The sequence below is a fragment of the Antennarius striatus genome, chromosome 6 (assembly GCF_040054535.1).
Source record: "Antennarius striatus isolate MH-2024 chromosome 6, ASM4005453v1, whole genome shotgun sequence".
Classification (NCBI taxonomy): domain Eukaryota; kingdom Metazoa; phylum Chordata; class Actinopteri; order Lophiiformes; family Antennariidae; genus Antennarius; species Antennarius striatus.
The window spans coordinates 19,819,606-19,891,694 of NC_090781.1; the positions used below are offsets into that span (position 1 = coordinate 19,819,606).

Below are 72,089 nucleotides of genomic sequence, written 5' to 3' on the forward strand. Positions count from 1 at the left end.
CTCTAAAGATACAAATCACTCAGTTTTTGTGGTACCTTGCAACATAGTGTGAAAAAACATCAATAAAAGATGTTAAATGTGATGATATAAAAAAAAAAAAAGCAACAAATTCACCCGTGATTGTTCAGTCACAGAGATAATCATCTAATTTCTCAAATCATTCCTCACATATTGTCATTCTTCACCAGCTGGTCACATGTTATCAGCTTCTCCCGCCACCAACTCCCCAGGATAAAAATCATTTAGCCGAGGTTAAGAGATGTAAAAACCTCCATGTAAATCTTCAGTTTTAGCCTATCATGTTTCTATTGTTGCTTTAACTACGATTCTTTCAGTGCTTCTAGTTCTTCATGCCATTGTCGCATGTGGCCTCCACCTCACGTTCACCGGCCAGTTCCTCAGTCCCCTATCAGTCTCAGCCACATTGTCAACCCCCACCGTCACTGGTCTTCAATAGATTTATCTTACTCCAAAGATGCCACACCAGACTCCAGGTTCATTATGACATTCACTTTGAGTTTAGAGGATCAGTAGCTTTTAGTTGAAACAATTAAACTATGGAACAAACTTCCCGAATCCTGAGGTGTTTTTTAACTTTCAACCCATTTAAAACAGCCAAACCTGTGAATAAAACTGTTTTGTGCAGCATTTCCATAAAATCAAAATGCTTCTCATCTATTTTTATTTCTTCCTCTTAATTTAACCTCTATTTGATTTTATTTGCATTTTGCTTTGATTGTCTTTTATTTGCTGTTTCGTTGGGTCCTAATGCCTTGTTTTAATGGCTTCTTATGTTCTTAATGTATTTCCCTTTAGTGTTCTTTAAACCCTCATTTTGAATTCATTCTATGCCTCTGTAGACCGTCTACATTGTGCTCTGTAATAAACTCGCTCAGCGCAGACGTTCTTCAGTCACGAAGGATGTCTGAGAGACTGTCTGACAAACTTATTATCCTGCTGCAATGAACAACTATTATGTTCCTGAGTGAATTATATAATGCTAAATTCTTCAACAGCAAAAGAGTTACCCTCGGCTGCTTCTGATAGATTCATGGTGGAAGGTGAAGGCTTTTAGACAAGGGCGTGAGAAAAAAAATACTAGACAGTTCTTATTCATATCTTTTATTACATGCAGTCCATTTTGTAAATGACACCGATTCCTAATATGGTCATACCTAAGGAGAGGAAGCAGAGAGATCTGAAACGCTGTTCCAGGCATTTCTAATTATTTATTCCCTGTGAAGCTCAGACTGTGTTAAGCAAGTTAGACACGAAATAATGTTGAATTATCTTCCAGATAAAAGTGTTGAATCACTCTCCTTGAGAGGGAGACTGGTGGCGTTTCTGCTGGCGGCTGATATCTGAAGTGGGCAGGTGTGTTGCTCACAATTTAGACGTGTGAAGGGCTAAGGAGGTTGTTTATTTAAAAGTTTTAGACAAAAAATTTACAAATTGTTCCATTAATGATTCAACTTTGCAGCTGAGTGTGAAAAGAGGCTGCTTCTAAATGGGGTGCATGAAGTAGTGAATAATTGAGTTTGGACAAACAGGCTGGTTTTTTTTGCTGCTCTGATGTCTGATCCGTAATTGAGTGAGAGAGAGGGGATCATGGCGTTTTAACATGTGCTTGTTAAGCCTCAATTATTGAGGCAGGATTCAGAGCGCTGTGGCACGTCTAACCTTTTGAACCCGGCACAGACGCACTTGGCTTGCATGCACACTGGCATACATGCACTTGCATGGACACATGCTCCATATGGCGCAATAAACCTTCTGAACTTCAGACACACAGGCAGACGGATGCACATGAATAGATAAACACGTATAAAAGGTACACCCGTAAACCTTTTAGACATAATCTTAACGGAGGATTCAAATTGAATCCTTGATGAGGGTGTTTCCTGTCTTATTTGACAGTCAATACTGCACATGGTTTGAGGGCTGAAAGCTGAAGTCATCTGATCCTCACGCATTTCAATCAGTAACTTATTTGTGACTAATTTAGCTCAGAGTTCTTGGGAATGACAAATGCAGCCCTATGGGGACACGAGCCAGTGTCAACTGTAGGCTGTAGGATGGAGCTACCAGGCAAGAGGGCAAGAGGAAGACCAAAGAGAAGGTGGATGGATGTAGTGAGGGAACACCTGAGGGCCATTGATGTTAGAGAAGAGGATGCAGAAGATATGCTGACATGGAAAAGGATGACACGTTGTTGAAAACTAACGGGACAAGCCAAAGGGAAAAGAAGAAAAAGTTCACGGGAATAGCAAATAACCGTTTTTCTCTATTTTTACAGGTGTTTTGGGGGATTTTTTGCCTGTAATGGGAAGGAGCAACTAAAGAGGAAACAGTAATTGTGGTGGAGAAAGTGGGGGGAAAACGTAGCAAATGGCCTTGGGTGGAATCGAACCTGCTGTGTTTCCGTAAGTTCCATACCATGGACAAAATCATATAGTGTTGGGATGGTGCCAACAAAAGAGACAGGGAAAACAGTAATAAAACCAAGGTGACTCGGTTTTCAGGGTCTAGGAGTGACATTGTGAGGGCCAAACTATCATTGGACGATCATTTTTAGGTTCAAGGACTGCGAGTTGCCTTCATAAAGGTGTGCACTCTGTCTAGAACTACATTGTCAGTTTGTGTTGCAAGAACTGTATTTCACCAGTAGACAAGTCACAGTGCACTGAGCGAGCACAAGAGAGTTGATTTTGTGTTGCTTCATGCTCCAAATGTTTCCAAGTTATGGTCCAACCATTTCTGTCTACATTTCTGTCAAGTAGGGCTGATCAACATTTAAAAATTGACACTGGTACCTTTGTAAAGACAACCCCTTCCATTTCATGAAATTGCCACCACTGCTTTCCATTTAAATGCATTATTTCCATCATGATTGGGGGGCTGACACAGCCAGAGGGAATGTGGGAATAGCGGGGGAGAAGACCAAACCTGTAGCCTCCATAGGGTTGTCTCCAAATAAGTCATACAGGAATTTATGTGGAAAAATGTTTACATCAGGTCTGTGTGAAACGTGATGGATGACATCACCGCACCATGAGCTCCACGTGTCGTACGTCTGTCTTGTCTCATCACGTCTCACAGAATCGCTTGTGATCAGAACCGCATAAACAGACTCTCTGTAATGTTTTGCAGGTTTCATTTGGTCAGTATCAAGCTCACCTTGATATTTGCCTTACAGCTAACGTTAAAGCTAATAGGCTTCAATGTTCAGACGAGCTGTCTTCTGAGTAAAAGCAGTCAATAATCAATAATTACTATATAGAATATTTAGACAGTACATCTATAATATACAGTGTATTGTAAAAAATATATAGACTGTATACTATTGCAAAAAAGGCCTCTTGCCTGTTCAGGCTTGCAGTGGGCCCTTTTCTGATGTCTTCTGTCCCATGCTGGACCCCAGTCCCCTGAACCAAACCAAAGAACACAACGACAATAGCAGGGAGATAGTGGGCTCATAAACACACGCACAGATCTGATGTCAGAGACAGAATGGGTAGTAATTAGTCATCAGCAATAAGTCCACAGGTAGAAGTTTTATCTGTGTGTGTTTGGTTCTCATGACTTTGCTTGACACAATTTAAGAGACGGAAATGTCAATAAAGCTCAAAGGATTTTGGTATGGTTTGAATTGTAGTGTCTGATGACACATCTCGGCACAAGCGACAGTGTCACTTGTAATTTCAAATAGTCTCAGGGTACAAAAAACAAGGCACAGGCCCGTCTAAGAGCTTTGGAAACACTCCCCTGTAGGAGCCCTTTCTCAACACATCTAATTCATGAAGGAAGACAGATGAATATACTGTACAGCAGTGGTCCCCAACCTTTTTTGCGCCACGGACCGGTTTCATCTAAGACAATATTTTCACGGACCGGTCTTCATTTGCTCGATAATCGTTAATGATGCCAGGACAGCTGTAGTCTAATAATAAATCATCCGCAGTGGTTTTATGTAAAATGTAGACATCAACAGACAATAAACAAACTTTGTTTCATAAATTGATAATCAACATCTCTATTTCGTCTCTGTAAACAAAATAATTATAAGAAATAATTACATTACAAACTCGATTCAAGTGACTGCACTGATGAGGTTTATTTTGAAATTTCGTGACTTACAATCAGTGCATTCAACGCAGGAGAAATACTGATCATTTCCAATAGAAAATAATAGTAATTACAATAATGAGAATTAGTGGCTGGGGACCGCTGATCTAGGGGTAACGGGAGACAATGACACCTGAGGTGTGTACCATATGTCTGGTCTACTCCGCAGTTTGGTTTGGTTTTCGGTCACAGCAGAAAATCGCTTCACAAGGACAGGAGGTTGGAAATGGAAGCAGGGTTTTCGATACTTTTTGGGCAATCTCAGGATAATCTGCCTTGACTTTAATCCAGAACACTGGTTTATGGGCGCTTCATTGTGTGTGTGTTGATAACCTGTCACGTGGCCAAGACCCGTCAAGCGGGACAGACGCATGAATTTGTCAGTGCGTCGTTCCACACAGACGTCACTTTTCAAATTTAACGTCTTTCACACTCCGAAATAAATAAAACGGAAGTAGTGTAAATACTTTTTTTTCCTGAGCGGCCTGGTACCAAATGACCCACGGACCGGTACCGGTCCGCGGCCCGGGGATTGGGGACCACTGCTGTACAGCACACAATAAAAAGAAAAAACTCAGATAGCTGCCAGGTTGCACAACATGTTAAGAAATAACTCTTCTTCGGAGGGAATCACCGCCTCCGTCCTTTACTGCATTCAAGGCAAGACATAAAGTGATTGAGCAAGAAAAACAAGAGCATAAAAAATAAGCACTGGAGATAATTGGGATGTCATAAAGCAGAGATGCAGAGACACTAAAATAAGCCGCTAAACAGTCAGAAATATTTTGTAAGTCACAGGTCGTAAAGTCGTGCCCAGACTTACCCATGACAGACAGTATGTGTGTACATGCACACGCCAGTTCCCTCTGTGGTCACGCCAAACAATGCCTAAAGCTCAGCCTCGGGCGGGGTCTCAAAGGTCATGATCTCTATGCCACTTTAGAAGGTCATTCAAAGTTCATGACACAAGCCTGACCATATTTGGCTGCTGGCTCTCTTAAAGGCTTAAAGCAGAAATTTGAAATGATAGAGCGGACGGAGAGAAAATACAGTAACTGGAATGTTCATTGGTTGCAGCTGGGCATCATTCGTTGGAGCAATATGGACCTGGGCTTAATGCAGGAAGCGTGTGTGTGTGTGTGTGCCTGTTTATAAGTGTGTGTATATTCGTGCATGCGTGCATACACATGTGCATACACATTTTTGTATTTATGTGGTCATGCGTGTGAGAGGAGAGTAACGAGGTACTGGGTTAATGCAGACCAAAGCTAAGACATTTCCAGATACGTGTGTGTGTGTGTGTGTGTGTGTGTGTGTGTGTGTGTGTGTGTGTGTAACAAAAAGTATGCAAGCTCCTGTGTGCCTGTCTGCTTGCATGCTGGCATATGCGAGAGCGGCAGAGATATTCAGGCAATATGAAAAAGCTTACCATAAGCTGGAAGTATGAGGTCGGAGAGTTTTAGCCAGGCAGGAGAGAGAGTCGCAAACTTCAGTAAGAGTCTCACTAGAAAATCAGCTTGGGTTTGTTTATCGATAAAGACAGCTACTCTGATATATTCATTGTACACTTATTGTCTTATGCTAAATTATAAAAAATGATTATTTCTTAATTTTATAAGTCAATAGTAATTATTAATACGTATGTGTATAAAAATATTAAATTTCCATATGTTAGTGCATAGAAAAGTTAAATTTGTATATATGTGTGTGTTTAAACTTCATCCTTTTCAGAATGTAAATTGTTTTGCATACAAAAGTTTGTTGGTTTGACTGTGGAATATGCTTTTTAATGAATTTTGTATTTTTTTTTCTCATTTATTTACATGTTTTCACTCATGTCCTAAAAAAAAACCTATACAGTTTTGTATCTGTAAACAGGGCAAGTTTTCTGTTGAAAAGCTGATTCAAACTGATGTGTGTGTTGGATGTGTAGCAGCACATTTGAACAATGAGGCTGAAATGAATTATAAATGCATCCAGACCTACAAAAGCACTCAGAGAGCGCATACCTCCGCCAATGCCATGGTCACTAATCAGCTGTTACATCACTGCATTCTGGGCGTAACAAACACAATGGCCATATTCACTCTGAACTCAAAAGCGACATACATTTTCCTCGAATGTATTTTCACATTGACTGACTGAGATGTGACCCATATCTGAGACCAGCGTGAACACATCTGGAACATGAACCCACGTGTTGATGAGTAGCACATTCCTCAAATGCAGGTTTTTATTCTCATGTCGTGGAGATACTCCATCAGCTGCTTCAGCTAAAAGGTAGAAACAAGATTTGATTGAAGTAGTCAGTTTACAACCGTGTGTGATTCACCATATTTGACTTTTATTGACAAAAACATTGATTGTCTGAAAAGCGATTTGAATCCTGATCTGCCTGTTGACACTGATGTTACATCAGCATGAATCAGATCTGAATTAGGACCACCTGTCAAAGTAGCTCAAATCAGGATCGAGATCAGATTCCATGTGATCGGCGATGTTAGAAGCACATCTGAGTCACGTATCAGATTTGGAACACGTTGGTCTGAGGTGTGAACTCAGCCAAATCCATGTCTGGTTGATGATGTCACATCTAACTGGTGCCAAATTAAACAATAGCAGATAATTTCTTGATCCAAACCTACTTCTAGTGTCTGGTAATAATAGTAAGTTATCAACAAAATTATTTTCTATTATAAAAAATATAATATCCATCTAGAAATAACTTCTTATCATTTAGATAGATCAATAGATATGTACTTTATTAATCCCGGAGGAAATAGCACATATCCACTGCTCAGGCATTACATAATGAATAAATACTGGATAAAAAAAAAGAAACACTGACACCAAAGGACATTTCACAAGGCATACACTACACTAGTAGACACATGTAGTATTAACAGGACATATGCTAAATTATCACCAAAATATAAACAGCATAAAATTAAAATAACTAGTGCTGTCAGGCGATTAAAAAATTAGTCTAATTAATTCCGGAATTTTAATTAATTAATCTAATTAATCACATTTTAATCTCATACCTGCTAAAGGCCCCCAAATAAAGAATTTGAATTAAATAATTAATAAATTAAAATAAGCCTGAGTCTCAAAAAGGCACATAAGCAGACTCTCAATCAAAATGAATACTAAAGCTGACTCAATACAGCAATTAAAATGAATAGTTTAACATGCCTCTAAATAAGGCAACATCACTAGCAAGATACCAACAGGCTTTTCCTTTAAAAGGGTAAACTAACGTTTAACTCTGTGTGCTTGACATGTTTTGCATTTAAATGATACGTTAGGCTGGAGCTGCTTCGGTGATATGAAAATTCTCTTTTACAAAAGGTACAAATAATAATAATAATAATGGATTCGATTTATATAGCGCTTTTCTGGACACTCAAAGACGCTTTACATCGGATCCATTATTCATTCACTCCTCATTCATACTTGGTGATGGTAAGCTAAGTGTGTAGCCACAGCTGCCCTGGGGCAGACTGATGGAGGCGTCTACAGCGCAGATTGGCAGAGTAGAATCGCTGTGTTGTTGTTGATAGTCCCGTCTTTGTTCTTTTTTATAAATAAACTTTCCACCCAAATGTCCGAGTGGGCTTGCCTCGCTCTCCTGTGTCGCGTCCATCTCTGTTGTCAGTCACCCTGCTTTTGACTAGTGGCGCAGGTAGGAAGTGACGTCACTGCAGCCTACGGGTCACACAATGGGCCAAATTTAAAATGCTTGCGCATTGACTTGCCACTCACGATTAATTGCGTTAATTTTCATAGCGCGTTCATTTGTAGCGTAATTAATTAATCTAACTAACGCGTTAAAGTGACAGCCCTAAAAATAACACACATAAAAATAAAAAGTGCAAGTGAAAACTAGCAGGAGGCCCACATGGTGGGTAAGGTACACCCTTCTTACAATGTAAGGCGTCACTATCTAATATCACATCTAATATCTAATTATTATTATTTTGTTTCAAGTATCATGAAAAATTTTGGGATAAAATAAAATAAATAAATAAAGGCTCTATCTCAGTGAAATATGATCCAGGTTCTGGATCCATAAGCAGATCCACCTCAAACTTTAATTAACTTCATCCTTGGCTTAAGATCCACTCCTGCACAAAATTTAATCAAACTCAGCTTTTTCATAAATCTCTTGGACAAACAGGGATACAAACAAACACAGGCGATCACGTGACTTCCTTCAACTCTGACTGGTGGAGATAATCATTTGTTTTATAAGCCTGCTGATGTGCTATGTAAAAACATGTCCGCTGTACAAACGCATCATACATCATACAAAATAAGCTCCACTGTTGAATAATTCAAAGCGCTGTCATTGCTCTTGAGGAGGCTATACTTCATTCTCTGCATGCCTTTATCTTCCTCACACAGACGTACAGTCTTCTCTCCTGCAACCTCATCCCTCCTCTTCCCCTCGTCTCTCCCATCCATCCTCCAACCTCATTTTTCCCCAGTTCTCCTCCTCTGATTCTCCTTTCCTCAAATCCCAGTCAGAAGATTTGCAAAGCAGCACTTTCTGTGTTCCAGTAGCAATTCCTGGAGGGCAGTCAGGCAAACAAACCCAGTGCCCGCTGCATGACTCACAGAAAGACGGCGACGGGAAAGACGGCGAGAGGGAAGGAGGTAGAAATCATTTAGATGAGCAGGCAAAGGGATTTTTAAGCTGTTAAGAGCTGATGAGAGGGGGCAGGTTGGGGGAAAAAGTGGAAAGACGAGACAAAAGCCTGTAAGAGATTAAGAGGGGGGGAAGCTCGGAGAGACTGGGAGATAGAGATGGGGGCAAGTAGAGGGCAACCTGCACGATCTTGCATGCACATGAGAGGAGCAGACAGGCACGCAGCTCTGCGAGGAGGCACGAAGGGAGCAAAATAACTCCCCCCTCCCTCCCTTCTGTCTATTCTCTCCATCTCTCCCATTCACCTCTCCTCTGCCAAAACGCCGAGCTCAGCACGACGCTCTTACACGACACGAGGTCAAGAGGGTAGATGGGCCGGGGGAGGAAAAATGAGAAGCGGGAGTGATAGAGGGGGGGCAAAAGTGATGATGGATGACTTTGCCCCCCCTACACACAAACACACACACCACCCCGACATATGGATCATTTAGGAGCTTATAGCTAAGCCGATGACTCTGATGCCGTATTGTTTTGTGAAAGCATTAAAAGTCTATTTATCTTTTAGATCAAGCTTCGTTTTTTGATGCTGTATTTATGAGTCCCTGAACAGATCCCATTCCATTATTTATTCTTTGGTTTATAATCCACAGTTTAAGCTTTTAGGTACACAACTGTGAAAACTCTTCACGCTAAGCTAAGCTAGTTTGCACTTTACGTCGACAGCATGAGTAGCGTTGATATTCTTAAAACTGTTGATGTCACCTCCAAATTCACCCTGAAGGAATGAAATATATAAAACCAATGAGACGCAACCTCATTATCAAGAAGAACCCAGGTTGAGGGGAAGATGAGATAAAAGGATTAGCTGTGGATGGATGGATGAGGTGAAAGATAAAACTCAAGGGTGACTTTCGGGAAGCTGCAGAGGACGCGTGGAGGGGGGAGAGGTGGGGTGGCATCTGGGCTGAGACAGACGGCCACCAACGCCCGCCTGCCCTTAGACAGAACAAGACTCAGATAATAAAACTGCAGAGGAAGGTGGGGAGGGCAGAACACCAGAGAATGAGTTTCTGGTTTTAGTATCAGAGGACCCCCACAGAACATACCAGCCTTTCTGTGAGGACTTCCTCCTTCAGTCCAGACGTGCCATAAAGGTGAATTTACTGCAGCTGGCTGTGAATGTTAGCTTGAGTTACTGTTTGTCTTCCTCAGTCAGTGCTGCGATAAACTGGGGGGGAGGCGTAAGGATTAATTAAATGGATCATTTCATCTAGGGGCGCAATTGCGTCTTGTTGAACCATTCAGCAGGCAAGCAAATTAAGGAGATTTACCAAAATGTCAGTTTCTTTTCAGAAATATTTTTTTTAAACTGTGTCCTCTATTCATCCTCTAAATTAGTATTTTCCTTTTTTCAACACCACCAGACTAACCCCACCCCCTCGCCCCCCTAACAGATCTGGGTCTTTGGTGTGTATTGATTGGCTAATGTTTACAGGACAGTCAATAAGTGAGATTAGGAAAACACAATTAATACCATTAGAATGCACAGCTAACTAGAGGACCCTCTGAGAACTTCCTGCCACCCCCTCCCGACACGCCTGATTGGCTCAGCATCTTCAGTCAGAGGCGGGGCATGGTGTTAGGATTTGTAAAAGAAAATTCCTCATTCCATGTTTCGTGTCGTCTTTCCAACCCTTTTGTGTTACCTTACAATAATACACAGATATAAAACAACCCAGCAGACAATTTAACTCACTCCAACTTTTATTGGTGGAGGTATAATCAATCTAAATAACGACAGATTCAAATTCACCATTGACTCATTTTTTTTCCTTTTATATTCTTTATTAATCAATGTTACATTAAACTAACTTAAATAAAATTTTTATGAACAAAAGGCACACAGTTCAAATATAAACAAAGAGAACATCTGTACAGTTTCTCAATAAAACATGTCTACTGTCTCTGAGACAGACAGAGCTGTCCGAGAGATGAGTTCCAGGGGGGGTCTGTCGGCGGGACGTTGTTTAGCGACACACTTTTTCATCCCCGGCGAGGATCTGCCGTGGCGGGTGCGAAGACAAAAAAAAAAAAAAAAAAGCACCACCCATTACTGGCTGTATGTGAAACTTCCGCCTTGAGGTTTACAATACGTGATCGTCCCCTTTCACAAAGCCCCACTGAAACTCATATCGGTCGTCTGATTGAAGAGGCCACAAGATCGATCTCCACTAACTTTAAAGATTCACACACGCAGCATATAGACTCGGAACAAAAGAAAAACAAAAAACAAAAACAGAAAAAGTATGGGTCGGAAGCTGGGTAAACACTCAATATGATTTCTCTGTAAGAGAATGACGGGAATCAGTGTCGCCGTGGTTTTCTCTATGGAAGCATTAAAAATCGTTGGGTTGCCGCTTCCTCATAACGACATGGGCGAGTCGGTCTTTCACAGTACTGGCAGGACACTAACGGTCTACTACAGAGTTTGTTCTGAGGAACTGAGTTCATATACAGCCATATGACTTAAGCATGGTCATTCTGTATGTGCTCCAGTTCAAGAAAAGGTAGATGAATCCTCGTGCTTCCCCAAGGTCACCACGGGGGCAAATCCAGTCAAGTCCTCCGCGGTCGCAGCTGCTGTCAGTCGTCACCCGCTTCTGAACACTGGTGTAAACAAGTGTCGTCTTTTTTCTAGTCCAGTTGTGTCCAGTTTGGGTTTGGAGAAGTATGTTCCTTACAGCAGTCCAGTCCTTTTGGATCCCGGCGACTGCAGACCAAAGTCTCGGTATTTGCAAACGTGTTTTAAACTGTTTTGAGCAGCCGATGGGTGTGATTTAGTCTAACAAAGTGATTCCGATACGGTCTGTATTTTAGCTTTCCATTCATTTTCATCTTTAAGCGGGGAAAAACTCCACCCGTCTCGCACTTCAGCAGACAATAACAAACCATGAGTAAGCATGTGCAAATACAGACGGATCCGAGTCTGATCCAGGGCTCAGACGGCGACAGTGCTGGGTACCTCCTCGTAGTGAATGATAAAGTAAGGATAGCTCTGGTCGTCGTTGAAGATGACGTAGATCTGGGGGTCCACCCAGTTATCCACACAGGAGTCAAAGAGGTCACTGGAGGGGTCGCGAGGGTTGATGGGTGGAGGTCGCCGCATGGAGGGATTTCCAAGGGTAAATCTGTAGAAACAAGGGAAGAGAGACGACAACATTGAGTTACAAATGCAACAGATTTGCATTCAGCTTGGAAAGTTGCCAAGTATGCCGTCTAAAAAGGAGACTCTTCTAAATTTAATGATCAAAAGCGTTCCACTCCGGTATGTGTTTTAGGGCAACCTTAAATAATATAAGCATATGCTGCAAGTGCATTAAATGAGTGTATGTATATGAAATGAGCCGGTGCATTGTAACCGGTGTGTTTACGCTATCTTAAAAATTAATGCGGAGCGCTAAAGAGCTGTAATCCATCAATCTTTGTTCTGCTTTCCCCCGGGAGATGTGAATAAAACATGTTAAAATAAGAACATTTTCAGCTCCAGACAAAAGCAGAGGGTAGGAAGACATCGGAAGAGTCTGTGTGTCAGTAAGGGTCTCAAACAAAAGCGTTAACCACGTGAACGGATAATGCCTTTATTGGTCTATGTCACCGGGAGGAATGTTTCCATCTGTTCGTCAATTAAGAGACGGTTTTGTCCGGGGTTTCGGGGGGCACCACTGGCGTAACGGAGCTGATGGCAAACGATGATCCAAGCTGAATCAGCTGTTTTACACGTGTCGCTCTAGATTTTTTTACGAGAAATCGTGAGGAAAGGGCACAACAAGAGGCACAGCATGACCGGCTGATGGTTTATGGGAATAAACCTCATGACCAAACCACTTTGATCCAAAAGCGATGCGAATTAGGGGTGTACAAATGTAATTTAATTTGAAAGGCCGTGATAGCTATCGGGTTGGAAAGGGATGTTTAAGCAGAGGTATGCGCCCCGGGGGAGCGTATTTTTGAAACACATCAAAAAGCTCATTTATGAACACTTGAAACCGCTAATAAAAAAAACTGTGACATAAAGTCTCAGTTTAACTAAGACACATGACTCACAAAAATGATTGAAGTGTTCATGCCACGAGAAAATACAGAGAAATAGTGCCTGCCTCATTTTCACATTTTATACTTTACTGGAAAATCTGTAAACCAATCAGTGAGACTGAATAGTGATGAAGAATGTTCTCAAAGTGACACACACACACCTGCCGGTGAGGACTTTGGCCAGGAACATGCAGTGGACTCCTTTGGGCGAACGTTTGGAGAAGTTGTGTGAGTAGACGGCCTTGCGGGCAAAATAGGAGCCCTGACCGAACGTGGTGGCGTGTTTGCCGCAGACTCTGGGGTCAAAGTTGTGCTTGCAGATTCCCTCCACCACGTCGGCCGACGTCCCATGGAAGAGGTGGCGCTCGCTCAGCAGGCGGTCCATCTCCGACCAATGTCGCGACATGTACTCCTTCTTCCTGTTGGGAGCAGAAGGGGAGCCAAGACGGTGAGACGGGTGCATTAAAGCACTCCTTTAGAGTATTGCTCCACATTTCCTGTGACAACCTCAGCTGTCTTTTGTAATTTAAGTCCCAAAAATAACATTTGAAAACAGGCACCTTAGCGTGGAAAACAAAAAACACGTCACCTCAAAAATGGCATCATATATCAAGGCTGGTGGAGGTAACATGTAGAGTTAGTCATATATGCTCCAGAGAGATGAGCTGATGCCTAAATGACATCTACAGTCTTGTGAATTCTAAAATAAAGAGTGTATTGATTTAAAAAACAAAAAACAAAACAGATCATCTTTAAGCTGATGAAATCCTAAAAGTTCAGAGCCGTCATGCTCCAACGGTCAAATTCCCCGGCCTTGTTTACTCTCAACTGGGTAAGAACATCAAGCCTAATCCGTCTTCATGAGCAACTCTCTCTCACACACACACACACACACACACACACACACACACACACCACAGCCCGTCTGATGGACTGAGCCGATCAATCAGTCATGCACAGGCGAAAGCATTTCAGTGTCGGAGAGGCTGTGACCCGGGGATGACCTCCCGTGAACCCGCAGCTTGTGACCTGACAGAGACCATTCACCGCACGCATCCTTACACACACACACACACACACAGCACAGTTTCACTGTGTGTGTACCAGTCAGTGTAGGAGTTCAACTGTCACAGCTGATACGACCGGCCTTACACTAACCTCAGCGGTTCGCCCACTGTGTTTGCGAAAGGAAAGAAGCAAACATCCCTCCATCCTCTGTGTTCACACACCACCACCGTCCCACACAGCTGGTCCACTCTGCCCCATTTTCTGTTTTTTTTCTTCTTTTTTTGCCCTTTCCCTCTTTCTATCATTTCTCACCCAGCCTGTGTCTCCTGTTACAAAACTTTCTTCATGTTTCTGTCTGTACATAAAAGTCAAAAGGAGGCTGCTAAAAAACACTGAAAATTGATGCAGAAGAATTAAATGTGTTCCGAACTGCGGACAGTAAACTTTTACAGCCTCTAGCAACAAGTATTGGAAATGGTTTGTGAATTGAAAGCTGGGGAAGTGCTTTAAAAACATCTTTGTCTCTGTTCCTCACCTCTTGTACTTCTCCCACAGGAAGGGGTTCTGGACACGCTGGATCTTGATGATCCTGAACTTGGTCTCCGATACTGTCTTGTGGAAAAGGCTGTACACAGTCCGGTAGCTACGGTCTTCACGCGAGACCGGCACCTGCAAAAAATCTTGGCTAATTGACATGGGCAACCACGTTTCTGGAAAAAGGCTGGGAGGGTTGGTGGTCGTGGGCGACAGGGGGTGTGACGTGGAGAGATCCATGGACGAGGAGGAGGAGGAACAGAGAGGGGATGAAGAAAGGCCACCCAAAGTCCTGCAGAGGAAGAACAGAACATGGATAACATTAAAGATCATCAATCAGTCCAGGAAAACTTTTCAGGAAATTATTGGGGAATCTCGTCAAATTGGGATATACCCACAATACCGGTATATTTACTGTCCACATAACCAAAGAATATATAATGAATGTATTGCAACCTCATGCATCCGAACAAATAAGTCATAAAAAAAGTGTGTTACTCTATTCTGGATAAATCTCAAGAAACGGGAAAACTGGAATGAAGAGATGTGGACACTTTTATTCTGATGGGAACAAAAAGCATCGACCTCGAGGTGGGAATCATCTCTGCTCCGTTCCGCAGCTTTCGTTCCCATGTGTTTCCACTCAAAGCTGCAACCCGGTGTAAAACAAAAAGGTTGTGTTCGACCGACACTCCAGCAACTTCCAAAAAATCCTATCCCTCCAAATGTCAACAATGACATCACCGCGTTGTGGAGTGGAGCAGGTCTACGGCCGTCACGGACCGACACAGCAGGGCCCATGTGAATGCAAAAACCCACACACCAAACAAGATGACAGGGAGGCGGAACAGGAACGGGGGGGGGGGGTAAAGCTGTCATTGAAGTGACAAAAAATAAAAAAAAATTGTCTGGCATTTGAGTCAATAACAGTCATTTGGCTGTCAAGTTATAACGCTCTACAGTGTGAATGCTGCTAGTCCTCTCAGCCATTAGTGTGTGTGTGTGTGTGTGTGTGTGCGTGCGTGTGCGTGCGTGCATGTGTGTCACCAACAGACTGATCAGTGTGATTCTGAGACAGAGAACACCCCCCCCCCCTCTATTTTCTTCCACTCTCTTATCTCATCTCTACAGTCTCAATCTCTCCCAGCAATCGATGCCTTTATTCCCAGCGTACTTTGAAGCGATCACACGCAGCCGGCTGCAGAAAACAAGTGTGAAATAATAATAAAAAAAAGGGACGGATAACAAGAGCACGACGGAGATGAGGACGGAAAAAGGGTGAAAGGGAGAAGGATGGGGACGGATAACGAGGGAGGAAGAGGGCTGAAAATAACATCATCGGGAGAAGGAGAGAAGTGGGGAGGGAGCGAGGGAGGGAGAGCGCCGATTGAGCTAATGACCTCAAACTCCAAGCCTAGCACAGATTGTTACTGATACACACACAAAGACACACACATACACACACACACGGCTTTTGTTCTCTTGACTTTCATTCAATTTCAAGGAACGGAAAACTAGAAACCAGGCGTCTTTTGTCAGTCCTCCTGCGTCTTCTCCTCCTGGTGCGACTGTGTGATCATACTTCTGTCCCCACCAAGTGATTAATGGAATCGAACGCGCAGCAAATGGATGAAAAAGCCCCAGGAACAAATCCCTTGATCTAAATTCGCCACAGTCACATTTCACACTTTCTCACCAGCTCTCTGCTTTTGCACCCGGTCTGGAAACCATTTGGGCCTCTCTCTCTCTGTCTGGCTTCCTCACAATCTCACTCTTCCTGTCTGTTTCTTCCTCATTCCATCCTGGCCTCCTGCCTCTTTCTTCCAATTTATTCCCTTTTCCTATGTCCCCTTGCTCTCTCCATTTCGTCCTTTCTCGACTGAGCGCCGTGTGGGAACAGCTCGTGCTCGCCTTGTGGGACGCTGGCAGGACACGGCGACAGCAGCACCCTCCAACGTGGCGAGATGACTCCACTTGATTCCAATCTGGTGTCGCTTTTTTTCAAGAAAATCACCGTGGCAAGTGCGTCAGGGACGATCATTTCGTCGCTTCTTTCCGGGAAGAGTGGACAGATCTCATCACATTCATAGATATTATATTGCTGTGATAAATTGTATGATTTAAGATGATCCAATTCCATTCACAGAATATTTTTTGTAATCATAGGGATGAATTTGTCGAGATTCATTCCATATCGTCCTCATCTGTTCTTTGCTTCATTCTTTCATTTTCCGTTTGTCTGCTTCCGGTTCATTTGATCATACAGAGGACAGAGTCTTTGTCCCACCGACTCGTTTTGATTTGAAACGTTAATATGGGTCTCAAGTTCAGCTGGAGTTCCAAAAGTACTGGAACAGATTAAAATGTGACTGCAGTATTCAAAGGCTTTTCAGTATTCAGCCCTGACTGCGACATTAGCATTGTGTACTGACCTCTGTGTGTCAGTCTCCAAACAGGGACTCGGGGTGCTCACAGAACACAGAGAGCCACAGGGAGACAGGGTGTCAAATTATTAGAGTCTGTGTGTGCTTGTCTGTGTGTGTGTGTGTGTGTGTGTGTGTGTGTGTGTGTGTGTGTGTGTCTGTGTTGCCAGGTACTTCGTGTAAAATTGTCGACTTTGTTCAGTTGATGTGGCTTCATATCCAAAATTAATAAGACAAAATGTTCCCCTAACAAGGTTAAGATCTGAGTATTAAATGATCTGCTGGAGGACAATGAGACCAGAGGAAGTGAAAGATGGACACAGACAACATTTATGGGACGATCTCTAGTTTCCAGCTCAGGACTGTTTGTGACAGGATGGATAAATTCAATAGCAGTGATTCTGAAGCCAAATTAGAATCCTGTGTTATCCTTCACAGGAGACCATAGATCAATACATCATTTGGTCCTTTGCCACATGTCTACTTACTGGAGGTGGGGCGTGAGCATCACAGATGACATGAACATGGGCCGCTTCTTGATCTGCCGCCTGAAGCCGAAGACTGCGTTCTGCTGGAAGCCCTCCCTGATGTCCAGGATGTACTGGTTCTGGAGTGTAATGAATCGCACCTCCTTCAGGCCCCTGGAACTCGCCTCCTCGATGAGCTTCACCACCGGCTGGTCAGGAGGTGAAAGGACAAAGACAACAAGTAGAGTTTAGACTTTAGACTTCTGTACAATTTCAATCAATCAATAAATCAATCAATCATACCTTTGATAGGAAAAAGTCAATCTTTACTAATGCAGTGAATCGGCTGCGGGGCGAGTGTTTCACAATGTGTTGCATGCATGTCCAAATCCATCCCATGATCAATATGCACGGCCAATGTTAATGTGTGCGGCCTCGAGTCAACACAGCACACACAGTCACACACACACACAGACACACACACAAACGGGATCGGCTCACCTCGGAGTATTCCCTCCAGCCAAAGTTGTCTCTGCAGTAGTACTTCCACACCGTGTGACAGCTGGGGTTGGGGCTGGTCGTGGACACGGGGAACGGGCTGGCGGGGGTGGACAGACGTCTGACGCGGTCAAAATCTATGTCGCACACCCGCATCGCCCCGAAGTCAAGGGTAAACACTCGACCCCTGAAACACAAGGTGGAGGCCATTGTCAAGATATTGACTGCCATGGACTGCCTGGCGTGTTGAAAGACAGATGACACACACAAACACACACACACACACACACACACACACACACGCGCCTGGCAAACATGCAGACGTGGCACGACGTCCTCATTAAATGGTCGCAGCCACAGCCTCTGATTTCATCTGAAATTTTAACCAGACAGCCCCCGGAGGAGGATGACCAAGACTCTAATTGCTCACTTAGAATGAGTCACGCTGGATGACAGCAGCTCTGTGACTCGCACACAGAAACAATAAGACACACATGATGAAAGACGTGTTACATGTAACACAAAGAGAAGAATTCTTTAAAAAATGAGCACAAGTTTAATGAACAGGAGGAGTCAGGAAGCCCCGTTCCTCACTTCCCACCATATTAAGCTAAGCTAACTAGCAGCAGGTTGTAGGTTCACGTATAATAATGTTAAATACATCAACTTAATTTTAGAGAAAAAATATCAAAACACGAAAATTTCCCAAAATGTGGCAGAATTCCTCCAGATCCTGGTGTTTCATTTATGTCTTCATGTCGAGGTTAACAGTCAGCTTCAGAACATTGATGCTAGCCTCTGCTAACGGTTAGCACCTGCTAGGTAGATAAACGGGAGAAATGTGTCATCTTTTCATGGGCATAAAAACCTCCCTTAACCCCGCTCTGTCTCGACATGTGTGGGTCAAAAGCCCATTACGTGTGCATGTGTGTGTGTGTGTGTGTGTGTGTGTGCATCAGTCTGTCATAAGTCCTCCACAGGGCCTCAGGGAAATCCTTTCTGGGTCAGACGCACCACTTGCATAAATGCGGGCATCATACAGTGGCACGCTACACCATGGATGTCAGACTCACACACACACACACACACACACACACACACACACACACACACACACATATTCACAGCACACAACGTTATACTGTAGACATACACGCCACGCAAATCACATAAACGACCTGCACACAGCCTGACAGTGTTAATGGGTTTATTGATTTTTGCCAGGAAACTAATTGGATGCGGTGTCAAAGGTCAGACATCGGTGAGTGTGTGTGTGTGTCTGGAAACGTGTGGGTGTGTAAAATGTCCCGCCTCAGTTTTGTTCTACATAAAACACATTAATTACAGTCTTAAAACACAGAATGTGTTTGCATTACATGCCTGAGGGCTGCTGAGGTTCTGTTATCTGGATGTTTTATATTCATAAATAGAAGCAAGCTGCATCTCGCTTCAACTTGAACACATCTGTCCTGCAAAATGACAGACAGGTATGCTGATTTTCACAAGTAATATGCGTCACCAGCAAAAAAAAAAAAGAAAAAAAGACGTCACTATGGTTGATTGTAAAAAGCCAAAATAGATGCATTAGTGGAGAAGGTATGCTTGGCATTTGATTTTTAACTGGCTGGTGACAATATGTGAATAAAAACATCAGATTGTTCATATATTCTGAAATAAAAGATCTGATATGTAGCCAAAAACAGGAAAACAAATAAAATGAAATGGAATTTAAAAAAACGCAACCAGACAATCAATGTGGACCTGATTCTGTCATTACTTCAACTGCATGAGGAAGTGAAAACCTCATATTCTCCTCTATCTGATGCACTCAGTTACAAATCGCACCGATGTCTGCGTTTACAGTCAGTGTTTCTGCTAAGTCACGGCTTGACTGGATCCCTGGAACAGGAAGTGAAATAGGAATCCGTTTACGGGAGCATGTGCAGAAACAAAAACAGCAACTCAGGAGTGAGTCACCGAATATCAGATCACCAGTGGAACAGAAAGGCCGGGCAGACGCCTGGGGCTTGTTTTCAGATTTCAGGCGGAGGAACGGAAGAGAAACCATGATGGCAGCAGAAATTAATTAACTGGAAACAGAACATACTTTATTACTTCACCTCCGGTCGGTCAGCCTTCTTTTGCTCACTCTTTTTTCTTGTTTTTTGTGTTCCGTCGCCTCTCTGCCGTGTTCCCTGGTTCACCTTTTATCTCTCTGCAAACCTTGTTGGACTTTTTGTCTGAGAAAGAAAGTACTCTGGATGCACCTGCGTTGCCTTCCCTTCTCTCCATACAGAACAGTTTCTGCCTGCGTTATGTGGACTGTTTTATGTGTGTGTGTGTTAAAAAAAACTGAGGACAACACACACACATATTTAGGTTATGTTAAGAAGAAGCCAAGTTAAATTTGCTTACAGGCAGGCCTCCAGCTTCACTGATTACTTCTGTACCTGACACACTTTCCCTTCACTCCGCAGTGGTCACTCCGTGATTTTCACAGAGTGCTTTAGCATTCCCTCGCTCCCAGACAAGTTTGTGCTGTTCTAAAAATAAAATTCCGCCAGTTAAATTAAGTGCACCGAGAATCGGCGCTTTCAGCTCACAGGCCAATCAAATAGCTGGAAGGGGAAATGAGGTACGCCCACTCTGGCAAAGGCTGACACTTTCAAGACCTCCCTTGAAATGTCGAGCTGCTCCGGCTTGGTGCCAGGGTGCACACGGGAAAGTCAACTGAAAATGCAAATTACAAAAGCAGATTTGGGGTGGGGTATTTACTTTCCCAGGAAAAATACCTTCAAGTGCTGACTGGAAAGGGGGGGTGTTGTCAAATTAATGGTGGAAGAGGGAGGCCTTGAGCAAACCACGTGAGGTTGGAAATGCACCAAACCTGCTCAGTTCCTGTCCCAGGTTGCTCCCAGGTGTCAAGACTGTGGAGCGTTGCTGAACGTTGGAGTAGGGTGTTGTTGGATCAAAGGATTAAAAAGTGTGTTCAGCAGAAGCTTTCCCTGGATAAATAAAGGTTGACAAAACTCGCTGCACTGTCAAAATGTCTGTTAGTCTTCCACACTGCCTTTAGCAAACACATACTCGCTCACACACACAAAACTTGGAACTTTCTCACGGGTGCACACACACAAGGACCCACATACCACCATCAGTCATGCTATTATGAACATTGCAGCCTAAAAAACAAACAAACACACATGCGCGCACACACGCACACACACACACACACACACACACACGCAATCTTCGCCCTTGGTAAGCGACTCTGCCGACCAGATCTGCTGACGAAGCTTCTGCCCTCACGTCAGAGGCTGGTGTCATTTCCTCATGTAAGGTTGCTGCATTCCATGTGCTTCACTTCAGTTCATTAGCATTTTTAGCTCTAGATGCTAACACAAATATCAAAACTGAAAAATGTGTTGCAGTAACATCTTTGTTAATGTAGTAAGATGCGAGCAGACATATACCAATCGTATAGTGATACATTAGAATTAGCATAATGCTAACCGTTTGTGGGTAAAAACTGCCTTCCTTACAAGAAACCATTATTATTTTTATTATGATTATTATTTATTATTATTATTTTCAATCAAATTTTGGTCAATATTATAGCAGTAAAACATGCACTAAAATGTTTTTGTTAACCTAGCCGTTTAGCGCCATTCTCTCCCATCCAGTGCTCCGTCAGTAGCGCCCCCTAGGTGAACTGCAGCAGATTGCAGCATAATGGAATCAATGGGGGACAGGCTTTTTTTAAACGGGCTGCGACGCCAACAGAACATGATGGCATGAAGGAACATGAAGCACACTCTCTTCCAGGTAAGCAAATATTACACTGACTGGATTTCAAAAATCCTTATGGAAAATCAATGCGTGCCCTCAAGCAACCTTGAAACACTCAGTCTTCACCTTACATGTTCAAAAAACTCCACCCTCAATTTCTCAAGAAAACTCTTTGAACACACACACACACACACCCACACACACACACACACACACGAGGAGAACGGGTGAGAGAACAGGAAGAACTGTTCTCTGTCATGTCCTCCATGTCCTGGATTGTTCCTGTCAGAGAGTCTCTGTCCTCTTCAACAGCGGATCATTGAGCTCACAGTTCAGGGTGTCCTCCCCCCATGCCCCCTTTAAATTTTTCTTTTAACAATTTTGAAACTCTTCCCAGGATACGAAGCATGAGATCAGGAGAGTATGACATTAAAAATAACTCTTTGCAACCAGAGAAGGACGAGAGCTGACCGGAGACAAAGTTCCCATTACACCTTACATGAATCGCTGGATGACACCCCCCTAAAAACGGCTTCATCTTCTTTATCCCGCCGCAATCTTCAAACCATTCAAGCACAACCTTCCTTTCAGACCTTTTTTAAGTAGCCTCAGTTGACCTGAAAAAGAGAGAAAAAAGACGAAGAACATCGCAGGACGGAAAGACGGCAATGAGGAGGTGAGCGGAACACAGCAAGATAAAGGCAGACCGGGTAATAGGAGGCATGGCGACCCAGACCTCGCCCCGCTGATTCATGGCACGGGCTGTCTGACACGTTAAAGCCAGACGCACCCCAACACAACAACACATGACACACACACCCGACGTCTTTAACGGTCACACCGGCTAGACACAGCCACCCTAGATTTTCTTTGATTGGTGACACAATGAGCCAACATGGAATCCCCCCGCGATACAAACACACCTTTGTGTCAGGTCGCTCTGCCCTCGGTGCCCGGTGACTCTTTGTCAGTTAATGACATAGGCTTTTATCACTTGGCCAACAGGAGTCTCTCTCTCTCTCTTGCACAGATATTAAAACAAGCAAGCTTGGTCACGCTTATGCAAAAACTGAGCAAGATGTTCCTGAACGTGCTACAGCCAATCCTTAGTGGGAATATTACAGGAAAAACCTGATTACATGAGGTTTGTCTGTGTTTTCCTGTCACAAAACTCATGTGACGCTTTTGATCAGCTGATGAGAAACAAACAACCTATCTCTAGCTCCAGCACAGAGACACACACTTGAAGTTTATTATAAGAGGATGAACCCCCCTTGAGGTGGAATCATCTCCTTTTTTTTAAGGGGGTCCTCGACGCACTGCAGAGTAATACTGTGAGAAAGCGACGGCACAGCCCAAGATGATCACAGCGTAGCTTTTTAGAAGCCATGACTGCGACATTCCTCCTCACTGCTGAGTTCATGACTAAGGCGGATTAACCAGACTTCCATTCCTGCTTATCATATGGATGGGATTAAACTGTGCAACGGATCACACACATGGGAACAGCTCGGCACAGAACACGTACTAGAAAGTGGAAGAGGAAAGCCGTGGTTCCAGGTCTACTCCACTCGAATCGGGTAATTCTCTGGAGGCCGTGTCCCAGACGGAAGGAAGTAAAGCTTTGGTGTAGGGTAGCTAGTCACCATAGCAACAGGGCAACATTGCCATAGTGTTGTCTTTGTGCTTCTTCTCAATATAGACACCACAACATAACCGTATCATAGCTTCACTATTTAAAAGTGGCGATGTGGGCGGATGCAGGTACCCTGATGGTGAGCAACACCTGTGAAACTTTTTTTTGGAACCCTGACAAAAGGGAATGAAAAAAAAAGAGGAATCAAGTCGGGAAGATTAATATTTAAAATGATGGGAAATACACTTCCTCTGATTCCTCTGGTTCGTCCTGAAGATGTTTTTCCAAGTCGCCTCATGCTGAAAGAACTTCAAGTATGTGAGCGGTCATCGTTGGACTGAGCCACTCAGACGCAGGTTGGGCAGAGTCAAAGAAAGGTGGATTCAAGCAAAATGAAGTGGCTTAAACCAACATTTATTCACTTGTTCATTGAAAAAAAAAATCATTAAATGATCAATATTTATTGATCCATCCCTACAGAAGACACAATTAGACAAACGCAACGCTTTCTTCTCATGCACGCAAGGCATGAGGAAAAACAGGCGTGTTTCCATGCTGACAGGAAAGCTCAATAAATCGTTCGCTGATCTTTAGATCTTTATCAATTGGCTGTGGTAACAACAGCGACGCTGTCACCCAGTGTGTGCGTGCATCAGGCTGGATTACGTCACTGAAGAAAGGCATCAGAAGTGTTCACACACACGACACACACACACACACACCCTGTTTCAACCCAACGTCTTCAGTGAATGACTAAACATTGCTGAATACCCTGAACAGAGCAGACGATAACCGGCTCACTGAATCCCTTGTTAATCATTCCGATACTCTCAGGGGCGCCACTTGACCCAGACGACGCATCCACGACACTAAATTAAATATATTCACATAACTTCTAGACTTTGAAGAAAAAGAAAGGGCTTAGAAAAGTTTTGAAAATAAAAAAAGTAAATAGCTGGTGGCAACCAGCGAGAAACACTGTTATTTGTGAGAATTTATTTGTGCCTGTCGTGAAAATATTTTACATCATGCCAAGTTCTGTTGTCACTGTTGTTCTCAAACAACAGTCGTCTTCCTAACCCATTATCAGGGTTAGGAAGACTTCAGGTCATCTCCAGGATGGGAGGATTATCTTAAAAACTTTATATTTAAGTGGTTTCTATTAGACTAGAAAGTGTGTCAAGAGCCTACAATTGATAATCAATACATCACATGTGTGAAGAAAGTCAAAATACAAGTAATTTATGCATGCGCCACATGAACAATTAACTTTGTATGAACTTGGAATATCTAAAAGCACAATTTTTTTCATGAGAATGTGTTTGAAAGCTATATTTGCTCCACAAACAACCTTCTGGTCGAAACATGTAAAATGTGTAGAAAATTTAAACAATCAAAAGTCACAACTACTTGAATTGGTTCATTTATGATTTAAAACCAGTAAATAACAAGAAAATTATAACACAGCTAGAGGGACAAAAATATTATCTAGAAAATAAGAAAAAAATACCTCAAACTTGTGCAATTATCAAACAATGGGCAACCACCCAACTTAAATAACACACATTCTCAACACAAAGGGAACACAATCATTGTTTCTGCCGTGTCGGTTGTGCAGTTTCTGTGGCGGTGTAGTTTCTAGGGAGCCAGATGGTCCTGTCTGACTGTATGAGAGCGGAACACAATCAAAAAGGCCTCTGAAGAATCTGGGTTGACACCACCAGGTGCATATCCTGTTTGTGGAGTAAAGTGCACTTTGCATAGAGTTTCAGTTGAAAACATGAGTCAACAAGTCAAACACACAGACACATACAAATCTTTGTACACACACACACACACACACACACACACACAGACACGCAAACCTGTGTGTGTGTGTGTGTGTGTGTGTGTGTGTGTATGTATGCGTGTGTCATAAACAAAGACAAACACACATGGCTGCTGAGAAGGGTTCACTCCAATATGAACGGCGGTCTGATGCATCACCACTCGTGACTAAAACTGTGCGTCGGCACAGAAATATGCGCTCACATTCTTTTTGTCGGATTGAAAATAGCACATGCGAAAACCAGATTTTAAAAATAAATCTCAAATCACCGTGGAAACAGCAGTGCGGATTTCAAACGCCCATTTGAAAGGAGATACTAGCGCTGGCTACGCCGCTAATCGAACCTGCGAGCAGAAGATGAGGGATGCAGTTTCATCAGAACACCAACCCACATCGTGCTGCGCCTGTTTACGTCGCCTGTACAGCTAATTCAGCACAGTTGGAAACATTTGGCACAAATGTACACAACTAGACTTTGTGATGTCACCACGTATCTGATTCACCTCAAATTTGTCCTCGATGCTGAAAACCAACTCCCAGCATTTACCATCATGAGATCATAAGTCTTTTCTGTAAGCGACCCGGCATTCGCATCTGTTCCAGCAACTTTTCCGAGGGTATCCTGCAGATGAGCAAACAAACTGGGCCATCACGTGACCTCCGCCGTAATAAATAAAAAAGCAAGCTGTGATTCGAATGAGGCAATCGAGTCAACAAAGACGAGTTGGGTTGTGTGCGAGGGCGGGTGTGTGAATGTGCCTGCATGCAGTACAGTTCCACAGGAAGTGGTGCATGCTTCTTTATGTCACACCATTCAGGCTTGCCAAGTGTTTGCATGTGTATGAGTGTGTGTGCGGGTGTGTGTGTGTGTGTGTGGGTGCATGAGCGAGTGAAAGAGAGGTTTATCTCTGTCTGTTGAAGGCGTGCGTGTGACCGCTGTGAGCCACTGAGCTCTGTGCAGGCCATTCGTGTGAACGTCTTCATGCCAAGCTGCGTGTGTATGTCTGCGTGTGTGTGTGTGTGTGTGTGTGTGTACAAGCAGTGGTGTGCATGTCTATGACCGAGGGAAGAAGATAAGCTGCCAAGTGCGTCTGTGTCAGTGACCGCACAACGCAACTGAGGGTCATGGAAGTTCACAGCTCTCTGCCATGAGCGCCACTTTGGACCGAGCTCCAGCCAATCAGAGGGTGACTTTGGAATCAAGGAAGTACAGGAAATAGATAACCAATATCAGTGCTGGGAAATGGAGTACCGTGTCCACACAAGGGAATGATAGCCGATGTGATACACATTAACCAGAAGACATGTGACAACCAAAACACACACAGAGATGAGCTGAAAAGGACACACACACACACTTTCACATATCCATTATTGAGACACGTTAACTGTATTAAAAAGTGTGAAAGTAGATTCACATGGGCACACACACACACACACACACACACACACACACACACACCTGGCAGCAGTCCATCAGCCTCACATGAACAGAACAGCTGTAGAGGCAGTTTGTCACCGATGGTGAAACTAAAGAGGAAGCTCGGTCTGACGTCTACGGTTTCCAACACGCCGAAACAAAAGTGCTTAGCGTTCACAAGCAGCCTATCAGCTTACGGCACCATTGTTGCCATGTCACAAGTGTCAAATATTTTGTTAATTCATAGGTACTTGTGACACGGTAACAATGCACCTAAGCCGATGGGGTTACCACGCCAGGGAGGGCGCCTCACAACGCTGTGACCCACTGAAGGGAAATTAGAATCATCATCAATAATAATAATAATAATAATAATGTTGATGATGATGAACGGGCACTTTGGAAGCTGGTTTTCCTCAAGAGCACGAATAAAAGGTTTCTGTTTTGAAATGAAAGATCCAAAACAGTAATACAGAAACTATTCTTCCACCCCCCCCCTTTCGAAACACACACACACACACACCCACACCCCCCCCCCCCCACACACACACACACACCATCCTGTCTGACTGCAGAGGACCTGCTGCAGCACACTGCTGGGTAATATGTTGCATTAAACAGCTACTCACTGGAACTTGAGCCGGACCTGCTCGTTGTCCGGGTTACAGTACAGTCTCTCCAGCTGTTCCTGGGATTCGTCCGCTATGCTCTGCCACGTCTGATTACCGCTCCGGCGGATCTGCCAGTGATGGGGCAAGACGGTGTGATGCAGGGCGCAGTCGTTGCCGTAAACACACTGTCCTTGGAGGAAATCTACACAAATGTCCACAGAGTCGGCCTGGTGTGTGTGATACTGGAGCTGGGTGAGCAGCTCGAAAACCAGATCCAGGGAGGCCTCCTCGCTTTTATCCTGAAATAGCACTCCTTTGTCAGGCTGCGGGATAAAGGGATGGGGGTCCTTAGTGCCGGTGCATTCTTTGACTGCAGGGCTTGAAGCCCCAGAGGTTAAGAGGTCATTGCTTTTGATGCTCCCCTCCTGGTGAGAAGGCTGGGGTGCAACTACGGTAGGTATATCCTTCCTGCGGGGAGTTATTGTCCCTGTGCTCCCCGTCGCCCTGATGCCAGGTTTTGGCTGGAAGCAGTGGCTGTCGGGGATCGGACTGGCGATCTTAGGTCGCTCGGCTCGCCGCTCCGTCTCCTCCAGCTCCGCAGTAGTATCGGCTATTTCCACATCCCCGTCCCGGGTCATTATCCCCTGGACCCCAGCCCCCGCCGAGGTGTCGTCAGAAGCCCCCGGGTCTTTAAGACACACCTGTCCAATACAGTTTTGTTTGGCAACAGCCGCCGCACACAAGTTCCCTGGACTCCTGCCCTGCTGGTTCCGGGGAACAAACACCCCATCCCCAGAGACCAGCGTGTCCGTACTCAGTAAAGTGGTCAGTATGGGATCCTCCAGGGCTCGGTGGAGGCATTTGGCGTCCAGTTTCCTCTGCTTCTTTTTGAAGTAAGGTTTCACCAGAGGTATTTTGTCCGTAAGTATCTGCTGCTCTGGGAAGTCTTCCCCTTCATCCATGTTTAAGCTCATATCCAGTGAGATCCCAGTCGGTACGCCGTCTGTGGATTTCTGGAGAATGTGCAAAGTTTTGTCCATGATCACCTCCTGCTAACACCCGTCTGTCCTGAAGGAAAGAGAAAGAGAGAGAATGGAGGTAGTCATCCCAGCCAGGAACTGGGCCTGTCATCAACCTGTTTCTGACGTCATAAAAGAGACTACAAGGGTGAGAGATTTGGTTCGGGGGGGGGGGGGGGGAAAGAGAAAAAGAAAAAGCAATCCCGGTTTCCTGGAAAGGGAACCCTCACCTCTTACAGCATGTGCTGAAACGAAACCTGCTCCGACAACACCGGGGCTAGTCTGATCTCATAATGGCCCTGCAGATATAACAGGAATAGCCGTCATAATGACCTGCTGACAGACACATTTTAACGTCAGCACAGAGGAGGAATAGAACAGGAGCAGCCTGTCTGAAGTCGGGGTCGGAGGGAGAAATTGGTTCACTCCTTCAGAGCCAATTGAAGCGGAACAATGTTCCTAATCCCACTTGAAGTCACCAGCCCTCTAGATTAAATTAAACAGAAGCATGGGAATAAATGTCAAACGCGTTCCTGCCTTCTAATTCTGGCGTATTTTGTCTTCCCACTAACGTCACTGCTGCAAATTAGGAGCTGCGTCTCCGAGCAGGAGCGATAAAAATCATCGCGGTAACAAAAAGCTCCCTCTCCCGGGACGGTGTGTTTTGATGACGGAGTCCGATACACCAGCCCTGCCGCCTACGTGCCTCCCACACGTCGCGACCACGGGCCAGGTTGCACGTAAGCTACGGTGGAAAGGCGCACATTGCGGCGGGGAAGGGACAAAAGATAAAACGAGGCGCTCCGGTGCGTTGTTTCACCCGAGCTCAGGCACAGCTGAGACGGCTTCAGACGCACTTTCACCGGGGGGGAAACTGGAGTTTTTTTTAAAAAAACGGGGAAAACACGGAAAAAAACCTGCCTTTATTTGTGACAACCCTACCTGCGAGATAAAGTCCGCCTCTCTCCGCGAGGTCTCGACACTCTTTGCTGCGTTAAATCCAGTGCGTACATCGGCGGAGCTGCGCGTCCTGTCCGGAGAGAGGAGTGTGAACGACTGCGGCGGTCGCGTTCGTCTCCACGGCTTCCTCTTTCTTTTTCTAGCTCATGCTGTCCGTCCCTCTCTTTGTATCCCTCTACCGGATGGGAACGCGAAGCAGCGGAGAGAACCGACAAAGACCGGAGCGCAGCTGTGGCGAGAGACGCTCTGCCTGCCTCCCGGCTCAGCACGGCTAGGCCCCGCCCAGTAACCTGGTCAGGGGCGGGGTTTAAATGCAGCGCACTGGAGGGAGAGAGAAGGAGAGGGAGAGGACAGGAGGGTGGGGGGGAGAGAGAGTCGTGGGAGGTGGGACACCCACAGGAGCCGTTATGCCGGGTCCCTGAAGGGCCTTGAGGACAAAAAAATGTCAAAAGAGCTCAGAGCTCCATCAAAGGCAGCTCAGTTGGCTGGTTGTGTCACCACACCCGAAAGGAAAATAGTTTGGAATGAGTTTGGAATTATTATGAAATCTAATTTTAGTCCGAGCATCGCAGGTGTTATCAATGACGCAAAAAAAAACCCAGCCCAAATGGGGAGAAAATGACGATCCTGGTGACCATCAAAATAAAAGATTCTCCTCATGTAGTAACTTAAATAGAACTTTTTTTTAATTTAAAAAGGGTATAAATTGCCTCCGTTTGTCTGTTTCGATCATCTTAAATTGTTTAGTGTAAAAGTAATCCGAGAAGTTGCTCCTTACAAAAGGATAAACCTTGTAACACAGAATAATGTCATGGAATTGTTTTATTATATGTCTTATCATCAATTATTCCGTCATTTTATTTCGCACTACGTGTGGAAATATGCTTACAAAAGCTTCATAACACCACGTGTCAGACAGGAGACATCCCTGATCCTGAAAAAAAAATGTGTTGACTGAAATATTTTTGCTAATTTAACCTTGTTTGAAGATGATTATCGCTGTTATCGTGACAGGTGTTTTAAAGAGGTGAACGTCTCAGCGTTCATTCAGTCATTTCATGAGTACCAACATGAAGCCTGTTGAGACGTAATTATAATCAGGAACAAATGTGAAGAGAATGAGTCATTTTCTTATGCTTATCAGATTTGCATTGCTTTCTAGCAGTAATTAGGGAGTCTGACCCCAGTCCTGTGCAGCTGATCTGTCACATTTCCATAAGGGAGTGTAAAGTTTACCAATCTTTCGTTGAGTCAGCATCCCTCTCCACCCTGTTTTACCAGAAGTAGTTTTGTAAGAACCTGCTGTGCTGTGCTGCGTTTCAGCATAAGTTTCGTTGTTTACGGATGAGTCTGCTCTGCCGGTCTCTGCTTTTCAGAGCTCATTCCTCTTTTGGTGCCTCTCTTAGCACAAAACACAAATGAACTTCATGAGAATATAACACGTGTAATTCAGGAACTCTTGTATCTTGTGTAATGTGCTGTGCATAACGAGAGTTATCGTCTTCCGCAATCGCACGCCAACTAAACCTACCTATGTGACATCAGATGGGTGGCTTTAAAGATAAACTGGCAGTGACAGTCATAAGCTGTGCTCTGTTATTGCTTTAAACAGGAATGAGAGGCAGATTTAGTTTGGAGAGAGTTTGTTTGCATCCAAATGCTCCATCATGCTATTGTCTCGTCGCTATTTGGAAAGGAGTTTGTCTGGATGAGAACGGGACTTAACGGGAGGATTAAACGTTCATTCTCACACGTTTTCTCATTGCTGTAGAAGGGAAATAACAAGATATTAAAGTAACCCTCATTTCCCACTCAGTACCCCCGTGGGAGCCACTGTGGAGGAAACACTGAAATGATTTTGCTATTCATGGGATAAATAAGCCCCTCAGCACCATTTTGGTATCTATGTGTTTTACCATCTCCCACCGTTAAATCCCTGAACTTTAATGACAAACACTAAAAAAAAAAGAAAAAAAAAAAGGCAAAGCTCCTGTTACTGCACCACAAGCAGACCCTCTCACCCCATAACAGCCACAGGCCCACCAGCAGATCCCGGATCTGTTTTTAGGATATTCGCCAAACCCTCAGTTCAGGAGTTCAGAGGACAATGTGTACAATCATCTTCAAGAGAAACCCAGATGCTGTGAAAGAGGTTCAGATAGGTGTTAGTAATTGGAAATTACAGGTTTGCCGCAGAAGGCATACGAGAGCTGACGTATAAGAGGGTAATTGCCTGTTACATACCGATGGATCTCCAGCATTCCTCCTCGGCCGACGTGCATAACGATGCCTTATTGTTCAAGTTTTGACTTGCCTCAGAGGACGCCCTATAAAGAGATACCTGCCTGCCAAGTCCCGAGTGCTTGTTGTCTCACAGAAGTCAGTGAGTGATCTGAACACATGAAACAACAAGTACTTCAGTGATCCTTTAATTCACCTGGGAATGACTGTTGTTGCTAACTTCAATAATTTATGAACAGATTAGTCATATAATTGTATAATAAAAAACACACATACACACACCTTACACCACATATGTTCTGGGAATATTATAACTGGCACCTCAAACCCTCCAGTTAAATTTCTGTTCCGTGTCTCCATGAAAAGGGAGGTCAAAGGTCAAACTAGCAGGATGGCTGTTCACAGGAACATAAACCCAGGTGTGTTCTTAAACCCCCAGTAGGCACGCTCAGCCCTGAAATAAAATGGACAGTAAAGAAATTCTACAAACCAAAACCACATGAAAGAGCGTCATGTGTCCCTTTGGAAGTGCCGGGGTAAAGGTGCCGTGTTTCAGCCCACCACCCTCTGAACCTTATCTGCTCACATGCCGGCGCACAACACAATTACTGCAGGCAGATCAGTTAACACTGGTGACAGGCCTTCGGCCTTGACACGCCTGTTTTATGCACAAAACAGCTCCCTGGCATGGAAACATAAAAATACATTTTATTGAGGCAGTTTGCGTTGGACTGGCGCTGGAACATGTGGGTGTCATAAACAAGGATGAAAGTCTTGCCATATAATTATTGCCATTATGCCCAGTAATTCTGTCGCTCTCTTGGTACTTCAGTGGGTACATTTTTACACATCCTTAGAAAGTATTGCGTAGATTTTATTGGTGGAAAATACTTTTTTTTAAAAACACAAAAAAGAAGTTCTTGTGGGTTGCTTTGCATATAATCTTTAATAACCTTTCCCTTGGTACATGTGATGCATGACACGAAATGGAGTATTTATACATTGCAGGGAAGTAAAGAGCCAGAATACTTCCTCAATGGCATATCAAGCTTCACTGATATGAAAGCAGTGACCTGACACTCCATGCTTTTTATGACTAAAGTTCTAGATATGTGTAACGTTCAACGCCCAAAGCAGGTGCTTCATTGAGTCAGAACACACAGCTTGAACACACCATCCTTTCAAATGGAAACTGGTTCTGCTTTTGCCTAATACCACCTCTGAGCTGTGCCAAAAACTTTTAATGACTGATTGTTTTGTGTAAGAGACAAAAGGCAATGAAATGAAGGCTGGAAAAGAAAAGAAAAAAATCAATAATGACAACAAAATCATTCGAGGAGAGGTCAAGAGAAAATTTGTCAGTGACATTAACTGAGAGGTTTTATTAATCTATGTATTATTTAACAAACTTTACTCTATTTTAATTAACAAAAAAGGAACATCCAAAAAGATTCATTTATTTGGTGAATACTTCAATGAAATTCCAGGTGTGTACTGCATGTAGCAACAACTGTATCTGTGTTCCTAGTCAACAAACTGTCAAACAGGTTGATAACGGCTTTTAAATGTGCTTGAGAGAAGGGTAGTTTCAGCGCTCACCTGCCTGCATCCTGCATCTACCCACACAGATCCAATGGGCATTGAAAAAAAATGTTTCTCTCAATTTACTTTTTAAATTGTACTTCAATGGAAGAAGGCTCCCTCAAGAAAAATATCTTTGTGGTGTAGCTTTGATATGTGAAAACACCCTCAGGTGTTTTTTAGTGATCTGTGGCGACAATATTAGAAATGGTAGAAGTCTCCTCTCTCCTCAGGCTGTGTTGTGTTACAATTGTGCTCTTTGAGACAAGGCAGGAAACAGTGTGGTGAAAGGTGCGTTTGTTTCGGATGCTACAAACCGGACAACATGTCTAAAGGGAAGGTTATTTTTAAAAAAAGCAGTGATTTGATGTAAATAGGGAAATAAAATAGATGATTGGGATGCTAATGGGCCAAAGTGCTATGGAGAGCGCTCTGCGGTGGTGCTAACCTATTACAACTCTCATTTCCATGCTGCAGGACTAAGTGGCAGCAGGAATGTCTCCATTGAGTCTTTCTTCAACACAGCGTGCCGTCACTGAGCACGCTAATGTTTCAAATTCTTCTCACACGCGCTATTATCATTCGCTGTCTGCAAAATTTAAAAGACAATGACTACCTCTTTGTCAAGTCCTCCGGTTAACGTGTCTCTCAATGACACCACCAGACAATCCCAACGAGGAGCTATGACCAGCAGGTTAAGTACAATGTATGGAATTCAACGTTGTCGGCTATTGTCTGTGCATGCGTGTGTAGTCTGCGCAGTGAATGGTATTGCAGACATGCAGTTTGTTACACTTTTAGCCCGTCAGCCCTCATACACCTTTTGCAGCAGCTTCACATGTAGTAGCATGTGCGTTCAGGCTTCACGCTGTTCAGATGTGGGCTGGAAACCAGAGGTGCAGTGGAGTGTGAAATCACACCAGATCTCATCTCTGTGCTTGCAGCATTGATTTCACCGTATTTCCTTTTAGTTGAGTGTAATAATTCACAATATAATTTCATAGGATACATGTCAGTTAAGCATAAAGTCAGCTGCATTAACACAACCTCAGTTCACAAAGCTTTAACATCGAGTTCAGCAAGACTGAGCTTCAGCTATGTTTGCAACTCTTGGTATAGTGGCACATAAGTGCAGCAGAACATACTCTCAATTTAGTGCTAACATGCACGTTTTATTTAAAACTTTCACCATCTTTATTTAGCATATTAGCTTAGTAACATTTGCTAACTGGTCATAAAACTAATTGCTGGATGATAGTTGTATTTTATTTAAATCCTAGACATAAGATGATCCTCCTCATCCTCAGGAGGAGAAATCAAGGGCGATGAAGGTTACAAATGAGCACATCAGGAGTTTCTCCTTAATAAATGTGAGCTCTGGAGATATTTTATTTTCGAATAGTAAGTCTAAACCAAAAGATGATTACAGAATAAAGATTGCTTTTTAACACTTTCAATTAGGCTGATTTCATCTGTGACTAATTAATGATGAACTGAGCCCCGATCATTCTAGGAGGAAAACAGAATGATCCGTTCCATCAAATTATCTAGATTTGTGGCTTGTAGGGTATAAATTAGCCCTTTGTTTTATTGTTAGACAGGTTCATGTTGAGAAGAGTGACTTCTGCCTCCTCAAAAATGCCTGCGTGTCTCATCCTGGTAACTAAAATAAACATTTCTCATTCAACCATGTTATATCAGCCAAGGACAACTATAATGCCATATCCTAATCCCCCATTGGTTCTACCCCTCCATGAAGGGTAGTGTGGAGGGGTAGCGGCCATCTAGCCCTTCAGATGACCTTTTAAAATGAAGTGTTTTCAGATGCCGGTGTCAAATGGAGGGGTAGAAGACAAACCACAGAATGCTTTGCAAATAGAGGCAACATAAATTAAATATGTCTACCGTACAGGTCAAAGATGTGCATATGTGTCTTACGTCTTCATAAATAACCCTGAAAAAAATATTTTTAAAAATGTAGGAATATTTGATCCATGGATATGCATATGTAATTGGATTTATGGAACTATTGGAACTATTTATGTTTACCCTCAAATCTCCTGCACAATCAGACAACAAACATATTTTTTCATGCAGTTTGTGTTATTTTCATCTATTCTTTGAGTTGTCAGATGATCTACTGACTTACCCCCTACCCCCTGTAACTCTGCATTCAGGGGCAAGTCAAGAAGCGGGGTGCCTCTGAAAGGCGAGGAGTACGGTTAAAAAGAGGAACTGGAATTAGGCCAAAATCCAAATCTTGTGCCAATCCATCTAACAGATGTTGAAATGTGTTCTTGGATAACTGACTTTTTTGATTTACATGGTCTCAGTGGGAGCAAGATAACAAATAACATCAAAGATTATTACCCCTGAGGCGGTACCACTACTGTGGCTGGTGTTTTCAGTTTTCAGACCATTGGCTACTTCATTCTGTCTATAATGCCTGTTCGCCTTTTCAGGCTTCTGCCTGTGACCTTTGAAAAGAACATCTCCGCATCGTGTCTTATCAGGCTGAGAGAACCACAAAGGTGAAAATGACCTGCGCGTCCACAGGTTCAAAGTGTGGCATCAGGGATCGCCGCTGCCATGGCAACATAATATCAACACATGTGGACACATGTGAGTGAGGGAGCTGGTGTGTGTTGAGGTGGCTGTGTGCTGCGGTGGCCTCTTTGATGATCAATTCCAAGAGTGTGGCATTAGTGCATGTTTGAGGTTCAAGGAGAAAGAGAGAAAAGGTCAAGAAGAAAGAAAGAGGAGGATGGGGGAGACAGGGAGGGGTGGAGGAGAGGTTGAGGGTCAGCTAAACAAAAGGCCCTTTGGCCATGGCTTCCCCGGGTCAGGGCTTAGAGGCCAGGAAGTAGCGCAACAATATCCGGCACTTCAGGTTAGGACCTCCTACTCCCAGCAGAATTCAATCTGAGCCCTTAACTCACACACAGGTCACCCAGTGTGCCTTGACAATGTGTGTTGATCAAAGGGAAGCTTTGGCTCTTGGGTAGGGGGCCCTCTATAGGGGATTAGCCCTGGAGGGAGTGTGAGTTTGTGTGTGGTTGTTCATGTGTGCTATGGGTCAGCAGGTCTTCTGTTACTTCCCTTAAGCCAATCGTCTCCAAGGAAGTTTTGTGCTCGCATGATCAGACATTTGAGGTGTTTGAGTGTTGGACGTCTGTTTTCTACTCTGCATAATAACGACTACTGGAGTGACAGCCGGTCATCCGGTAACACGGCGCACATGCTCATGTGTTTTGAACCGATGACATCACTATGATATCATCACAAATTACAAATCGTACCTCAACCGACGCCGTCGTCATTAAAACCTAAACAAAAGAGAAATAATTCCTCAATCTATGAGCCATAGATTGATGACATAATTTCTAGAGGAAATTATTAATAGGAAGGAGGACTGGTTTTCTCATAGCCTCTTCTCATCACCGTAGAACCACAGGCTTGGTCCATTATTTATAAGCTATGATTTCTACGTGTGATCGCTCCTGTCGCAGAGCCAGGTCTGTTTTTACGCCGCTTGTTATGTATTTTAATCAGGTCATTCCTGTTTTTGTTGTGGTTGTTGCTGTTGGCAGGGGATACTTAATCAAAAAAGAGAAAAGAGTCTGGGCAAGTTTGACATTCTTTTTGTTTGCCTTCATCATCTCAGATTTGAGGAGAAGTGGCACTCCAGAGAATACCGCCTTACACGCTTAGGCAGAGAGAGAGGGCGCAGTCACAAAGGAGAGGAAGGTGAGTCAAGGAAACAAATAGAGTTGGAGGGGAGTGAACAGAGACAAAGATGAGGGATGACTGTCTAGTTCTGTGCTGTCAAAGACTATTTATTTGAACCACATCTGGATGAAGAAAAGAAAAAGGAGAAAGGGGTGACGGAGTGGGGGAAGCATGAGGCAGCCAGAAAGACACGCAGAGAAAACCTATTGAGAAATTTGGCTTCCTGGTTCACGGGGAAAACGGCGTGCTCTGCAGCGGGGAGATAACAGAGAGAGAGAAAGAGAGAGAGAGAGAGTGACGGAGCAAGGACAAACAGGTGGACATGAGCCAACATGTCGCTTGGGGCACAAACTGTGGCTTCTGAGCAAAGAAGTGTGGAGAAAAGGAATTTTTATGACCAAGAAACCCGCCCATCAGGTTTGGAGGAGTAGAATGCCACAAATACCGCCAATCATCCTCGTTGCTAAACTCTTCTCCTCCCCTTACAAGTGAAGGATGACCTCTCTTACTATAATAAATGTCAATATTCACAAAGATGGTCATTAACAGCCACAGTGTTTACCACGTCTTTATATTTTACGCTGATGTCAATATAATTTTGTTTTTGTTTTCCAGCACCTGTTTCTATTCACAGGTGAATGTTTATGACTTATTTAAGTTTCTGTTTACTGTTTGCTGACATGCTGCCTTTCCCTTTCCCTCTTGGGTTGATGTCCCAAACACAACGTTGACCTTTGATATGTTTGTCGTGATCGTTGCCTCTCACAATAATGCAGTCATCTGTTTTTCTTTTCCAAGTCATCACAATCTCTACTCATTCAGTTGATTCTGGAGCAGATGACTCAACCGTCTTGCTGTAGTTTTGGTCCAAGTGCTTAATAGGGGGCTGTTGTGTTTATTTGACATATGGGTGTGTGTTCGTTGGGAGGGGGGCAGCAGGTGGCCAGCAGTGTTCATTTTCATCCTCTGTTACAGTCCTTTGTGCAGTTGTGGGGTGTACATGAATATCAAATGTAAAATTGCTAAAAAAGTTGAGATGCATAAAAATAAAAATAGGCATAGCAATAAGATAAGATAGAAAAAGAGTAAAAAATAAAATATTTAATAATGCTTCATAGTTTTATTTGCCAAAAACTGCAGCTTAGATTTTCTTTTTACTGTTTCTGACAATCTTTAATGAACTGGCAGCAAATGATTCACATGAACAAGACAGTTAGCGTTAAAACTAGATGCCATCCCACTAATAGCTTTGTATTCTAGATGCAACAGTAAGCTAAACCTGAATTCTCTCCACTGTTGAGTCTCCCAGTTGTTTGTTTTGAAGATCACAGAATCATGTGTCGCTGTAATCCAACTCTAAATAAAACCGTGGGTACTTTTTTTAGCGTCTTCTTTATTTATGATGTCTTGATTCTATGGTTAAAAACTCTATCTCACCTGATTTCATTAAATTCACTCTTCCTGGAGTTCCTACAATGACATCATCCTTTCACCCTCTGGTTACAGGAATCAGATCATTATTAAATAGGCCTAATCATCATTATTCTGTTGCTGCAATTAGACCGTCTGCTTACAGTTCTCGGTCACTAAAGGTTAAAGGCAACTCAGAACATACTCAGAAAAAACATCTGAGCACTAAAATTTAGTGTTACGGGTATCAGCCCGAAAGCACTGCTGTATGTGAGTCACAGCCGGTCGACCAAAGATTGAACCAAGTGGTGCCATCATCGCCATGGTGACCAGAATTCGCTTCTGGCTGGCGGGTTTAGCAGCTGAAAGTTAAGTTCCCAAGAAACAGACAGAAAAGAGGACATAAAAGATCTCTTGTGGAGGAAGTGGTGAAGGCCGTTTTGCTGGTGTCTGTGTAGACGAGTCTGTTCCTGACAGGATGTTGAACAATCCTCTGAACTGCAGGCACACATATTTTCTCAGTAGGGGTTTCAAGTTACTAAATGTATGGACACAAGTAATCTGAGTCACTACGGGACACATGTGAGAGGAATGTCAATGTCACTTCATTCCTGTCTGCCTTTTCTTTTTTGTCCCTGAAAACATGCTTACAATTCTCTTCAGAATCCCAGTATTGATCAGTTTGACTGTGAGCAGCGGGCCTAAGGGTTTCAGTGTCAATCGTTGATCCATCTGTCCATCCTTCCATCTGCCCAAAAATTAATTCAAGTAAAACTGCTATGAAATAAATGAAGAAAAAGGTTTATACATTACTGTGGAAATATTCATTTCACCTCTTCTTTTTGGACCAGTTTGAGAATTCCATGTTGCATTTTGCTGAACAGATTGAACATTTTTGGACACTTTTGGACATGCTGAATGCAGCTGGGGTAATATGACCAGACTGGTGCCTTTGAAATGAACAATTCTTGTGGTTTTGGTCTATGTTTTAGTTTTATGTGGAATTAAGATAATTTAGGCAAAGCTAATAAGCTACAAAAAAACTGGATATTATTTTCATTTCATTCAAAGTACTTAGGTCCATTTGAAAATTAACACACTGAAGTCTTTTGTATCTCTTGAGTCTATTTTGGTGACTTTTTCACCTGCGTGTAGTGCAATAATGAAAATCCAAGTGAGAAATTATTTTTTTTCACAAATATTAACACATCGTTCCGTCATTATGAATTCTTTTTTTCCCTTGCATAAATTTCATCAGTACAATATTATTATCAGGGTGTTACAGCCTCCAGCCTCCACTACTGGATATTAAAATTATATTTTTCTAAAATCAGGAAATGTAATAGTTCAGTAATAATTATATCGCTGCCCCAAAATGTAATTTCTTGGTTCTTAAATTTCCTTTTAGTCGCTTTTCTACTATTTCTCGTATCTCTCAGCTACCTCTGATCTGTTTTCTGTCTCCCTCCTACTGAACTGTGATATTGCTTTCTAATTCTTATCGTATCATATTGTGTTTCCTTGTCCTACTCGTTCACTGGCCATCCATCACTCCAGGTGACAAGAACACAAAGACATCAGACGAATGGAGAGAGGTTGGGAAAAATGAGAAAAGAGCCCGAAGGCCTTTGGTGACTGTTGAGATTTCAAGTATATTGACTGAAGGAGGGGTGGCGGATGATAGAAAGAATGACACTCCACTATTTCCCGATGGCTTTGTCTGAATGGTGGCACACACACACACGCACACATACAAACACACACTCCCACATTCGTGCAAAGAAACAGCAATGTCGATGGGAAAACAGCTTGTTGCCAGGACAGAGCATTCATTTATGGCTTCCCCTCTGTCTCCATGCATGCACCATAGGGTACAGGCAAACACACACACACATCCAAGCATTGTTCTGCACATTGTTCTATATGTGCTGCTGCTTGGATGGCAACAGTAGCATGCACATTATGGAGCAATAAATTCCAGATGAATCATGAGTAATGAAGCTAAATGTGCATGGTTTATGTGTGCTTATGTATGCTTTTAAATGCGTGTGTGTGTGTGTGTGTGTCTGTGTGCGTGTGTGTCGGCACACACGTGCGACTTGCGGGACAACTGACTCACACAGAGGATGAACTTTATCCCCTGTTCGTTCTCCACAGGAAGCGTGTGTCCAGCAGTTGCCTTTGTGTTGCGGCGCAGTTCGAAACGGAGGCAATCACCTCATTTCCTGACAAAAGGGTAAAGCGGCACGAGAAGCCTAGGCAACAGAGGGTAAAGAGCAACAGGTTGGCCCCCAGGCATGGTTCGCAACCTTTGGAGGATAAACACACTCCCTGCTTAAGTGTCCTTGAACAAGACTCTGTCTGGAGGTAGCGTTCCGCATCTGACCCACAAATCTTTTCTTGGAAGGAAGCAAAACAAGGCGCAGCTCTTCTACAGGGAGCCACCAGATATCACAATCCATTCTATTAATGACTTTACATAACTAATTTTGTGCTGCAGATGAAAAAATATGTATGCTTTAGCTCCCTCCCCTGGTCAGTTGCTTCCACAAACTACAGAGCCATCAGTAATGGAAAGGAGTTTACTGTAGTTCCTGTAAAGGGAGGAGCAGTAGCATACTCATGGAATAAATATGTTATCCAAAAGATTAACCTTCTAATTCTAAAGGAAGCAAAATAAAAAATTGTGTTGGAAAAAGAATCATAATAAACAGTAAGATGGAGTAAATCACAGAAGGCCTTTATAGAAACCAGAAAAAGGGGACATGGAGATGATATGCATAAACAGGAGTTGTGTAGATCAAGGGGAGTACAGTAAATATGGAAGAGTGAATCGGAAATACAGACCGAGGTGGGAGTCGTCTCGGCAGTAGGGAGGAGGTTTTAATATGGAAAATGTGTCGCTTGCTACCGGCTCTGTGCAACGGTTTAGGCATAGAGATTGTCTGATTCATGAGAGGACTGCTGACCCATCTGGAACACAGCTGCAAGTCTGTGTCTGTGTGTGTGTGTGTGTGTGTGTGTGTGTGTGTGTGTGTGTGTGTGTGTGTGTGTGTGTGTGTGTGTGTGTGTGTGTGTGTGTGTGTGTGTGTGTGTGTATACCTGTGCACACATCAGTCTGTGCTGCTGCCTGAGGGAGGGAAAAAGCCACCATGTCTAAAACTTAAAGGGTGTACCTCTCCCGTCCGTCCACACGAGCATCTACAGTAGAAACTCATATCCATGTCTCACATCTGTCTACAGACTTTCTAGAAACGAGAGAGGAGGGGAGAGACAGGAAACCATCTCATCCTTACTGATGTGCAAGGACACAAGATGCAGAAAGGAGGGCTTACTCACTGCTCTTATTCACACAATCAATCTCTTAGAAAACCTGCAAAGCATGCCACTTAGTCACGTTAGTCACATTAGCCATATTTACACATCCTCTTCAACTTGGAACTAGCACGCCTTAAGTGAAAGAGTGGTGGGGAGACAGGCGCAAAATCAATACATGAATGGAGCGAGGTCGCAGGGCGGTAGGATGGGACGGGGATCCAGCCGTTTTTAAAAATGTATTGTAATATCATTCATCCTTTTGTTAGCCAATTAAGTCCCATTGAGTGACAAAATCTCTTCTTACAGGGAGTCCTGGAGGAAGATTTTTTTACATTATGTATGCAAACCCATAAATCTTACTATTGGTAGCTGCTAATAGCAGATAGGTGGTGGGTTTTATTTGGACTGCATTTATGTTTTTATTGGGTTACAACACAAGTAACTGTTCATACTATTTGCAACATTTGATGCTACGCCTGCCAAGGTTCCCATTATCACACAACATGCACTACTTTATAATGATAATGGCCGCAATTCTCTGTGTTTTTAAAATAAGAAAGTCCTTGATTTCAGATAGGAGTGTATTAGTTTCACACACACATTTCAAAGATGCAGTAAATATGTGCTTGACACACATATCATGTTAAAAGACTGAAGCTAACGCAGCACATCCAAGGTTAAATGTCACCATGAAGAAGATGCATCACTATTTAAACCAAAATACTTGGATGTATAGAGCTGCTCTTGTGTGCCAAAGGAATATGTGTCCCCTTTGACACAGCAAGTCAAGGACAAACTTCCGGTTATCGTGAGGTTAATAAGTTTGGCAGGGGTCGCTGTGTTTGTTTCCCAATAGATATTTAGCCTTAAGTCTACAAGAGTAGCTTCCATACAGAGATAAAATGCTGCAAGGACAAAGCATATAGGGTTATAGCATTGAAATAAAGTGGATTCAATATTTTTCCATGAAATGTGGTGCGGAAGTAAAACTAAATAAATTCGGCAATGTTACTAAAGCACAGCATCACAAACCTGTTCTTTACTACTTGATTGTGTGTTCTTCCCCTCCACCTCCAGTGCTGCAAACCTATAACATATGAATTGCCCCCAGCTGTGGAAGTACTGCTCAGTTGTCATGGGTACTAATCAAGTTTCCTCAACATGCTTTTTATTTTACATCAAGACATAGACACTATTTAAACCATCACCAACACGTGGAATCAACCAAACCTGACATGTCTAATGAGTTTAGAACTGAGCTTTGGAGGAGGGATTAAATAAAATGATCAAAAATGCGAAACATTTTCATGCACAAACACCGTTATGTTGTGTTTTTAGGCCTACACAAGCTGTGGTTGTATAATATTGCTCAACCTCTCCTCACACAAATAAAAAAAAAATTAGAAACTAAAAAAAATGTTACTGAGATACCATCTCTGAACAGAGGAGGAGGAGTGCGACACCATCTATCATTATCTATCAGATACCTACAATGCAGTATTGACCTCCAGAAACCACAACAACCGTTTACACCTTGGTGCCGCTAACCTGAACAGCTCATGTGAGGGTGTGCGTGATAACGACCACCTTATGAATGCTAACAACTCTTAATGACACTCATTGTCTGGGTGTTTTTGGTCAGTAATTTGTTTTCAGAACTGAATAACCCTCTTGGATGAGATCTGAAATGTCTCCAACCAACCTAAAGCAAGTTCGTTTGATTCTTTTTTGCTCTTCTTGATTTACCTCGACCATGAAAAAATTTCCACACACAGGGAAACATGCCATTGTCATTCTTGGTAAATTCTCCCCCTAAGTGAATGCCAGCTCTGTCTGCTGTTCTGGTGTCAGACCCATCTATCCTGCAGGCCAGCGGCTACATGACCTACTGCCTAGCGTGCCTCCGTCTGCATGCATGTGTGTGTTTGTCTGGAGGCTCCCTGGCTGCCAGCTGTACTCTCTGAGAAAGAGAGTCCTGCCTCACAGGATCGAAGTGGAAAAAAGAGGAAAGACCTCTTTCCACGCTAACGCTTCCATGTTTGCGCACGCATGCCATGAAGGGAATTTGTGTGTGTGTGTGTGTGTGTGTGTGAGAGAGAGAGAGAGAGAAAGAAAGAGAGAGAGAGAGAGAGATGAGGGCTGCTGGGGGAGGACAGAGGTGACTTAGAGGGCTTTCACATTTCATTAGGACAGCAGTTCACACATGCACGCTGGCACTCACACACTTCCCGGCCACCTCGTCCACTCCTCATTTAGTATCCCATTCACAAACATGTTTACTCTCGTGTTCTCACATGCGAACACGCACAGAGCTCCTCTCTTAAAAACCTCTGCAACCCCCATGCCTCAACCGGTAGCACACAAACACACACATTTACACTCTCATGCAAATACGTGTCAGCCTTTCACGGGGGAATAGGACATAATCTCTGATTCACACATGCACCTTGAACATATGATAAAAGTGGCACGCACACCAGCAAACAATGTAATTACTTATTCACAGGCGAGCACGCACACACGGAGAGTATTACGCAATTTATTTTTTGTTTTAATATCACCATGCTAGCGGTAACCTTCACACACAATTGTTTCTTGACTCACACGGTAGTGGTCATGTAAAGAATTCCATTTGACTGTAATGAGACCATTATACAATTAGGAGGGTCTTCTCTTTGTCGTCTACTAGCAGAGTCGCAGATTGACAAACCAAACACAGCCCTGAGCAATCTGCTCATACTTTGTTTAAAATATTTGGTTTTAAATGTGAAATGGTTCATTCAGTTCATAACAATCAGACAAGCAACCACTGCACAATGCAAGCAGCTGGGACTGTTCACCTATAACCCATTTATATGGATTGTTTTATGTTGTTTATCTACAACTAGATAAAGACTTCTAAATTTTGTCTAATTACTAACTAATGTAATAATACTGCATGTTATTGTGTGTTTAGGTGTGGTTAATGGTATAAAAAGTACATTTAACATAAAATTTACGTAAAAAGGGTTTATTTTCCAAAGAAAGGTAGGAGCTAGGATTAAATTTGGAGACGTCTGCATTGGATGTCAACAGGCTGCAGGAGCTGTCCTCTGGGTCTGATCCTTGTTTTCGGAATGAAAAGTCCAAAAGGAATTCACACATGTTCTGCAAGCATTGCGTTTGATCACTCATGTTGCACATATGGTGTTCCGTTTACACACTCAAAGACACAAACTTGCTAAAGATGTTCACAGAGACGTGTGGTTTTTATGTCCTCATACAGATGTGCACACGCACAATCGTGCACTGCTGGTGGCTGTGGTGGCTGATGAGACTGCTGGGAATAAGACTGATGAGATACTGAAGGTGAATTGGTGAAGAGGGGCAGTGATGGGGAGGTGATGAGGACAATATAGCAGCGTGAAAGGCACGAGGTACAGGGAGAGTTAAAAAATACAGGCTAACAATAATGGGCTAATGGGATAGGCTAACAATAATGATATGTCACTGTGCTATGAGCAGCTTATATGAACAGCAGATGGGCATGTGACAGGTGGGAAAGACGAGTTAGAATGACAACAAACTTTTGTTTCTCATATTCATGTTCCACAAATTTAGGAAGTTTCAGAACTTTCTGCTGTCACTGTTAACAAACCTAAAATGGGACAAAACTGATGATATACTGATCACAAAAGCTGAACCACAGAGTGGGTTTGAGCGCCTGATTTTTTTTTTGTTTTCAACAGCTATTAAAAAAATACATTTGACTTTTAGCACCAAAGCTGTTTCTCAGCTTAGACGTGGAATTCAGGCTGAGAGATAACGTCACAACAGGAAGAACTTTTAGTTTTGTCCTCCATGACAAGTGCATATCCCGTATTTCACATCATGCTATTTGGAAACAGCTATGGTGAATTTTCCAAGGTAGCATTCAATTAGACCAAGAGAAGTATATCATCTGCAAACAAGAGTGTAATGTCACTGAGCCAGATGATATCCAGATCTTTCTAACATCTTGATACTTCATTATCTCATCTATGAATCCAAAAGCCAACTTGAAAATTAAAACTTTTGGCTCTCCACTTATATTCCTCTATTTTTTCTATTTGGAAATATGAAGTATATCAGTAAGTGCTGATATGATTAGCTTAGCTCTACATATTCAGGTGTTATCTGACTGTAAACAGCTGGTCTGGACAGAATCTGCATTATGTCTTGTGAATCTGAGGCTCAGCATGTGGTCAGGATCCTGAGTTCTCTTTACTCACCAGGCCATGAAGCACTCATTTCAATCTACAACAAGGCAAAGCTAGTAACCAAATTGACAAGCAATGAACATACTGTATTTTGGCAAAAGGTCCTCGCCGCTGCTTCCATAACAGGGGGACAATTGCCAAACGTTCTCATCAACATCTTCAGAGATATTATTTTTAGAGAAAGCAGACACTTCCTGATAGTGAGTATTTAAAGTTTCATATTCCATTTGTCCAAAAAAACCAACCTCTTACTGTTATTGTTCCTGCGGAACCTATTTTGTGTATATTTTTATCCTTTTATTTTTATTATTACTTTTGTTTTAAATGCACCACAGGAGCAGCACCTGAATTTCGTTGTACAGTATTTCATACAATGACGATAAAGTCTATTCTATTCTATTCTATTCTATTCTATTCCCCAAAACCCCAATTTAAATTGATTTTAATTCAGATTTATTTGAATTCTCATTCTTAGCCTCTGTAAACATTTTTAAAGCAAGAATTTGTGTCTGAATGTATGCGTCCCTGGGGCGGGGGGGGGTGTGTGGCGGGGGGGGTGGATTCCTACCAATCTGTTTGTGCTACAGCCAACACTTTCAGCGTCTTTGTTTATACCTCTCCTCTGCTCTTTTCACACAGAATTGATGAGAGAGACACACGCATTAAAACACATTGCTTTTGGCAGCCGATGGGGCTCGAACACATCGGCACAATTACACACACACTGTGCTCTAGGACCCACAACAGTGACCTTTCAGATGCAGATGGAACAGCGGCTTCTCTCTGCTGCCAAAATGTCAACATCTTCTGCTCTCTCTCTCTCTGCTTCTAAGACAAGCCAAGTTGGCAGCAGGTTATCCTTCCTGTCTATGCTCATTGGTTGAACACCCACCAAGGCATACACAGCCTTCTATGAGTGGCACTGTCATTATAAGGATTTAAATTCCAAAGTAGATAATGCCAGTTCTTTGCAAACACAAACCGGGTCTCGTTTTCTTTGTCTGTGTCCATACATTAAAAGAGAGCAGAACACCCTTGTCTCTTTGTGTGTCTGTGTGTGCATGCTGTGAAATCTGGGGATTACTGGAATGAAGGAATGAACCACGTGAGCGTTTGTTTTGGGACTGCGCTCTGCCTGGAGGGTCACCATAACTCTGCCGGAGGAAGTTGAGCCTGTGTCATCACAGTCTGGGTAGACATGAATCTCCCTGCCTGGGTCTGGCTGACCTGATAAACAATGTCTATGTGACCACCGACACACCTCCACACCTACAGAATGACTCACGCACCTCCATCATCTCCATCATCAGCTGGGAAACACATTAAAAAAAAAACTGAACAGTTATTCTAGTCATTGGTATGAGTGTATATTCCTCTAGTTTCCAGTGTGGTAATAGAATTTGATATCTTGAAGCATTCCTCAGCCTTAAGGAGCTTAATTTAATGAATATGGAAGCCAAATGTGTGTGCATTCACACAATCAATTGACTTACTTAAAAAGGGAGTGAAGGAAATACAGTAGATGAAAGTTTACATCTGGACTCCCTTCTCAAGGAAACGCAGACACACACATGTTTGCATGCAGGTTCACATGCAAGCACACAGCCCCAAGGGTGAGGAAACTATTTATGATGAAAGTGGGCAGAAAGCGTAAACACATGCTTGCATCCTTTGAAAAGACAAATATTTCACTCCTTTTTCCTCCCTTCATCTCTCTGAGGGATCCCCCACACCCCGCTTCTATCGCTCACCTCTGCCTCGAGCGTATCACATTCTGGTCCGTGCCTTTGAGCCGAAAGTGGGTGGAGTGGGGTAGGGGGGAGAGGGGGCATAAATCACAAGACATGAAGGAGATAAGAGCAGAGAACCACACGCAACCACCTGAGCCGAGTCGGAGAGACGTCACGGGTGGAGGCTGGGTGTGTGATGAGCGAGAGGCGAACACGATCCCGTCCTTAAGGAAAGCAGGATACGGTAGAAGATAGGTCACCAGACCATGAAACGGTTACACGGCGCCTCCAGTGCTACAGGTGCTCCTCTCCTCCTCATCATCATTCATTTTACACTCTCGTCTTTCGTCTCACCCCGAATCAATGATACTGAGTTTGCCTGTTATCATCAAGTTACAATCTGGGGCCCCGAGAGGCAAACTTTTTCTCCTCCTTCTGGTCTCAAGGGTGTGGAAGAAAAGAATAAATCGTAAGGTCAACACCCACAAAGCAACCAATTGTGTCCATTTTTGTAGCACACAAAGGCATTTTGTGTTGTTGATCTATTGACTGTTGCTTTTGCACTGACACCGACTCGAATCTGATATAAGGAAAACACACACAGAGAGGCTTCACCCCAGAGCTGTCACCATTACTATAATTAGACAACCGTGAAATACAACACATCTAATCCATAGACTGTGTAGGATGAAAACACATGCAAATAGAACTAAAACTAAACTAGAATTCATGTCATCATGTGTTTATTGTCAGGAATTATCACTAAAAATGTGATTTTCCATTATGGCAGATCCATTTACCAAACAGTCTGCTGTTGCCCCGGACATCCTGGAAAACTTCAGCAGTTCATCAAAATGTGTTTTTGCCAAAAAAGGACCAGACACCCTTGTTGCGTAATCATTATAAAAAAGACTAAAATAAATGGCAAACAGGAGCTGTATTTTCCTGAATGTGATCTTTGAGCAAGATGTTTGTGGACGGAGTTTGACCCCGTTAGCTTCGGTGACACTGAGCTAAAGCCCGTTTGGACTGGGACAGTTAATCCATTTAATTAATGACCTACAGCTCACTATCCAGCATGTGTCACACCATAAAGAGGTATGTTGGAGGTGGCGGTGGTTTAGTTTTGGTGTAGTCACGACTTGCATTTGGCTCGCTGTGGCTGGTGGACTCCATCTGGGCTTATTTCCATCTTCCATCTTTGTTGTAAGGATTGTTCATCATGTCATCCAACAAAGAGCTTAAAGCTGTCGCTGGTGGGTGTATAAAGTTGAAGTTTATTTATATTTCCAAAATAAATCAATGCTGTCTCTTGTCTATGGGAGTAGAACAGACAGAAGAGGTCAGAAAAAAAGAATCAGCAGCACTGTGCATAGTCTGCTCTTCATCCAAAGGTCAGCTCTGTCAAGGTGGTCTGCTATTGGTCCATGATGCAAATTCACCCGACGCAAAGTTCAGCGGGTGTGAGGCCTCCCTTTATGGGTGTATGAATTGCTCTTGAAATAGCTGTTTGAAACCCTGGCACGACTAGAACTTCCAGTTGATCTTAACTGAAGATTTCTTGTCTTTCGCAACAAAGCATGATTGTAAGCGTGCATGGAAAATGCTCAGATTTTTGTTACCAGCTGTGTGCGTTTTATTTTAGCTCATCGCAAAATCAAAAAGTACCGACAATGCAGATTAAATCACATTGGCTTTTGAAGTGCTATAAAAAGACTAAACAAAAACTGACAGCACACACATTTGATATGATTTAGTATGTTTAAACGTCGTGGTTTTTATGAGAGATGAGAACTTTGTAGATTAAGACGATTCACTCACGTCATGAACTCAAGCATCGGTTCATTTTCAGATGGAGTCAAGAGGAAAAAAAGCACCAGATCCGCTCCCAATCAGAGAGGAAATTGAGAAACCAGAAAGTGATGAAGAAAAGGAAAAATCCCTTTCAGATCAAACTTAAGAATTTATAACATATGTCAACAATAAAAGATCCATAAAAGCTGCTCCCAGGAAGCTGGAGGATGTTGTGTGACTACATGTCTGTTCTGTCATACTTCACACCACTTGTGAATCATTTTTTGCAGTGACGGGGGAATTCCATAACATCCACCACACTGGAAAATGACTAACTTCTTTTGTTTCTTTTAAATCCAATAAACCTGGCTTCATTTAAATGAACGACAAACTCACCTCATGAGATTCTTCCTCTTCTGTGTCTGCAGTCATCTTCCTAGATGAGAGCTTGTGCGTCGAAAGCATTGCTTATTTTGAAGCTTCAGGAAAATGAAACACATTAAAACTATGTGCTATAAGATTACGTTCATCTCGTACACTTCTGATGGCACAGGACTATTTTTACTCAGTGTCATTGCCATACACACACACAAACACAAACACACACACACGCACGCACGCACACTCGCACGCATGCACACACACAAACACAAACACACACAATGTGGTATGTCAGTGTAAGAGATGTAAGGCTCCTGGAGCTTAGCTTTGGGCTAGTGTTAGAAGATAACTCAAGAGTAATTTGTCACTGTGAGAGGTGATCTGTCATAAATACTCCTTGGGGTATGATCACAGTGAGATAAAACATACCAGCATTGCCAGGCAAACTGCCTTGCAGGAGTTACAGTGTGTCTGTTTGTCCCTGTCGTTATTTCTGTGGCATCATTGAAGCTAAAGTAGCTACAAACGCAAACTCACTCATAAGGGGGAAAAATAAAGGAAGAATGAAATAAAGAGAGAGAGACAGAGAGTTCACCAAAAGCACCTGGCATTGTGTTGGCAGGGCGTTTGGCATCACCTCCTCCCTCTCCCGCCTCCCCTCTTTCACTCCTTCCTGGCCCCCTGAAGTGCACAGTTAATCCCTAAACTCCATCCCCATTTACAGACAGGGACATCACGCAAACCTTCCTGTCTACATGGCATTCTAACGCAAACTCATGCACTCAGTCACACGCACATGCTGTTTGCTCCCCCCCATGCTCAGAGGGGGGTTAAGCAGTGCAACGGCAACAGCAGAACAAATATCTGTCTGGTGTTTTTTCTTTTCCCCCTGGTCTTAAAATGTCTCCAGTGGCAGGCATGTGACTCGGAGGACGAGATAAGGGAGGCTCATGCTCTACTAATGCGTTATGCATCTGCAGCTGTCTAGTCACACTCTCATGCACACCATGGGCTACGGGAGGTTTGTCAGATGAGGATGTGTATGAGGAGTTTTAAATAGGATTTTGGATTTATGCAGTAGATTCAGCAGGCAAAGATATGATCCCATAGAATAGGATTTACTGAACTGACTTCATTTACTAACTCATAAGAAGATTAAGATTTAATTCACCATTGTGCTGAAGAGGGATATATTGTTTGCTTATCGCATTAGTCCACAAAAGTCCCTCCTATCAATTCAAACCTTTGTTTCATGTTTCATTTTTTCCTATTAATATAGGTCATGCTTCTTTCTAGTGAAAAATATCTGTTATTTAAAAGCCAAAAAAACCTTACCTCTGGCATCATAAAATCTATCAACACTATGAGTTCATGACCTGACTCTCCTTAATTACTTGTAATCCTTGTAATTTAAAACCTGCAGATCTTGCGGTCAGTCCCTCGGGAAATGTGCAGGGGCCCAATACCTGCCCAGACATGTAGACATTGACCTCTAGTGGAGTAAAGATGAATCCTGCAATTACTGTACAGTATTTGACCTGTCAATTCAGATGCGGGAGAAACAAACTACAACAAGAATCAATGCAGTCACATTGGTGTGTGAAGGGGTGTCGCGGGATATTGCAGTCTGTGACTGCATTGGTTCTAGTTCTGATTTGTATTTGGAATACAATCATATATTTAGAAAGCTTTTTAATCTCACTATTTTCATAAATCCTTAACTGTTTATGCATTTTACTGTAAGTTAAATTTAACGCATTTTTCTTTGGCTGTAGTTGATAAATTCTTTTATTAATAGTACGTTTTGAAATCTTATTGCCAAAAGTTTTAACGTCGTTTTTTTTTTCACCTGTAGAGGGCAGAAAATCTCTGATCAGCCTCCTTTTTTTGAAACGAAGAAGAAAAATCCTGGCGTATTTCCGGGTTTGTGCTGACGCGTCCCTCTTCTCCAAAAACACCGACGTGTCAGTCTACTTGTGTCCAGAGCCAGAGCAGCAAAGCCGGTCAAGCACCAGACATGGCTCCCAAAAACACCGGTAAGCAGCAGTCCGAAGAAGACCTTCTCCTCCAGGACTTCAGCAGGAACCTCTCCGCCAAATCCACCGCTCTCTTTTACGGAAACGCGCTCATCGTTTCTGCTATTCCCATCTGTGAGTACCAGAGAGTGGAGCGGCTAGCTAACCAGCTATCTTTGCTGACACTGATTCATATGCGGGGCAATGAATGAATGAATAATTCTTAAATTCAATGCGGTGGTCGTTAATAAATAAAAAAAGTATCGCTAAAACTGTTGTAGAAGTAATAACAACGTTATAGCGAAATATAGATAAGAATGGCTACGACGTCCTAAAGTTAGGTCACATTACTGCAGGTTGAAGAGCATTCTAGTGTAACCATATAAATAAAATGTATTTCTGAAAAGAGATGAATGTACTCACCGTTCACTTGACTCTTTTCGTTACTATAGAATACCAGGTTGACCTACACAAAATGGATTTAAAAACGGACGAACTAATCCCTCGTTACTCACGGTTAATACGTTCCAGGACCACCCGCCAAAAAACGCAATTCCACGATGTAGCGACGAACTATATTATTAGTGACGGTAATTTAAGCGTTTATGAACCCTCCCCACGCTGATATCAAACCACCTTCTATCTGACTGTTCAAAGTGGTTTTAAGTGTTTGTTTAATTGACTGAAGTCTTGGAACCCAGCGCACTTCCGGATGCTGTCAGCCAATAGCATGCGTGTACTGTATCACGTGATTACCTCCTAAAAGTCCATGATGTATAAAGCCGGGCATCTTGAGGCGCGAATACGCGAGGGATTACTCATTTTTTGCCCAAAATTTAAAGAAACCTATTTTTTAATTTCGTTAGATCCTATGTATGCTTAATTTTGTCATAATTCTTAGTATTGTACAAGGTTGGGACATGCTTGATGGATTTCTGTGAGATGTCATATATTTAAACACCACTTTGAAAGAAATAGCTGCAACACCTGTGCATTTAACCAACCTGCAGAATGTGTCCTGACGTTATAGTCTCTACTATTGGTTGTTACTTTTGTAGGGCTCTTTTGGAGGATTTGGCACATGGATCTTGTGCAGTCTGCAGTTCTGTATGCTGTGATGACTCTCGTCAGCACCTACCTGGTGGCCTTCGCATACAAGAACGTCAAGTTTGTTCTCAAACACAAGTAAGAAATTTCAACATTGTACACTTTCTGGATGCTGGAAGCACTTATGTGACAATTGATACAGATTACTCTTCATTGATTGCTCATTTCATTTGTTGTTTTACTATTTCTTTAAGGTTTTTCTTTTACCAGCCACGTTGGTGATCTTTCTTCCTTCATTTTCCAGAGTTGCCCAGAAACGTGAGGATGCTGTTTCCAAGGAGGTAACGAGGAAGTTATCCGAGGCGGACAACCGCAAGATGTCCCGCAAGGAGAAAGACGAGAGGTGAAACATGCTTTATCATATATTGATATACCTCACAGTGGATGATAGATGATTAAAATTTTATTTGCATGATCTTCATAGTAAATAAGTTGCTTCTTGTCCTACTCATTCATTCAGGTAGTATAGCATCAGGACTTTCACTGGGCTGTTTTGTTCTGCTGACCTTTTCTTATCTTGGGAATGAATCAATGACATGGCATATTCAATATGAACCTCACAAGAGTGGAATACAGTGGGGGACCCTAAACTTTTGGTTGAGCGTTGATATTATGCACCATAATAAAGAAATAATAATCACCCTGAGAAGACCAGGACAGAAACCATGACATTCTTTTTTTTCTTCTGTTACGGAATAATTACATCCCGCGAAGGGATGATGCATTGTAATTAGCAGTGTTTGTGTGTTCGTCCGTCCGTCCATCCGTCCACCAAATATCTTCCCAACTGTTGCAGAAAGAAAGATGAAAGCAAAAGCACATTATTCGGACGGAAAAGGGTATGGAAATGAGATGATGACCTTGAGAAAACTATGTCACGGTCAAATTTTAACTTTTTAAAATATCTCAGGAACATATCTTAGGAACCGGATAAGACAGAAAGACGAAACATAAGGCGATATATTCAAGGAGTCGAGGGAATGAAAATTAGATCACAACCTTGATGTTGAAAAAATTTGGAATTCAGGGATGTCGCTGGATGTTGCAGTCTCTGACTGCCATGTTCTGTACTCAGTTTATGTGAAGGAATGCCTGCATTGCCTCCATATATTTACTGGACCATTAAATGCTTCGTTCTTTTTTTTCTAGAATCTTGTGGAAGAAGAATGAGGTCGCGGACTACGAGGCCACCACCTTCTCCATCTTCTACAACAACACCCTCTTCCTGGTTCTCGTCATCGTCGCCTCCTTCTTCTTGCTCAAGAACTTCAACCCCACCGTGTATCTTTTGAATCATACTGCACACATCATCAAACTGTCCCATCCTGACTAGATGCTTTTAATAAGTAGCACAGATGCTTGTTTTTATCCTTAACCATTTTTCCTCCCAGGAACTACATTCTGTCCATCAGCGCCTCTTCAGGACTCATTGCTCTGCTGTCCACAGGTTCCAAGTAAAAGAGGACGACGGTTGTGTAGGGAGAAGATAAACGAGGGGTCGACTCTATATGTTTGCTTTTTTTAAAGGGGTGACCAGAATATCACATTTCAGCTTCATGAAATTCATGATCAAATGTCTGGAGAGTCTTTCTCCAGGTGAGTCTTCTGTTTTTTGTAACAAATAAAGCAACCAGTTATACTTGTCGTCCGTGTTTGTGCCCTTCAGTCTCATCGAGAGCACTTTTAGAATAAGACAATGAGCTTCTGATGAATCCATTGTCAATGCTTTTATTTTTAATCACACTTCCATATAGGTTATTTACAGACAGACCACTGTTCAGGAGAGAAATAATACACTGATGGTTTGCATGTCGCTCCCACAACACAAACAAACTCAACATTGAGTCTTTTCCATTCACAAGTAGAACAAAAGAGGTTGCACTGCAGCTTATCTTGGGTTAAATATCTTGTGCCAATGCCAGACTACATCCTTTAAGCAAGAAACATTTATTTATCCATATTAATGATCTCCAGTTTGTTTCATGTTGGCCTTCAGATCTATTTCTCACTAATGAAATAGCCAATACCCAAAGCTAATAGCCTCCTGCTGACGCTGATGGTTAATATAAATGGTGAATGGATCACATTTCATCGGCGCCTGCGGAAATATTGCTTCATTTGTGCTCCTACGGAAAGCAGTTGAGAAATTGCCAGAGCATCTCTGGAGCAGGCGAAGACTGCCTTCTTTATGAAGACAAACTTATTCATCAAAAAGCAAAAGACTCGCTGAAGGAAAATGTAACTGCATCAGCAAAAATCAGATTTCCCTCAGTGGTTTAAAGGTCCAAAAAAAATGCAAAAGCATTTTACAGAAACCGCCTGAATGAAGGCCAAGAAGGAATAAATGCACACGCAAATCTGTGTGTTTCAACCTCACTGTGAACCAGCTGGAGAATTTGGCTGCTTTGTTTTAATTTTTATCTAATCAAAGTCACAGGTAGCGCATTCTGTAGATCAGATGATTTTTAGTTACAGAAAACGGCATCAACACCATTCAAACAACATTAAAAACTCACTGAAAGACATCCCTGAATTTTTTTTTTTCATGTCGTGGGACGAGTCACAAGTCAAGGCACTCTGTCAGGTGGCGACGTCTCCACGCACACCAGTAGGCCACGGCCCAGCATGGTCGCTGACTGCAACTAATACACAACTTCTTGACTTGTGCACAAACTATAAATTGAATAAAAGACTGTATATGAAAATTTTTATGAGTCAAATTACTGTGAGTAATAATGTATATCTTTTAGGAGAAAATCAGCAGTCATAGCACTTTTACAAACAGCAGGTCGTGTCTAAGAATGATGTCTGACTGGACGTCAGATCAGCCACCATTATGTTTAAGGCCAAATCAATGCAGAAAGTCATAAGGAAGCCTCTTCATTATCTGAGGACAGAGCCAAACTGCTTGTTGATGCTCTGTTACAATTTGTGTAAAAGCATTGCTGGCAAGAGTCCTTAAAAGATAGAAAATTGCCTTTGGTTAAAATCTATAGTATGCCTATGCTGCAAGTCAAGAAATGCACACAGACAAGACAGTGATACAACTGGAGCCTGGCCGACATTTCTGCATTTATCTGTTTGTGATGGCTTGTATTCCAGATGATAAACCAGAGCAGCACCTGTGACAACCGTGAGAGCTGAGCCCACCTGATCCGAGATCAGGGCTTCAGTCTGAGCCGAAGCTCATGATTTACTGTTCTTGAAATAATGCCATTATTAATGCAGATTTCCTAATCTGACTTTGCAATGAAAAGACAACAAACTCCTTTTAACTGGTTGTATGGAACATCCTTCAGACAGACATGAAGTCCATGACAGTGTGAAGTCAGGCTGGAGGATGATGGTCAAGGGTGATACCGCAGCGGACCAGCAAAAATAAGTCAACAAATACGTCTACATACTATTTACATAATGTATATATTACACTGCCATACAGAACAGTGAGAGGCTTATCCCTGGTTTTACTATTGTTACAAGGTTAGCATTCAACATATTATGTACACATAAGCCCCCTTCACAAAAAATCTCCAAATGTCAAAATAAAGTTTATATATTTCAGCTACTCTAAAATAAATACTGTAGTCTTTCATACTTTACCCAAAAGCCTCTCTGTACTGTTCATGAACAATTCTTGCAGGTATTATGAACATTTTATTCTACAGATATATGTTTAAAGTTCATTCCTGCAGGGTTCACCGATACAGTCATCAGGTCAAAGGTCACGTGATCACTGCAGAGAGAGAGAGAGAGAGAGAGAGAGAGAGAGAGAGAGAGAGAGAGAAGCAGTCCGCAGTTTGTCTTTAGCCGGCGAAGAGCTGCTGTTCCTCAAAAACACCGCAAGGGGGCGACATGCTCCACTCTGACCGACAAGGATGATCCGTTTCACGGGCCTCTCACACAAGCGGCCTTTTTAAAAAAATAATCAATCTTCTTTCTGTTTAATTATAATTATGCTTTGTAGGACGGAAAAAAGAGGCACATCAAAGCAGGAGATTCATGCAGTTATTGGTTAATATACTTGGGAATTGAATCTAGTAATTTCTACTGAAATACTTCTACCTTCTACTTTTTTCTGCCATTGCAAAAACTGGACTGAGTGCGTTTGGTAGTCAGAAGCTAATTCAAGATAATAAGAAACTGGCTTGTTGAGGCCTCATTCATAGTTTTCAGGAAATTTCATCCCTTAAGCTAAAACGTTAGTAGGAGTTTTGAGCTCTTTTGGGTAATTGTATTTGCTGCATAGCAATTAAATAAAAGCACAAAATCCTGACAGGAGATGTTCATGCAAATACGACTTGATTGTGTCACTGTTCCTAAGTTTTCAGCTTAAGGTGCTTGCATTGATTCAATTGGCTGTGGTGAAGCAATTTGCATGAATAAAATATGAGCTCATTCTCTATGTCACGCTCAAATTTAATCACATGTGGATGGAAATCCGGATATTAGAGAGGAAGGCTTGAGATTTGAGTGTCTGAGCTGGGAAAATGTGAGCGGATGAAGTGTTACGTAGCAAAACCATCTCGCTCAACAACTACAACTGTCAGTTGCCCTTAAGCAAGGCACTTTAAATAAAGCTGCAGCGCTCATCATAATGTGCAGCCCGATTCCCCATGTTGCTGTAAAACCGTATCCACGTACATCACAAACTGTTAGTTGTTCTAGTATAGCTTGCCTTCTGGATTTCTCAAGGATTCCCCTGGATGGATTTGATCCGACAAACGTCTGAAATAAAACATGAGTGAAACTAAGCTCTGCATAGTTACATTTCAACGGAGCGGTGCTGGAAGGGTTTACACCTTAACAGAGGAGCACAAAGTTTTCATTGAATCAGATGGTTTAAGTCGCATTTGAGGTTTGCAAACAAGCTGATTTTGGTGAGCGTCTCTTGGACCAGACCTGAGATGAACCTGGTGGAGCTGGTCTGGCTGGGTTACAGTATGCAGTACTGGGCTGAGGGAAGGCTGTTTGCTCCGGGCTGAAGAGGATCCAAGGGCAGAACCACAGACCTGAACTTTGAACGGTGGGTCCATGGTAGCTTTATGGTTGAGTAGCCAGGTAAGTGAGCTGGCTGACCTCTTGGTAGTCCAATCGACCGGGTCTAAGAGCGGTAGTCCTTCTTACCGTACGGCCTGTTGCCCAGGATGTGGTCGATTTCGGACACGATGTGAGAGGTCATCTTAGGAAGGACCTGGACAGCAAGATGACAAAAATTGAACGTGCCAGGCAGGAAATGAAATAGAAGTACAAATAGTCTCTGGGTGCACCCTCAATTTATGAAGCACCTCCAGAAATCCCTTCCTGTATTTTGAACATGGCAGTACAATGCCCCCCTCCCCTCGTTAATGCATTCTCACCTGTATGGCCCCCAGGTTCTCAGTGAGCTGCTCGGGATTGGACGTTCCCAAAAGAACGGAGCTCACCCCTTCGTTCCGTAGACACCACGCTAGACAGAAAGAGAGGTTGATGCTCACCACTAGATGGCGCCCTGCTACTCCCACTAAAGAAATGATCCAGATCTCTATCTGCTCTTCCTCATTCCATAGAAAACAGCATCATAAATAATGTGGTTTTAGATGGTAAAGCTCCTCTACTACAAATCACAGTCCTCCGACCATCCCTCAACAGAACACACAAGACTTATAAAAAATAACCTTCAAATGCATTAGCTTCGAATCTTCAGGTTGCTCTCTGCTTTTATTGGTGCACAATTGGATTTTAAGAAGTACATATCGGTGGAAAATGAAGGATCAAATAATATTTAAGAGTGGAATAAAACAAATCCACAGACACTACATGAATGAGGTTTGGAATCTGGATTCTACACAATTCACTCACGGTATTCTCGAGAAGATGAAGGCAGCAGGGGATTCTTACCCACAGCCAGCTGAGGCAGAGTGCAGGACAGCTTCTCCGCAATGTGGTTGAGTTCCTTCAGCTTGGCCTGTTGCTTCCTCCCGTCCTCGCTGACGATCTTCTCCCTCAACCACTGATAGGACTGGAAAGAGAGGAGGAAGTAGAGGATGAATGAGCCAACTGGAATGTCACACAATGTCATATTTTTCATCCCCTTCCCGTCCACCTTCATGGAAGCCCTGGAAGATTCAGGAATGCCATTTTCATATTTCCCCGTGATGATGCCACACGCCAACGGAGACCACGTCATCGCCCCGACTCCTGCAACCATGGAGACGGTGGCGTGAAAAACATGGATATGGATGAGGAGATGATTAACAATGTTTAATTAATCCCTGAATTTTACTCAACTGAGTGTAATTTGACAAACTTAACACACACACACACACACACACACACACACACACACACACACACACACACACACACACACACACACACACACACACACACACACACACACACACACACACACACACACACACTTGCCTATCTTGTGGTAAAGTTCAGGCAGCTGAACTTCTACTTTCTCCCGCTGGAAGAGATGATACTCTGCCTGCTCACACACTGGAGGGATGAGATTAAACTGTCTTGCCACTGAATACGCCTCCTAGAGATTAAAAAAAAAGGACAGAGAAGAAGGGAGAAAATTAAAGGACGGATGAATCGATGGATACAGCTTTCATGATTGTGAAGTTTCAGCTCATGATTGTCGCACAACCGATTGCAATTATCCACTCGATTGTCCTCTGTTCATTTTATCCAATCATTATGTAATGGAAGTGTAATCATTTAAATTATTGTCCCAGTCCCAGTTCAGTGAACTGGGTAGGGTGGGGCGGGGTGGGGCTGGGGGTGTTGTGGCAAAAATTCACAGATGTAACTCAAAGGAAGCCGTCCAATCGTTATTCCACACCACAACTCTGAGGAATCATATTAGTCTTATCTGGATTCACATGTTTCGCGCACACATGTATGAACTACTAATGTGTTGATTCTATATGTACTGTATATACTATATATACCTAACCACCTCTCCCTGCTGTGGAACACATGTCTGCGGAGAGCTACCAGGTAATTTATTCAGTGTAACACAAGGATTATGTTGGTGTCATCGCTCAAATTATAAATTGCCCTTTTGTGCTGCAACCCATGACATGTGCCGTGATGCGTTGTGTGTGTGCGCACTGTACCACCACCTGTCATGTACACTGAGGAGCAGTGTTTGCACACACCCCCCCTCCCCACCCATTCATTACTGATGCTATCTAAATTACACAGCTTTCATCTGGGCGTGTGTTCCACGGAGATATCTGCTCTTTTAAACCAGGATCACAGAGGACGCCACGCATATCCGGGGAGGAGAGGAAGAGGGTGAGGGAATAAGTGTTGGGTTCTACAATGCCACTTTATTTTGTTCCTCGCACACACACACACGTGCGCACACACACACACACACACTGTGTATTCTCATTAATGAACTGAAAGTTGAAAAGCGAGGCGGACCAATTTTGACAGGAGGAACTGGAGGAAAGTAACCGCTGGAAACGCTCCGGAGAAACACTTTTCCTCACGACTTATTTGGATTAAACTTTTCTTTTACGCAGGATCACTATTTGCGCTTGTGAACATTTGATCTTAAAGGTATGAAAGCAAAGAAATCAGGCCCACTTCTTATGAATTAAGAATATTTAATTAATAGTTTATATCTAAGGACCAAACCATCAGTTTTACTCTTAGTTGGTTGTCATGGTTGTGAATGATGCCTCACAGTCTCGCCCCTTACCATGATCTCCATGGCCGTCCACCGAGACGTTCCCCAGTACATCGCCATGCCTTGGTTGATCACGTAGGTCATGGCCCGAACAATCTCTGTGGAGAAACACAGAAAAACACAGGGTGTCATCAGATGATGGATCCACCGACTCCATCCTATATTGCGTCAACAGCTCTCCGTCCAAGGATTCTGCTTTCTGGGCTGTGTGAGAAAACTTGTGTTGGAAGACAGAAATATTTGTCCGTCTGTTTTCCTGTTCTTTTTGATAAACTAAAGCCACGATTCACTCAGGAGATGAAGAATTTAACGTGAGCTTCTGAACACAACACGGCTAAATGACTCCACTTCATTTGTCCTGTGCACAAATCTCAAAATCAGAACTTGGCACACCCATCTATCCATCCATCATGGGGGGATCTTTGAGAGAAGACATTACACAAGGAAGCAGAGATTAAGAACATCAGGCGCAGGTTGGAAGCGACTTTCCCAGAGGCTGGCAGCAGATTCTGAATGAATCAACAATAGCTGGGTAGATGAAAGAGATGGATGAGACACAAAAGCAACATGAATTGCAAGAAAGCAGGTGTCTTTGGGAAGATTCACCCCAAAAATGAAGAGAATTGTAAGAGAATAGTGGGATAGTAGAAGGCCGATGGGAGCAAGATCAACATCTTGAGCAGATGTCTCACCTGCTGACAGCTCCTCACCCATCCCCAACAAACTAACAAGCTCACATGCTAAAGCCACTCTGATCACATCTGAGCTGCTGCATTTTTAATGGTGCAATTAGCTCAACACTGCTGACTATGCAAGTCGACGTCTGTCAGCGCCAAAAAAAACCAACAACTCAGATTAGGGCTGTCATTACGGTTATTCATCACCGCCTGGCATACACTCCAATTATGCCGTAATCCTTCACTTGTAGCGGACTCTTGTAATTCCCCAATAAGAAACAGATTCTTGACAAGACATCAGAAAGTTAAGGAGGGGGAATCTGGAAAACAGAATTGATGGAGGAGAGGAGAGGGAAGAGGAGGTGAACAGAATGTATAATCAGCAGGAGCGTAAAGACGTATTTTTCCAGTTAATTTGGCAAGAGATAATTAACCTGAAATACAGATGCATGCTGAATGCGATCTGTCGAGGGAAATAACATAGTGTTAGCTAAAGTAAATAATTATTTCTCTTTCCTGCCTCCTGTTACCACCATCTTCCTTCCCCTCCATCCTCCTCCTGCCATCCTGCATCCAGCAACACGTCTCCATCGTGCGCGCTACTTTCACGTTTAATTGCTGCTTGCCACAAATTTCTGGCCCGTACAGGAAGAGAACCGGAGGAAGGAAGACCAACGGAGTGGTGGAAGTGAACGGGAGCGGGAGCAGATGGTGGGAAAAAGAAATGGAATTTTGCAGAACATAAAAAAAATCTATTAAGACACAACCAACTGGAAAGACTGAAATAAAGGTCTTTTTTGCGATGGGTCTGTGAAACGTTTGGTAATTTGGGTTTAACTTCTGAAACTAATATAAAATAGTTGATTTTTTGGTTTTCGATGTATTGATCATATTATGACACCATGCATTTAAAACTAAACAAAGCAAAGATAATAGAAAAAAAGCAGATCCAGTATCAGATTTTCAAACCTGTGATGATGATAAAATTATACTTTAGCAATGCATGGAAGAAAATGTTGTTATATTAAACAGTATAATTTTTTTTTTCCTGTCACGGCAATGCAAGATTATCAAGAACTTTATTGAATCAAGATTTTAATTGATCTATTATGACAACCCTTCTGGGAAAAAAGAGTTTATTGTTAATATGGGAGTAAAAAATAAAAATTAAAAAATTAAAGGGCAGTTCAAAAAGATCCTTGAACGCAAACCACAAACTTCTGATATTTTGACCTCAGGACACGAGATATTAATAAAAAACCTCTCAGGTTGACTCACCCTCCATAGGGGTGTTGCTGTCGGGTCGGTTAGCAAAAACCACATCCACGTACTCCATCTGCATCCTCTGCAGCGAGCCTTTCAGACCTGAGACACACAGAAGATGTTTAGCGTTTGTTGTGAGAGACAAGAGACGGATCTGAGCTCGTCTGAACGTCTCACCTTCGATGATGTGTTTCCTCGACAGGCCCCTCTCTGTCTCTGCTCTGATAGGACAAACACAAACCAGAGATCAGCTGGGAACAATGCAATTTTTGGAATTTGACGTCAAAGACAAAATGAGCCTTTTCATGTTATCTAAATGAGGCACTTTTAATGTTGAGCATCACTGTGTGTCTGGGAGAGAGGTAGAGGACTGGCTCTTCCTCTAGGAATGTTCAGGAACAGAAAATAACTTCCTCCTTATCAACGGACCCAGCTGGACGCGCTCTGGCAAGAAGTGTGTGTGTGTGTGTGTGTGTGTGTGTGTGTGTGTGTGTTTGTGTGTGTAAGTGTGTGCTGTAAGCTGATTTCTTTATCCTCTCTCACACTCTGGAGCACAGAAACTGGTCGTTCCAATGGTCGGCGCTGATGGGGAGTTATGTTGTTCATGTTACTACAGAGAAATAGAAAAAGGTAACACCCCCCCAAAAAAAATAAAAAATAAAAAAAGCCACAGCTGGGTAGTTTAACTCTTACTGCTTGTGAAACACTCAGAAGGATAGGTTTTTCTGGATATCCTTTTTTTTTCCCAGGTGAAACTCATTTGATTTACCTTAACTTGAATTTTTCTGATGGTATTTTTAGGACTTGTGAATCTTTGACTTCATTTGATCTGTGATTGTGTGACTGACTGGTGTCCACTATTCCTCAGGTAAAGCCTGGCTCGGGAGTTTTAACATCGGGTTGAATCAAGTGCATGATAAATTTCACCAGTGTCTTCTTTCTGATAATGAATACAACCATAATGGGGCACGACACACTACGACAGATCGATGATGCTATCCTGTCGGGAGGAACCAAGTGCCACCTCCCTCTGGTGGGGGGGGGGGGGGGGGGTATAATGGAGATTGATGCTGCACTACAGCTGGATGAGTCTCTGGAAGCAACGCAGACTGACCCTCATTGAGAACCACGGCTGAGTCGCTAACAGTCAGCGAGTTGGTATTATTAGTCTCCAGAGCATCGTTAGCCGCTCCAAGATGTGTCTCGCAATGGCTATTGTGGTCCTGCTTCAAATGTACTTACACAATCATCCAGATTATAAATAATATACGCTAAACGTGCTTGAGGTTTATGATTGGATCTATAAGTACATCACACCGTCAGATAATCTGCACTGAAACGACTTTATTCTGCATTGCGACTGAAAGTTACCTGAAACTCTTACTTACTTTCCTCCCCAGTAGAGTTTGGTTGTTATGACCAAGCTGGATCGTCTGAGACAAGAGAGAGAGAGAGAGAGAGAGAGAGAGAGAGAGAGAGAGAGAGAGAGAGAGAGAGAGAGAGAGAGAGAGAGAGAGAGAGAGAGAGAGAGAGAGAGAGAGAGAGAGAGAGCAGCAGAGTGAGTGATCCATAATGCATTGTGTTTGGGCATGAAGTCCATCACAGACTTCTTTGATCACACCAGGAAACATCTCAGATGCTTTTTTTCCCCCTGAAAGTTACGTCTCCTCGTCTCTCTCTGCTGAGGCATGTTTGTTTTCAACCTAACGCACAAGAGAACGTCTCCCTCCTCGGCTACACACAACCCAATTTAAGTCAATTTAATTGAAATCTCCATCGATCTCCATCAAACAAAATAGGGGTGAAATCTTTACAAGTTATTCTGCTTGTTTTTTCCTCCAATTTCTAAACTCAGGATGACGCCCGACAACTGAAATGTCAGGTTCAGAGTGTCTTTTCTGCCCCGGCATCAAACCGCCTACTGGTGTCATTTAGTAGCTCAGTGCATCACACTTAGGACTGTTGGTGGAACAGTTGGTGTTAACAGTATGCAGATATGTTCGTACAGTGTGTGATGTGAAAAGATGTTCAAGTCTGTGCCACTGGTCATTCTGTTGAAGGTTTTTGATTTGTGCAGCTGAAAAGTGAAATAATAAAATCTGTGCTTTCCTGCACAGAAACAATCCAAGCTGTGGATTAAAAGTAGGCCTAAGTTTATTCTCAGTCTAAATGTCCTGTTGTTGCTGTCTGGAGCCCATCAGTGGGTCACATCTAACCAATAACTTTTACAACTTGTCAGCCAATCATTTCGCTGCTGTTCTTTTTATATATGATTACAGAGTGGCTGATGTCACTGAGGAAAGATATGCTCCATGGCTTCTTTTCTCTTACATCACCGTAACTTTCTGTCTTCTAGAGTTCATCAATAGTACCAAAAATGGTGGCATTCAAAATGAAGCGCACAAGGGGAATATTTTCAAACTCTCAGAAAGCGAGAAATGCCCACGAGCATCTTTAATAATGATTTCATAGCGCTGCACTGTGATGCAGAACGGCACGTCTGTTTGCTGGCATGTGCAGAAATGCATAAATTACTGCAACTTAGAAATTCAACTGAACAAAACGCTGACAAGGCATGCATCATATCCATACCTAACAGAGCCAGCATCAAACGTGACCGTCTCTGTCCCGCGCTCACGACATGAATGCATGCATTAACACACAACATAAGAGAAAAAGATCGATTCTCTTCTCCCTCGTCTTTCTTTTGTAGGATGAAAGACTTTTCCTGTCACCTCTTAGGGCACACACACAAACACACACACACACACACACACACAATCCTTGTGTATTTTCATCCTCGCACACAAAAACTCATAAAGCAATCAGACATGTTTATGCTGCCATTACCTCCAGCATTTCTTCTTGATGATGTTTCCTAGAATGACTTCGGCCCTGGGAGGCAACACAAATGAGGTGGGGTTATTAAACTGCAGCACTAGTGTGCCTTCTTCACATTATCAACAAGGCAATCAGAGACTGCAACATCCTGCGACACCCCTGAATCCAAAATTTTACCCTAATCTACTTGCATAGGTCAAAGACCAAAGCTAGTGCTCAGACCTGCTGTCATTGATCAAAGCACAAGCTTTGATCTATGATCTTATACTCACACTGGCCTTCTACCTCGTCTTTCTATCTTATCCGGTTCCTGAGTGTACAAAAGTCAAAATTTGACCTTGACCTAGTTTTCCCAAGCTCAAGGTCATCATCTCATTTTATGCCGCCCGAGTAACGTGCTTTTTGTTTCATCTCTCTATTTGCAACGGTTGATGGACATACGAACGGACGGACAAACACTGACAATAACAATACATCACCGCTTTGAAGCAGGATGTAACCATGTGCCAGTGAAGCACCAACACCCCCCCCTCCAATCAGGTAAAGGTTGTGTGACACCCACCGGCCGCCTGCATACACCTCTGCTGTGTCAAACAGGTTGACTCCGCTCTCATAGGCGATTGTCATCAGCTGCTCTGCAACCTGGCAAGAGGTCGGGAGGAACAGAGGTCAGGCAGAAAGGTCAGCTGTGTGTGTGTGTGTGTGTGTGTTTGTGTGTGTTTGTGTGTGTGTGTGTGTGTGTGTGTGTGTGTGTGTGTGTGTGTGTGTGTGTGTATCTACACGTATGTTTCATGTCCAGATAATCTTTTATATTCTTTCATCTCTCCAAATTGGTTTTCCAGGTGGTGAGTTTTATTACACTGAGACCTGTAACTGAATTTGCCATCATTTCCCTGCACAGTTGTGTGTCCGTGACTTGATTTGTGAACATGGGGGGAGAAGCGTGTGTTTCTACACACGACCGTTATGTGTTTTGTGAAATCTTCTCGTCTGCCTTTGTGTCATTCAGCATTCAGCAAGAGAAAGAATAAACGGCAGACACGGCATAAAAACGTGTGACCGTCTCTCTCGTGAGGGTGAAGTAATAATATTTTAACATTTTCCATTATTGTGTCATCATTTCTACAAACGAACATCCCATGATTAATTCATGTTTAAGGACTCCATTATTATCGCACTCAACTCCGATGCTTTCGGAGATGATGGAACGGGCAGGGAGGGACGAAACTGGCAACGAGGACATCGGCCACATCTTAAAATGTCTCATTCTGTCTTTGGGCTTTGGATTTCTATTAAAGTTACCAGAGCAGAATGAAAAGCTGTGAGGGTGAGTAAAAAAGAGAAAGGTTTAGAAAGGAGCAATGAAAGTGAAGATGAACGGCATGTTCTGTCTCTTAACTGTTCTCTGCTGGAGTGCAGGGATGAAGCCATCCGTCACAACAATTGGGGGCACTTGAGGACAATTTTCGGTGAAGGAAAGGAAGGAGGTTCTACTAGACCTTTTGAAAAAGCGGGGAAATAGATGGATGCTGGAGATAAATGTCGGTAGCTGGTGAATGGATGTGTGACATGAAAAGTGGTGAGAATTTAAAAGCAAACTGAGCAGATGGCGTTTTGTAGATCGCAGCTGACAGGAGGGAAACAAGGGCGATGACGTCCGTTCTTAAAGGAGGACTTTTTTGGCCTTTGGTGATGGCGCAGTGAGCCTCACAAGGTCCTGACCGGCTATGAGCAGCTGGTCTTTCGGCTTCTTCCTGTTGTGTTCTACATGTGGAATTAGGTTCCCATGCATATAGCAGATGTAATGAGAACAAATAGTTTTATTTCTTGCAACCCTGGAATGAGGAATCAAGGCTAGGGTATCCTCCCACGCACCACCCACAGAGCCTTGAGATGGTTTTCTGACTGCAGCGCAACCTCCCATCGACACAACCTGCATCAAAGTTAATGTCCACCAGAGACACTTTCTTCAAATTTATTTTATGATTTATGATCCACTTTTGGCCCCTTTGAATGAGTAAGCAAGGATAACCGGCATCCAAACATCATTCATGTGAGATTTTTTTGCCCGTGAATGTGTAGCTTCTCTTCCAAAACCAACCGGGCAGCGCTTTGGTGACTAATTAGGGGTTTATGATCTGTGACTAACTACTTCATAAAAGACACAGATTACCATCATTTACAATAGCAAAAAAGTTTTAAATGAGGAGATCTCGATAAACTCTAAACCTGAAGCTGGAACATGAAGGTGATTAGCTTAGCTTAGCATAAATGCTGAGAGTAGAAGAACACAGCAAGTCTAAATGTTTGGAAGAATGGCGGGAGAAGACAAAAGGCATCCTGGGTATTAATTGTAAGAAAGATCAAACTAAGAGATGCCAGTCTTAGAGGCCGAAAAGAAAATAACTAAAACGTGGATACCACCAAATCCAGGAAAATTTGGTTATTAACAATAAAGCATCTTTTGTAGTTAGAAATAATACAGAAATTTAAAATGTAATTTTTCCCCAGAGAAAATTTATGTATGTGGGCCTTTTTTGGGGGGGATTATGTTCCTTTTTCTAATTATTTTCAGTTATTACAACAATATTACACTAATTGATTAAACTAAAATTTAACCTGAAAAAAGTGTATTAAACTTACAGAACATCTAATGGGCTGTTCGCGTGTAACTGCTGCTGTAGGCGAAACCTGGTAGGACATTGTCTGAAGTGGACATTCAGGATAATGGGGTACAAAATACACCGTTACATAAGCCGTGTCCCCCGGGGTGAGTTCTGTCCTGAGTGTGTGTGTGTGTGTGTGTGTGTGTGTGTATGTATAAATGTGTGTGTCTGTGTTGGACAGGCGATGTTAAGACCCCAGAAGCAGCATCAGCGCATGTGAAAGGTCATCAGCATGAAGGGGAGGACATTTTAAAGCACATTTATACGCACAGTGTGTCTGACCTGTGACTTTAAACCCAATGCTTCAGCTAAATTGGGCCTGTGGGTATTAAGTGTGTGTGTGTGTTTGCCATAATCACAAGAATCAGCAAAGTACAATCAAATTACAATGATCAATTAATTATCAGTCAATTTAAAAAAACTGAACATCAAGATGAAGAACAATCAGTCGTACCTCATCTGCTATCTGTCCCCCGAACGTCACCCATGTACCTGGAAGGAGTAGAGATTCCAGCATTAGAAAACACATTCTAGTTGTCGCTGTCGGTGTGTTTGAAATGTTGTAATACACACAACTAGAACACAAAGTGCGACACCGCCTGAGGGAGGCTGTGGCATTCCTAGGAGTGGGATAGCAGCTCATGAAGGATCAACCTGTGTGAGGAGGATTCACTGTGTCCCGTGTCCCGATGTGATGAAGTCCAACAGTGTTTGTGTGTTTTGTGTGTGTTCTGAACACACTCGTCCATTATACAGGTTCAAGTCTGCACAATCACTTCTAGTCTGTCTTACAACAAAAGGAATGATTTCCATCCATCAGAGAGAACGAACATCTGATGAAATCAGGAATCAGGTCAATAGCCGTCACCTGTTAAACAGGCACCAAGAAGAGACGCCTTGAGGTCCTTTAAGCAGCAGCGTGACGCAGATACGAACCCATGTGGTCACATTATGTTATTAAATTAATGAGGACAGATATGCCCTCAGGAATAGACGTATGTGACATTAAATTACACATATAGATAATAACTATGTCTGCGTGCAATAAAACACAAAATATAATTCATTTTTGCGTTTATATTTATTTGATGGTGACAAAAAGAATAATAAAAAACCTCCCATCTTATGAAGTATGATCTTTTCCTTTCATCAATCCAGACCATTCCTGAATCCGTCTCTTCTGGTGCCAGTAATTGCTCGCCAGTTCTTCCAATGACGTCAACGCCACTGCTTGATCACCATGAAACAACACGAAGTGCTTCAGGGTTTAGAATCAGGTGACAACCAAACGACTCAACAAGCAGCATGCTACCATACCATGAAGCTCATTACTCTCCACTGAGGTGAACTCACAGCCGACGCCCTGAAGGTACATGATACCATCTTGGCTTTAATGAGCTGCAGCTCTCAACGTACTTCATCAGCACAACCGCCATGGAAGTTTTCAGGGGTGAAAGACGGGCGGGAAAAGTTACTGTCGGACACTGTTAACATGGGTAACCATGGCAACTTTGCTAAGCCTGGATTGCCCTTTCAGTGTTCATTAAGCTGTCTCCATTGTGGTGGAAATGTAATTTCCACCACGGCGGCTGTGCGGTTTCAAGCGGCATCTGAAAGCTGCAGGTGGAAAGTGATGGAAGCCGCACTCGAGAAGACATATCAAAAGACTTCACCATACTCCATGTTTTCTTCTATTTGTCTCATGCAAGATATTTCTTGACAGGAAAATAAAACGACAGCCAGAACTACTGCTGGAAATTCAGTAAGAGATGTAATTTATTATTTTGGTGGTGTGAGCTTGAATTTTTCAGACTTGAAACCAGTCCAAATAGACGCCCTACAAATGAAACACTTCTCTGCTGTGTCAGAGCCCTCCTAATTCCGCCTTTTCAGCGTTTTTCAGTTCATCTGCCAAACAGATGGAAAGGCTGAGTCATAAAAAATGTTGGATTAATGTACTCTCTAAACGAAAAACACTCAATTTCGCACTAGTATTCACTCATCCGGAGGAGTCACATAAAAAAAGCCAATGCCAAAAAAAAAAGTTCAATGGCTTCCTTCATGTTCAAGATAGTGGGAAAAAAAAATTATGGAACTCATAATCCTTCCAAGGAAGTTTATCAAGTCCAAAATTAAATGTTTCTTCTTTGGGGCTCTAACACCCAGTTCTATGGTAATCTATAAAGAAGTTAAAGCACGATGATCAAAAACAGAGAAAAGTGATGTGAAATACTGATAAATCCTCTTTAAAAAGAAATAAAAATTAAATGCTTCAACAAAATCCATCGAGTTGTTTCTGATTGACAAACCGGCCTAAAAAAAAAAATTATATCAGTGCTTGAATGGATTTTCGGAAAGGTTTAACCTTTATTGTCATTTCCATTTCCATTTTCAGCGGCCGTAGTTTCTGGCCAGCTTTACCTGTTTCAACATTTTAAAAGTGGCCCTGGGGATAAATAATCGACTTATGGACTTTTTAATGGACTATAAAACAAAAACAAAGAGTAGATCTTGCACTCACCGTATGACCAGATCATATTCACGCAAAATTTGTGTTTTATAGCAATCAATCACCAATTGTTTTGTTTTGTGCAGCACATGAATGTAGTGATGAATTCACCTCGATCAATGCTGTCTCTGAACAGGAAGTGATTACTTTCCCCTTACAAATGCATTAGCTGTTGCACATTAGTTACATATAAATGTAATTTTCTCGGGCACACAGTAATAAGGCAATGCAAAACAAGACAAATAATTAGAATGTGCTGCCACTTCAAGCACAAAATCAGTGAAGGGCTTTACTTCTAAAAACAAATAGTGAATTATCCTCTCTACTGGCATTTTGGAGAAACTGTGAACAATATGTAAATATTAATTTATTTTCAAGGGTCATGCACGCACTGTTGTAATACCAGTTGTAATGTCACACACACCTGCACAACATTTTTTAAATGAGCCACAGCTTCAGCAGGTGAAGGCCAAACAAACACATCATTTCACAGATGCATCATTATGAAGTAAAGTCACACTAAGAGAGATTTAAATCAGGTTCAAAAACGTCGCAATAAAAAAGAGGAGCGCTGCCGCTGATGATGGCGATGTTTGCCACCAGGGTCACACGCGCATGATGGGTAAACACAGCAAGTGTGTTTAGTGGCATTTTCATAAAATCAAAAGACACTTTTTCATAGTGGTGAATCTCACTCATGCAGAATGAGCCCAGACTCAAATTTTAACGACAAAATAAAACCTAAATTGCCCCTTCCTTTGGGGAATAATAAGATACGAATGGAACAGAGAAGCTTTGGACTCCTTCCTGGAGAATTAACGCCAAGCCAAGTTTACAACTGTTAAAATTAAATGACTTAAATACATTTTGTACCCAGCAGTAGACACACAACTCCAAACATTGTGAATGCACAAACATACGTTTGTCTCCACAACGGCCACGAACACCCCAGCGGGATGACAACCGCCTGATTAAACAACAGCAGGTTATTTAATCTGAATGTAAGATGGAAGGTTCGTTTGCATGCATGTGCATTTATATTTATATATATTATATCTATATGAGTGTTTGTGTATTTGTGTGTAACTGCCAGTTGTATGGGAATTATATAACCACAGAAGATTTGTTGTTTTAATAAGAAACAGGCTGAGCTTAATTGTTCAATTCCCAGCCTGACTGAATTTATTTTTATCTGTTTTAATTTGCCAACTTTAACTGAGTGTCTTAATTAAATGTCTCAGTGATTTAAACGACCCCGTATATCAGAACACGTAATCTATAGAGGACCACAGAAACTTTTAAAGAACTCGGTTTGTATTGCTCCACTATTTGTTTGTTTGGCCTGTTTAATTTATGCTAATGTTTCCAAAGCGAGCCCCGGTGGAGAAGTGCATTATGGGTAGTGAAAGAGGGTCTACTCACCCAGTCCCAAGCAAGACACTCTGAGGCCGGATTTTCCAAGATTCCTGCAATAAAAGAAGAATGGTATAAAATTATTCTGACATAATTATATGAAAATGTTTATTTCCTAATTATCCCTCTGCATTCATGTTGAGTTGAGCGACTGGATGAATTAAAAGCAGAGCTTTCATTTCTCAACAGGCAGCTTCAGATAAATATCATGACAGCTTGACAGTCTCTGATTCCTCCCGTGAGAGGAATTTCAATTTCACCGTGAAAGACCTCCACGTTGATGCTCCGACGCCGCCGACCTCACGTCGTATCTAAATAGCTCTCTCTGCGTGTGTGAAACAAATGTGAAGGTTATCTACCCTCCGGCTCCACCGACCAATCAGAGACAAGACAGAGAAAGTTGGACAGAACAAAATGGAACATGC

The 72,089-nt window shown here is 42.7% G+C and overlaps 3 protein-coding genes across 6 annotated transcripts in view; 1 reads left to right on the forward strand and 2 right to left on the reverse strand.

The window, feature by feature from the left end:
• Positions 1-10,242: 10,242 nt before the first annotated feature.
• Positions 10,243-29,308, reverse strand: tiparp (TCDD-inducible poly(ADP-ribose) polymerase). 2 transcript variants are annotated; one of them, XM_068316848.1, is made up of 8 exons: positions 29,044-29,308; positions 28,332-28,400; positions 27,101-28,150; positions 17,802-17,985; positions 17,322-17,509; positions 14,412-14,702; positions 13,030-13,287; positions 10,243-11,964 (listed from the first exon to the last, which is right to left on the reverse strand). In XM_068316848.1, exons 3-8 carry the CDS (start codon positions 28,120-28,122, stop codon positions 11,775-11,777), a joined length of 2,133 nt encoding a protein of 710 aa, XP_068172949.1. In that variant the 5' UTR covers positions 28,123-28,150; positions 28,332-28,400; positions 29,044-29,308; the 3' UTR covers positions 10,243-11,774. The 2 variants fall into 2 exon arrangements, with proteins under 2 accessions (XP_068172949.1, XP_068172948.1); XM_068316847.1 differs by lacking the exon at positions 28,332-28,400 and having other exon boundaries at positions 10,244-11,964.
• A 22,107-nt stretch (positions 29,309-51,415) lies between these two features.
• ssr3 (signal sequence receptor, gamma) lies at positions 51,416-54,249 on the forward strand. The gene is made up of 5 exons (XM_068317498.1): positions 51,416-51,633; positions 52,557-52,683; positions 52,850-52,948; positions 53,755-53,886; positions 53,997-54,249. The coding sequence occupies exons 1-5, from the start codon at positions 51,501-51,503 to the stop codon at positions 54,061-54,063; spliced, it is 558 nt and encodes a 185-aa protein (XP_068173599.1). The 5' UTR covers positions 51,416-51,500; the 3' UTR covers positions 54,064-54,249.
• Positions 54,250-54,382: 133 nt separating this feature from the next.
• Positions 54,383-72,089, reverse strand: part of kcnab1a (potassium voltage-gated channel subfamily A regulatory beta subunit 1a) — a 63,158-nt gene continuing 45,451 nt past the window's right edge. For 2 of the 3 annotated variants that reach the window (XM_068317496.1, XM_068317497.1), the window contains exons 2-14: positions 71,674-71,717; positions 68,197-68,234; positions 65,639-65,718; positions 65,086-65,130; positions 63,624-63,668; positions 62,413-62,456; positions 62,251-62,337; positions 60,308-60,393; positions 59,011-59,131; positions 58,688-58,782; positions 58,483-58,603; positions 57,963-58,051; positions 54,383-57,796 (exon numbers count right to left, since the gene is read on the reverse strand). In XM_068317496.1, coding sequence (XP_068173597.1) covers positions 57,707-57,796; positions 57,963-58,051; positions 58,483-58,603; positions 58,688-58,782; positions 59,011-59,131; positions 60,308-60,393; positions 62,251-62,337; positions 62,413-62,456; positions 63,624-63,668; positions 65,086-65,130; positions 65,639-65,718; positions 68,197-68,234; positions 71,674-71,717 — 985 coding nt within the window. In that variant the 3' untranslated portion in view covers positions 54,383-57,706. Of the gene's footprint in view, positions 57,797-57,962; positions 58,052-58,482; positions 58,604-58,687; positions 58,783-59,010; positions 59,132-60,307; positions 60,394-62,250; positions 62,457-63,623; positions 63,669-65,085; positions 65,131-65,638; positions 65,719-68,196; positions 68,235-71,673; positions 71,718-72,089 lie in introns of all 3 variants that reach the window. The other variant, XM_068317495.1, reaches the window with a different exon arrangement.

Bases quoted from the DNA above. Each gene is read 5' to 3' on its own strand.
- tiparp (XM_068316848.1), bottom strand. From the start codon at position 28,122: ATGGACAAAACTTTGCACATTCTCCAGAAATCCACAGACGGCGTACCG. The intron at 17,510-17,801 runs GTGAGCCGATCC...CCTCCTGACCAG, and splicing joins GCTGGAGGGAATACTCCGAG to CCGGTGGTGAAGCTCATCGA. The intron at 13,288-14,411 runs GTGAGGAACAGA...TGCTCCCAACAG, and splicing joins CTGTGGGAGAAGTACAAGAG to GAAGAAGGAGTACATGTCGC.
- ssr3 (XM_068317498.1), top strand. From the start codon at position 51,501: ATGGCTCCCAAAAACACCGGTAAGCAGCAGTCCGAAGAAGACCTTCTC. The intron at 51,634-52,556 runs GTGAGTACCAGA...TTACTTTTGTAG, and splicing joins CGTTTCTGCTATTCCCATCT to GGCTCTTTTGGAGGATTTGG. The intron at 52,684-52,849 runs GTAAGAAATTTC...TTCATTTTCCAG, and splicing joins AAGTTTGTTCTCAAACACAA to AGTTGCCCAGAAACGTGAGG.